This window comes from Ictidomys tridecemlineatus, chromosome 1 (genome assembly GCF_052094955.1).
Source record: "Ictidomys tridecemlineatus isolate mIctTri1 chromosome 1, mIctTri1.hap1, whole genome shotgun sequence".
Classification (NCBI taxonomy): Eukaryota; Metazoa; Chordata; class Mammalia; order Rodentia; family Sciuridae; genus Ictidomys; species Ictidomys tridecemlineatus.
Genome location: NC_135477.1, coordinates 44,199,819 through 44,270,696, shown reverse-complemented (window position 1 = coordinate 44,270,696; position 70,878 = coordinate 44,199,819). Strand labels below are relative to the sequence as shown.

At 51.9% G+C, this 70,878-nt stretch overlaps 3 long non-coding RNA genes across 3 annotated transcripts; 1 reads left to right on the top strand and 2 right to left on the bottom strand.

Annotated features, from left to right (window-relative positions):
- Nucleotides 1-19,640: 19,640 nt before the first annotated feature.
- LOC120885588 (uncharacterized) lies at nucleotides 19,641-26,714 on the bottom strand. Its single transcript, XR_005728280.2, has 3 exons — nucleotides 25,722-26,714; nucleotides 24,154-24,269; nucleotides 19,641-23,558 (listed from the first exon to the last, which is right to left on the bottom strand). It is a non-coding gene; the product is annotated as an uncharacterized LOC120885588 (long non-coding RNA).
- Nucleotides 25,778-35,072, top strand: LOC144375253 (uncharacterized). Its single transcript, XR_013434843.1, has 2 exons — nucleotides 25,778-25,857; nucleotides 26,171-35,072. It is a non-coding gene; the product is annotated as an uncharacterized LOC144375253 (long non-coding RNA).
- A 3,008-nt stretch (nucleotides 35,073-38,080) lies between these two features.
- LOC144375249 (uncharacterized) lies at nucleotides 38,081-41,978 on the bottom strand. Its single transcript, XR_013434837.1, has 2 exons — nucleotides 41,519-41,978; nucleotides 38,081-41,186 (listed from the first exon to the last, which is right to left on the bottom strand). It is a non-coding gene; the product is annotated as an uncharacterized LOC144375249 (long non-coding RNA).
- Nucleotides 41,979-70,878: the final 28,900 nt, after the last annotated feature.

Sequence of the window (70,878 nt, the reverse complement as noted above, 5' to 3'; positions counted from 1 at the left end):
CTGGGACTGGGACTGTGGAACTCAAATGGAAACATAACTCTGTTGATTGGCAGAGGACAGCACAAAGCAAACCCGTTTTCTCATCGGGTGTTTCTGGAGCTACTGAAGCTGTGATTGACTTCCTCCTGCCCACTGCACTTCTCTGTTTCCATGCACAACCCCTGCCCTGGTGCCCAATTAAACCAGCCAGTTTCCAGAATGCCCACCATGACCCTTGGAGCACAGGGAAAAGAAGTGTCCACTGTGTGAAGAAGGAAAATCACGGTGTGCCTGCAAGAGGCTGGACAGTCTCCTAAACCAAAGCTGACCCCAGGGCCCGGAGCTCAGAGGCCCCGTTAATCCCTGGATCCACAGGTGGGAAGGTCTGCAGAGAAGGCTCAAGGGGATGCGTCCCAGCCAGACACTGCCTGCCTGAGTGGCTCCATCACTCTGGTGCGTTTCCGGTCCCTACGGGCTCTCATGAAGTGGAAAGGCGTCTCCCTTGACATAGATGTTGAGAAAGGCAGAGGGAGTGCAGGGAGGAGAAAGAAATTTCCAGAGACGGAAGCATGGGCTGTTGAGCAATGTCCAGGGCGTGGGCTGCTGCCCCATCCCCATGGAGGGTGGGAGCAGGGACGAGGAGCCCTGGGGTGGACCAGCCATGGGGTGGACCTTCCCTAGCCTGGCAAAGCTGCTCTAAACACCCTGATGGGAATGTTGCTGGATCTGGGTGCCCAAAGAGGGCCTTGCACCTGGGCAACTTTAGACAAGGCACTGAAAATCGCCGTGCCTTGGATTTCTCTTCTGATGAAGTGGAAAGAGAGAAAGGTCTTGAGGTGATCAGTAACTGGGAAGACTAAGATGCTCATGTCCTTGAATGACACAGGGGACCAAACATGTCATTGTCCCCTACCTGTCAGCCTTCCTGGACCTGTTGGCCAGGACTTCCAACCCTTTGCCTTGGGCCACATGACACTGGTCCCCCAAAGGTAGCCCTTCTTAATACTGCCACCCACACTTGGGTCCCAAGAGGAATAAATGGCATAGGATACTGGGGTCCATCATCTTGGGACACAGGGTGCCTTCTCATGGGTCTTGGCCCCTTGCAACTTCAGCTCATAAGGACCAATGGAGCTGGGCTTTATTACAGGACTGAGCTCTGAGTCTTTATCCCATGTCCAAGACTGACCAGGTAGAAATGTCTAGAATTGTATGAATTGTACAAATCACGAATTAAGAGAGAATGACATCTGTGGTCTTTGGCTCCAGCAGCCCCTTCTCTTCCTTAGCCACATCCAGGTCTCCTTTTATTTGGCGAGCAAAACCATGGATGAGCACAAACAGTCACAAGCATGTCAACACCAGTCGGTCCCCAATATTTTATAAAACAGTGTTAGTGAGATAGTTACAACCAGGTAATTCCGTCTTGTGAGGTGTACAAGTCAAAGGTCTTCTGAATATTCAGAGCTGTGCAAACATGACCACAATATCATAATATTTCCATCACCTCCCAAAGTACCCCAGACCCCTACTTGCCACTTCTCAGGTGGAACCAGAGCCTGCGAGCCTTTGTGTGTGGCTTCTTGTGCATCACGTCTTCCAGATTTATCCAGGTGGTGGTGTGAATCTGCATTTCATTCCTTTTTGTGGCACAACAGTAGTCCCTGGCACAGACAGACCACCTTTTCTTTACCCGTTTACCAGTTAGTGGGAAATTGGGTTGCTTGTACTTTTTAGCTGCTGTCAATAATACTGCCACAAATATCTGAGAAGCAGTTTCTGTGTGGGCCTAGGTCTTCATTTCCCTTGGGAATATATGCAGGAGTGGGGTTGCTGGGTCAGATGGCCACTACGCTTAAGTTTTAGCCAATTTCCTTTTGAGGAACTAATTATTTACTACTAGATAGGACTTACTATTATGGGACAGTAATTAGGGCTCTGGTCACACAACCGTAGGACAGGTAACAATCCAAACAAAAATCTGCATTTCTTGGTTCTGGCCCATTTCCAAGTCTGTCTCCATTGATTCTGGGTCTTTGAGATCCTTCCAGCAAGTTCTTCATCAGCTAGGTTAGCCAGAGATGTTTTATGTCGCTTGCTTCCAAAGCACCTGGTCTGATGACTCTTCCCAGACTCAGAGTTTGTGGGCAGCTTTGATTAGAAGGTGACATGGCACAGCTGGCAGCCCTCCCATGATACAGTCCTGGGTGGCTATGACTCAAGACTGATGAGTTTAAGTAAGGAACCCAGATTTACTGGGTCTAAGAGAAAATGCCCAGGTAAGAAACCTATGCCATGATCATGAGCATGCAGCAAACCTCAGGGGCCTACATCCATCCCCCCCGGGTCTACCTTTGATCTCAGGTCTTTGAACAGTCCAGGGTTAGAGGCTGATGATGCTAGAATGGAGCCCATGAGAGACTGAGTTTATCATGGCTCCAGAGATCATAGGTGCAATGGATTCCAGGCCTGTCTCTGCCTCAGTCATTCATTTGTTCAACTGACATTTGTTTAAAAACCTAATCTTTTCCAGTCACTCTGGGATCTAGGGATACAGCAAAGAAAAACTGATTCTGTTCATAAGAAGTCACAGTTTTCTGGGGCACAAGGCAGACCAATGGGCAATGGCAGCAGGCTAGAGAGCATAGTGGGAGGTGAGGAGACACAGGCAGAGAGGCCTGAACAGGTAAAGTCTCCCCACATCTCCCTGGCCCACCATGTGCTCAGCCACTGCTACCACCATCAGGGGCCCATAGACATGGCCCAATAGCACCAGTCCCACCTGCACCATATTCTCTTCTCTGTCCCAGGGCCTGTGGAGTGGGATGGACATCTGAGGAGCGTGTTTAGCCACACTGGTGCATATGAGAGGGCAACACTCCAGAACTACCCCAGGCCTGTGGGGACATAGGCTGCTGGAAAACATTCCTGTGTCCATTTTCTAGGTGTAAAAGTCTCAGGCATGTTCCAGGAAGTTCCTGGGAGCATTCCCATTTGCTCAGAGATGAAACCAGTTCAATGACATGATCTGGACCTGACCTTTCCTCCTCTTCACTCCTTCCCATCTGCCCACTATGGGGTCACATCCCCCAGTAAAGTACCTGCACGCAAGCCCTTGCCCTGGGATCTAAGAGGGGCTGGGGAGGATCTAGGAGGCACAAGCTAAGAGAGGTAATTAAATCTGCTTAGGGATATAGTCAGAATTCTGGAGGAAGGCTAGGCTAAATGAAGTAGGAGGCACAGGGCTCCCCAGTTCCTGCTGAGGGTCAGACACCAAGAGCTAAGCTGAGGCTGCAAGAGAGAACCAGGTGAAGCTGGAAAGGTGGGCAAGAGTAGATAAGAAGACCTCGAATACCATGCCATAGACTTGATTCCACAGGCAAAAGGATCTAAGGTTGGACGTGGGCCAGCATCTCATATACGGAGGCTGTGGTTTCCACAGCCTCCGTATATGAGATTGTGGCCCACGTCCAACCTTAAATAAACCAAGTTTGTATCCTTACACCTTCCCCATATCTAGGTGAAGGAACGGAGGCACATGGCTAATAAGTGGTGGAGATGGATCATGAATGAAAGGGAAGCTTCCAGAGCCATGCTCTTCACCTGTGCACTCCATCACTCAGCAGGTTGTGCCCTCTCCTCTCATTTTGTCCCTTCTCCTAGATCAGCAGTTCTCACTGAGAGCATTTTTGCCTCCAGAGGACACTTGGCAGAGTCTGGAGACATTTTTGGTCACAACTGGAAGAAATGCTGCTAGCATCTGGGGGAACAGTGGCCAGGAAAACTGCTGCCCTGCATTGCACAGGAAAGCCCCACAACCAAGATTCATGCAGCCCAAATGGCCAGTCATGCCAAGGCTGAACCTGCTCTCACCATCCACACGGAAGCGCCTCTCCCTGCTTGTCTCTTCCTGAACTGAGCGATGGGAGGCAAGGACCACCAGGAGGAGGAAGGCAGGCAGGAAGAAGCAGACTGGCCAGTTGTGGCATTTGAAGCTTTCACCATACTGGTGATGGACACCGCAGGTATGTCCCTGTTAATGAGTTAGCTTCATGTAATGAATTCACATGAAGGATGGGTTAATGGACAAAAGGGTCCTGTGCCCACCCTGTGCTCACTCTAGGACTCCAGACACTGTGGGGAGCAGGGCATTTTGTATTTTTGGAACTAGAGCTGCCGTGGAAATTCCACCAGGGCCCACTGAGCTATAAACCCACGTCCAGTGGGTCAGATCCTGGTGCAACTTTCCAGCTCCACAGGTCAAGGGGGCCTTCAATTGACTTTTTATGAGACTGACATTTTTGGCATTTATAGCAAGGTAAAGACAAGAGGCTGGGGAGGGGGCTTCAAAGCACTGGAGCAGGCAGAGCAAGCTTGAGGAAGGAAGGAGAAAGGTGAAGAAAGCTGTCTGGACCCTGTTGTTTCTCCTCCAGACTCCCCAAGTCCCTCCTCTGGTAACAGGATACCCAGCCACATGTCGGCTACACAAATATGCTGAACTTCCCACCACGGCAGCATTATCTCTCAGACTTCCTCTATTCCCGGAAGTGGCTGCAAGTCAGACCACACATGCTGTTTTGTTACCAAATTGTCATTAGTCTCTCTGATCATGGAGCCCAGCCACCCTGAGCTGAGAATCCATCTGGAACAATTGTGGAATCTGGCTCAGGGCTCCCAAGACCGTGGGGAGGGTGCTAGATGAAAGCCTGTCTATGCCAGAAGCACCCTGAGCACTGGTCGAGTCATCTTAGGGTCAAGCTGCTCACTCCAGCTCTACCCTGGGCCCGAGGAGCTCCCACCTCCCTTCCACGCCAGGCCCACCTCTGCCCTCCTCCCCAGACCCGCTCAGGGAGACACTTGCCCATCAGAGTTGGCCATGCTTTCGTGATAAAGGAGCCACATCTCTGCCTGCCTCTCTCTGGCCCCCCTTGCTGCAGAGGGAAGGAGGCTGTGATCCTTGGGGCTGGCTGCCCCTTTATCTCAGGCATCCCTTTCCTATGCCCTCAAGGCTGCGTGAGTTTGCATATGGCTCTCATCCTGTGGCCATCTCTCCTCCACATATAGCCACGTCAGAGTGCTGGCTAGCCAAGCAGAAGGCACACAAAATAGCAGCCCTTTCACACAATGGAAGTTTATTTTTGTTTTGTATAGCTCTTGGGATGTGGAAAGTCTTACAGCAGTTTTTTTTTTCCATCAAATCCCCTTCTATCTTGGCTTCCACCCGACTATGAACACTCAAGGTCCTAGGTGATGGTTCCTGCACCAGCCATCATGTCCGAACCCCAGCTCTCAGGAAGGGGAGAGGCCCAAAGAGGAAGCAAAGGGCATAATCCTACAAGAAGGTTCTAGGGGACATCCTTCTGTTAAATACTTCCATTTGCATCTTGTTGACAGGAACTTAGTCAAGCATCAAAGGATTCTGAGAAATGTGATTTTTGATTTGTGCAGCCAGGTGCCCACATAAAAATCACGGGTCCTGTTTAAGGAAAGGAGGGGGAATGGGAATTAGTGGATAGCCCCTCTGCAGTGGGGGATTTGAGTCAGAGTTTGCCCCAGCAGAACTGCCACCTCTCTCTTTGTACACAGCTGAGCAAATATTAATACCAAAATGCAGTTTCCAGGGTGAGGGAAGGAGGAGGTCCTTCTAAGTCTAAGCCACCTGCTCCCAACAGCCTCTCCCCAGAGCTCAGTGCTGGGGTGGTGGGGCTTTCTCTCCAGCTATTGCTAACACAACTCTCTGACTCCCATCCTCTTCTACACCCTCCCCGACGTGGCCATCCCTGGCAATCCCTAGAAGATTCCGAGAATTTGACTCAATGCCCCCTGGTGCTCTGTATCTGCCTGGAATGGACCCCCTAAACCTTCTTGCTACCAACTTCCTGTTATTCAGACCTCATCTCAGCATTACACCTCCTCACTGGGCTTCCCCATCCCCATTCAGCCACCCTGTCCACACCCCATTGTGTCTTCTTCATTGAACTGGCTCCACCTGCAGCCATTTGGATCATCTTGTTTGTTTCCCCTCCCCCACTCGGTAACATGAACTCTGGGAAGTACAAATCCCATCTATTTTGTTTCTCATGGCACCTAAAATAGTGCCTAGGAGATGATCGATACATATGTTGGAATGCATGGATGATGGATGAATGCGTGAAGGGGTGAGTGGATGGATAAATGGAACCATTCACCCTTCCCCCTACACTAGCGGATACGTACCCCCAGGTTTTCCCTGCTGTGGCATGCCACCACTCCCACTGCATTACTAGGACCCTCTCTCACCAGCTGGGCTCCAGAGTGAGTCTGGGGCTCCCTGGCTGCCCCTCCAGGGCCCAAGCAGCCTAGAGAACTTGTAGGAACCTGAGGTTCCAGGTTCTGCTCCCCACCCACCCTGGCTTGCATAACGGCAGTGAAGAAGCAAACTGCTGTCTTCTCCTGGTTGTGGGGAGCTCGGAGGTTATGCATGTCTGTTCAGGACAGGGTGGCACGTTCATGTCAGTTCCCTACTCCTTCTCAATGGCCTTGAGACTAGCCTTTGGCCTCTTCATGATAGAGTTTAATGTTCTAGTCCTACAGCCTGGAGTCGCAAGCAGGGACATTGGGACCTCCTTCACCTTCCCACTTCAAGGAAAGAGGCTGAGTGTGAGGCTGAGTGTGAGGCTTATGGAAAGTGCCCAGCACTTGGGGTCTGTAAAATAAAACACCAGTCACCCACTCATTTTATGACCTTGTACAGCTAATTACCTACCTTAGAGACCCCCACCCATGAACATTCAGCACAGATGTCCTCTCCCTCCCCTTCTTCCTTACCTGGATGGGTCATAAGACCCCTCTTCCTCCCACAGAGCTTTGTGCATTCAATTATCACAGCTCTTGTCTTACTGTCTGTGACTAACTCTTTAGTCCCCTATCCACCCATTCTTCCAACCAACCATGCATCTGTCCATCCATCCATCCATCCATTTATCCACCATCCAGCCATCCAACCACCCATTCAATCAGCAAACACTCACTGAACACCAGATACTACTATTAGGGAGACAGAAGCAACCAAAGGCACATTACTAATGCCCATGGACACCCAGATAAAAGGCGATGCCCACTAAGTGGGGCACATGAAGGTGAGCACAACGGGCTCACCAAGGGGACACTGACCTCACTGTTCCTCATGCATTGGGAAGATCCTAGAGGCAGCTGAACTCAGGGTTCTAGCAGCCTGGCCCTCGGGCAAGGAGAGGAAATGAACCTGCTAGCAAGACAGGGTCAGGAGTGGACACCAGAAAGGACACAGTGTGTGGCACAAAGCGATGGCTTCATCAACAGTTGCCACTGAGGGAAAGGGTGAGTTCAACACAGAGTAGTGGCACAGTCTGGCTGGGCACAATCAGGAGCCACTTGTCAAAAAAAACTAACTTTATTCTTAGAACCACAAACACCAAACTAAACAGCTCCTCAGGAAAAACCCTCAGAGCCCAACTGCCACCACCGGCTTCCCACAAGCCTCTCCCCAAAAACCACAAGCCTCTCCACCTCCCACAATCCTCCTGCTCTTGAGGCCGATTGGCTGGGTCGCATGGGCGGAGCCAAAAAAGTCCCCCAATGAGCAGCTCCGTGGTCTGAAAGGGCAGGGAAACAGTCCAATGAGCATCACCGCAGAGGAGCCAATCAGCTAGATGTTGCTGGGGCCGCTGTGAGCCAATCATCAGCTGGCAGTCTGAAAGGTTGCTGGGGCCCCTTGGGCTGTGGCTCTCAACAAGTAGCAATGATCTTACTGATGATGGGGAATGTGTAAGCCAGGCACTGTAGTAAGGACCTTTCGTATGTTATCTCACCAATCCCTCTGGCAGTCTGAGAGGGCATCTGTTATCTTTACCATGAGGAGACGGTGCAGCACTTTCTAGAAATGTGTGGGCACCGCATAACTAGAGAAAGGCAGGGCAGTATCTCAAGTAGCTGTCACGTTAGGGTGAACCCCGGGCACCAAGTAGCCCAGCATGGAGAGGAGACAGGATTGAGGGAGAGAAGAGACCTGGCAGTGCACCATGCCCGAGGCACAGGGGAGCCACTGAGGGTGTTGAGCAGGGAAAGTCCACACCTGACTCTAAGTAGCTCTTAATAGGTGGGGCTGGGGGACATTTGTCTTTAGGTCACCAACACCCATTACACTGCCCAGCACAAAGAATGCTTGCTTGCAAGACTGAAAAAAAAAAAAAAAAATCAGACATTTCACGAATGAAGAAAGCCATGTGGTGTTGTTGGACTTTGGAGTCAAAGAATATCTGTTAGGATTAGATTTAACAGTATGTGTCAGAAAACCTATAAAAGTGGCTTAAATGAGAGGAGAGTTGATTTGCTTTTCCACATGGAAGTCCACAGGCAGGTATCCCAGGGTTGGGGTAGCATTTCCAAAGGGTCAGAGGCAATCTTCTGTCTCTCTTCCCAACCGTTCTAGCACCTGGCTGCTATTACAGAGGTCACTGAAGGATCCCAAATAGCTACCAAATCACCAGCCACTAAATCGCCAGGCCAGGTAGGAAGAAGCCGAAACAAGAGTCTGAAACATCCCTTTTCTAAAAACTCCCCAAACTTCTGAATGTATCTCATTAGCCAGAACCCAGTGACATAATCCCCTCCTGACCCTGAGAAAGCTAGGAACAACAGTCCCTTCACTGGGGACATCACTGCCCCTGCCTGCATGTCTAGTCAGGAGGATGAAGGTTGTAGAAAGCACCCTGTAGCCTCTGCCACCAGAAGTCAGACGCCTTGTGCAAACCTGTGTGCAGATGGCATCTCTTCCTGGTGAAGGAAGTGGCCCTTCACCTCCCGGGAAGCAGTTATCTTGGGGAACCCTGGGAGGAGGGGGACTTGGCAGCTACTTGAGGTGATTACATCTGCCTGATAAATAGAAGCCACTGAACTCCAGCAATTGCTCGTGAGAGCAGAAGATAGGCACTCTTGTCGGGTTCCGGGCTGCCATCCCCAGTGGAGGGGCCTCCTTATCACCACTGGATCACGGCCTGCTTGACAAGACCCATTAAAGGACTCGGCTGGGATTCCACGGGCACCCTGGAGCTGGCATTCAGAGCCACCTGCCCTCCAACAGAGAAAACAGCAAGGCCCAGAGGCCAGAGGACTCCTTCCCAGGTGGGGTGACCCTGCACCCACTGGAGAGCGAAACCTCCTGAACCCTGGGCACCCAGGACAGCCAGGCCCAAAGCACCTTCCACAGTGGGATCGAGGGGTTGTTACAGAGGAATGACCCCCCCTTCCCTTAAACCTAAAGCTGGTTGAACCCCACATGAGCCTCTGCCTAACACTGGAGGGGGTTCTAGGCTGCTGTCCCCATGGAAGATACAGAGTATGTGACCTAGTCATTTATGCCCTGAAAGGGACAGAGAGGCTCAGAGCTGGATCCTCACCCACTCTGCAGGTCTGTAGGGAGGTGCCAAGAAAGCCACCGGAGGAGGGGACTCACTATTGGATTTTTTTTTCCCTTGGCCTTTGGGTCACCTGACACTTTGATCTGAGGTCCCCTGGCCCCCTCGCAGTAAACTCCTGGACACTTAAATGGAATTTTGAACAGTTTCATTTTTTTCCCAATGGGGAGATAAAGCGAGGCTCACGATTGTTCCCATTTTTCAGATGAGCCAATTGGGCCTTAGAGAGGGGTAAGGCATTGCCGGGATCACCAGAGCATGAGGGCAAAGCTGAACCTAGGAGCCACGTGTATACTATCCAAGACTGTCACTAGGACAGGCCGGCATGGGAGGAGGGCCCCTCTCCCATCACCTCTGTCTCTTAAGCTTTAAGCCCAATGGAGAAGAATAATATGTCCTCCTTAGACTCTCCCCTGGGAGGCCATGACTCCCCAGTCTTTTTCTCCAGTCTCCCCAACTTTCCAGCCTATGACTCAGGACTGAAGATGCCCAGGGGAGCATCCTGGAGAATCAAGGTTACTTACTTTGTGCTCATCTGGTGTGAATCAGAATCAGCTTCTGTCCCAGCCTCTCTTCCAGGTTACGGGGAGGTGACCGGATGCCCCACCTCTGTCCTGCCTGGGCACATGAGGAGCAGAGCTAGAGGCAGTGATGGTCCCTTTCAGCCCCCAACAGCCTGCAACTGGATGGATGAGGCAGAACCTCCCCAGGCACCTGCAGCCCCCAGACCAGCAGCCCCAGAGCATGCACCAGAAGCGTCTTCCCCAAGAGCCTGTTCAGCTGCAAATACGTCTCTCAGCAGGTCACCTGGAGCACCCGAGGCCTCAAATTCCTCATCTATAAAATAGGTATAAAATTACATAGGTGAAGAGCTTTGAGAAATTCCCAGCACACAGGCCGGGACAGAGACTAGAATCCTGGAATATTCAGGATCATAAATCCAAGAGATGAGTATAGCCGCTTCTGGGGTTGGGCGGGGAGACCCCTAGGGTGGGAGAGCTGCCAGTCATCCCTAGAGGACATCCCACCCTTTGCCAGCTCCAGGGCCCACTTGCTGCTCCCTCCCATCTCTCCAGCAGTACCCTCCTCCCACAGGTCCGTCTCCATAGACATGGTTTATTCATTCTTTGAATGATGTGTTTTACAAAATATTTTGAGAGCATTTTCACATCTTTGATGATTTTGATTTACTTTAAATTACATATTATAACCCATTTTGCAGATGTGGAAAATAAGATCCTGGGTAGACCCCATAATTTTTGACGGATGTACCACATTCAGTCTTTTGATCTATAAGTGCAAAAATATAATCTTGGGTCCCAGGTCCCAGGAAAACACAACCAAGGGATTGAGGGATTATGGAGAAGAAAAGAGAAATAGTTCACTAAAGGAGGTCACATCGTGTGTGTGTGTGTGTGTGTGTGTGTGTGTGTGTGTGTGCACGCACGTGCACGGGTATCTGGTGAAAGAGAGAGAAAATTAGTGATTAGCTCCAGCTAGAGGTTTTGTTACCAAATCTGTTTCATGCTTGTGTGTGTTTTCCTCTTTTCTTACAATGTTATTTCTGTAATTAGATAGAAAGAAACAATGTTTCTTTATAAATGTCTATAAATTTAAATTAGCTCAGGCAGCTGGGTTATGGGGCAGGGCAGGGCCAGAGGCACAGGGAAAGCCGGCATGGATTTGGAGGCAGGGATTCTGAACTGCAACCCTGAATCTCTCTCTGACCTACTATGCAGCCTTAGCAATGCGGTTTCCCTCTCTGGACATCAATTCCCTTGTCCACAGCTCAAGCTTTAGGATGGAAGCTCCTTCCGGTCCTTTCCCCCCTGGCCTCTGTGGGTTGTGAAGAGTCACGTCTAAGGAAAGAGCAGCTGAAGCTCCAGACCCCACAAGTCAGGCCCACCCCTTCCCCCTGGAGGATCCGGGTTACAGCCAGGGCCACCCTCTCCTGCCACAGGAAAAGAGCGAGGAGAAGCAGGTCCCTGTGTGTCTGACAAGCTGTTTCCAGACACGGCTAACATGTCATTAGCAGGATTTTCCTGAACCTCACATCTGTTTTCCAAAGTCACCCACACTGAGCACAGTGGCTTTCTTGTCCCCTTCCTCAGCCTTCCAGAACTCTGTCTGCAGAGGAAAGAATGCATGCTCTAGTTTCGGCTCAGATCGCTGCTTTTCCTGGCTGATTCCTTGCAGGTTATGGCTTAGAACCTCCCTGAGACATTTGGATGTGCTGATATCTGCTTTGGCTTTGGGGCTGGTCTTTGCTGTCTCCAGATGTTTGCACAGCTGCCTGGATTACTTAACTGCATTGACATCACACACCTTGACATTTCCTCTACACAAAAACATTCAGATGGGAAAGAAACTGGCTATTGAGGACCTGTGTACTGCAGAACCAACCCAAACAGCACGGCTTCCACCACGCAGGCTCTGAGGGCACCTATGTGGCACGCACTGCCCTGCCCCAGCTGCTAGGGCCTCCGTCCACCCTATGTGATGTGAGGAGATGAGCCTCGGAGTTCTTTTGAGTGCAGAAAATTGATCTGAAGAAGACTTGGAGAGTTCAGTTTCTTTATTTTACAGATCTGAAGTCTAAATCCTAGAACGGAGAACTAATTTTGTTCCATTGATAGATGAGAGAGCCTTGGCCTACCAAGGGCCAGGTACTGGGTTGGATGAGATTGGCACCAACATGGGAGGAGAACTGTGCCAGGGAATCTCCCCAGGTGATTCTTTGGTGAAGGTCATTTTGCCAGGTCCCTGTGATCCGCATCCCTTATAAGCCTCAGCAACTTCAGGGGTCCTATTGATTTTTCTGAGGTTTATAGACAAAGAGACTGAAGTTTGAAGATGGCAATGGCTTCAATTAAAAAAAAAAAAAAACTCACAAAAATCTGGTGTACCCAGGAATCCCACCCCATGTGTGTTTGAGTCCAGAACCTACACCCTTAAATATCACTCTAGACTGTTCCCTGAATAACTCCTGCCTTCACCCACCTTCTAGTCCAAAAAAAAAAAAAAAAAAAAACACAAATCAAGGAAAGAACTAATATTTACACTAGGAGAATTTGGCAAGTGGTCCACACACACACACAGGCCTGTACCAAGTGTAAGCCCTGGCCACATGGTCAAATTGCCCAGAGAAAGGGACTTGACTTTGAAGGTCAAGCCAGCATCTGTAGTCAGAAGGGACTTCACAGGTAGTATGCATTGTCCCTCACTGATGACAGTGCTATCCTGGGCTATCCTCCCTGTCACCCCACTTTCCACAGCCTTCTCATCTGAAGAAAAAAAAAGGCCCCCAGGGTTCTGAGTTTAGAAGTCACTCTGCAGCAAAGCGGTGGCTTCCTGGCCTAGGCCTTCCCTGCCTATATGCTCCTCAAGGCCAAGGTCAGGGCCTGTCTGTTTGTGCCCTGGCACCTGGCACAGAACAGGGCAGACTGTTTGCTGAACAAATAAACATTTGGATTCGCAGGCCCTCTTCCCCGGGAGCAGCAGCATAAACAAAGGACATTTGTCGAGTGCCGTGGTCCAGGCAGGGAGACGACGCCTTTCCGTGCCTCAGTCTACTTAATCCCCCAAAGCCACGCTCCAAGGGAAGTACTGCTCAGTTTGCTGCTTGACACAGGAGGCCAGCAAACTTGTCCAGGGTCACCCAGCTCAGCTAGCCGGGGCAGAGCCAGGATTCACATCCAGGCCAGTGGGACTTCAAAGCCCGCATTCTTACCCCTCTGCTGCCGGCTACTCTTTGTTGTGGCCTCAACACCCTCCTGGCTCCCCAGGGAGAAGGGCTGTGGCAAGCAGGCCTGATAGGCCGCAGCCCTTCCAGCACATCCTGCCCGTCGTCCTCCACATCTGTTCATCATTTCCCCCTCTCCCGGCCGCCAGGCCCTGCCTCCTGCCCTGCTGTAACTCAGATGTCAGGGAGGATGGAAGCCAGGGCCTGTAGCCGGAGAGTCTAACTGGCCAAGGAAGGACTGCCTGGTGCTCTGAATTTGCTCTGTCAGACTGCCGCATGGTATTGGCTGGAGGCAGGACCCAGGATGCCTCCCATGCCTCCCCAGACTTCTCATCACGCATCCCAGGGTGAGCTCCCAGCACCCTGCAAGATCCCAGTTCTGGGGAAAGTGAGAGAGTGGGGCACCCTGCCTCCTACCCCTCCCGGTACCCCTCTCCATCACACTCCTGAGTCTCCCCTGTCCTGCTCCAAGCCTCCACCCGGGTCAAATTCCTCTTTCCCTTTTGATCAAGAACAGGAATTTTTCAAAGCAGCATATTTTCTAAAGCACATTCTCTAAAACATTGGCGGTGAACTATCCTGAGGAAAAAGTGTTCCATGGTGCAAAGACTTGAGCCGATGCCGGGCCTGCCTCTCGGTTCCCCAGGGGCATGCGCAGGAGGCAGGCCTGGGGATGTCTACAGCATTCTCCCCCGGAATCCTTGATCCTCGGGGCACTGTTCCAAATGCACAAATGCTTCCCAAGGTGGGAAACTGAGTCTCAGGAGAGTGACAAATCCCGCAGCAGGACCCCTCCCTTTCTCTGCAGACTTGTGTAGCTGAAGCCCCGTCCCTTCCTGGCTCAACATTCTCCAGGCTCCTCTCCGTGGCTACTTGGACCTGCCATGGATTCTCTGACTCAGTGGCTTCAGGAAGAACTTTTCCTGCAAGCCCCAAATGTGAAAAGACCAGCGTAGGGACCGCCGCAGGGAGAATGGGGGAGTTCCACAGACACAGAGCAGCGTGCAGCATGGGACCATGGGGGCTCTGTGTCATGGAGGTGCACCAGGCTGGGGAGGAGAGCCTCAGAAAGGACGCTGTCCCCACCTTTCTCTTCTAGAACTCTGGGACCACACTCACAGGGAAAGTGAGTACTTAGGCTCTCCACAAGCAAATCTCAGGACAGCACCTCCCAGCCTTCCACACTCAGGAGTGCATACGTGTCTGGCTCCCAGCCAAGAGAAAGTACAAGAAATATGTCTCCTCCATGGGCCTGTTCCCTGCCCAGCCCCAGCCCATGGAGGAACAGGAGGCAGATTTATTGACTAAGCGTTCAACTGGGGCCGGTGGCTCTTGTCGGTTGGGTTGGCAGGGAAGCCGACTCCGAGCTGGCAAGGAGCGTGTGGGATATTAATGAGGGTTTGATCGTGGGACCCACACCGATGGGGAAAGGGCAGAAAACAGGAATGGGTGCTGGAGGACCTCAGCTGACACTAGAGAGATCTCGGAAATGGGTGGACATTCAGAACCAGCCCAAATTCAGAAAAAGGAACTAGGCTCTCTCTACATCCAAGTTGGCCAGGCCCTGGGTGCACGCTGCCCCGTGGCAGGGCATGACCCTGGCAGCGCAGCTGTCTTTATCAGAGGGCATTCCTGACGAGGGCTGAGTGTGAGGAGCTCAGCTGACTTCCAGCAGCTGGGGAGAGATCCCTCCCATCTGCAGGGGGGCCCAGGGAGCCAAGCCCAGGCCTGGCAGGCCCACACTGGGGCCGCTCCCCTCATCCGGGCCTTCATTCTCCCATTTCCCTTTGCCTGGCCAGCTCCCCCCTCACCTCCTTCCCATTTCCCTCAGTGTAGGCCTGAGACTCCTGAAGGAGTGACCCTTGCTGAGGGGGCTGGAGCAGAACGTGATCAGCTTCTCTGTCCAGCTATGGTGCCCCACACACAGGGAGCTGAAAGGGGGCTCTGGCTTCTCATGGCAGGCCACACTTTCCTGATTCTGTGGCTTCTGCCTGCAGGAAGGGACATTTGAGTTTCTCCTTCAACCAGGTCCCACTTCCCCAGGCTGTGGACTGTCCTTCCAATCCGGTGACCCCTTCACCCTCATTCTTAGTGAACCTCTAGCCTGCCTGCCTCGTCCTCTGAATTTGGCTCAGGAGCCCTGTGCTCCTTACTGACATGCATCAAGTAGGTTGTGGACAGAGTTGGGCTTTGGGGGACCTCCGGCTCCAATGTCCTGGACATAAACCATTGCAGGCCTTTGTTATATATGGGATGTCATGCCATGCAGTATCCATTTCATCATCTGTAAAATAAGATTGATGGCAGGCAGAGGTGGCAAGGGGTGAGCATTTGTGGGAAAAAGAGCAAGTGCAAATGGTGTAGGGCTGCTCAGTACCCCCAGGCGGTCAGGGTCAGGCAAGGACTGGGCCAGAGTGTGTCAAAGCAGGGTGGTTAAGAACCAGACAGAGCACACCCGGTCTGCCCTGCATCCGGTGTGCACCTCGGGGGAGCAGGTAAGCCCCTGTTCCGGGTTCCCTCTCTGTGAAGCATGGGTGATGGTGCTCTCTGTTCCCAGTGCTGTCCCCAGGCTTGAAAGCAGAGTGCTGGGCACACGGTCACACTCAGTGTGCAGTCGTTTTCACTCCTAACTACAGACAGTTTTGCCCAACTCTGTCCACGGAAGTTTTCTTCACCCTGCACAGCCTGCCTTGAGATGGGTATTGTCTGCATGATTTGGAGAATGAATTCACTGAGGCAGACTGGAGTCTCGGCTCCACCCTCCTGCGTGAAGCCCTTTAGAGAGCCTGAGAGGTTCCTGAAGGGAAGAAATGAGCTGCTCATCCTGCAGCTTCCCCTGCTGTTCTCCTAGCTGGCTGAGGTCCCCATTAGTGAGACAGCCCAGCCTTCCCCCAGCAGGAGAGGACAGGGGCTTCATAGGACAGCGCAGATGTGGGGGAGTGGCCAGGTCCTAATGCAGAGGGACGCAATCCAAAGCTCTGTCCATTAGCAGCATCTGCTGTGACCCCATGGCTCCCTGCAGCATGAATCTTCACCACTGGGGGCCCTGTCTTTGCACATGGTGACTGTTTCGCTCTCCCAAACCGTCTGCTAGAGATTCTCAGGCCCCTGCAGGGCATGGCGGCAAGGTCCCAGGGGGTTTTCTCAGCAGGTGAATGAGAAAGGGAAGAAGGGGTGCAGAGTAGGCAGTAGGGCTGGTCTCCAAGAAGGTTGTTGTTGGTAGGTACACAATGGCCCATGGGCTTTACTGGCCCTGGCCAAGGGGTAGATGTGCAGTAGCAAGAGTCTTGGGCTAGTGGTGTTCTTTGGAGTTGGGGAGGTAACAGGTTCGGCTAGGATTTGAGAGTTGGCAGAGACTGGGAGATGGCCAGTTCTAAACCAGGCCCCAATCAGCACCCAGGGATGAGGAGCAAAAGGCCCTGTCTCAGATGGGCTGTGTGTGCAGAGCATGAGGAACTCTGACTCAGGGGCTGCAGGCATGGGGTGGGGGTGAGAAGTAGAAGTAGTTGGGGCTATAGATCCAAGTAGTCCCGGGCAGGCCCAGAGGGGTCAAATGAGAACCGAGGTCACACGCCAGCCCAAGGCTTAGGAAAACAGCAGCAAGATCTTTTAAAATCACTCATCCCATTGCATCACCCATGATTTGAAATCTTCCATAGGCTGCCCCCAGCCCAGCATACCTTGTTGGGCTCCTCACCTCACCTGTACTGCCCTCCTCTCCTCCCTGTTCTCCAATTAGCTCCTCTTGGGACCTTTAAGGCTGCCATGACTTCACCCACCCTTTGCTCCTGCCGCTCTCTGTGGCAGGAAAGCGCTGCCTTCCCAAGGCTTCCAGGTCAGCCCCATCTTGCTCTTCTCAAAGCCTCCACCTAAGTGGCAACTCCAGAAAGGGACCATCCCTAGCCCAGAATCTTCTATCTCAGCATTGTGTTGGGTTCTGATGAAGCCTCGTGTCATGATTTAGATGGACTTAGTTTCTTTGGCAGTTCCTCTCTTTGTTGTCCGTCTCTCCCTCCAGTTGAAAAACTCTCAGAGGGTGGAGATCACCTCCCCTTCTCACTTACCACCAACTTTCAGCCCTGGACATTCCAGAGCCCTCAGCAAGTGTCCGCTGTTACTGCTGCTAGTTTATTACTGTCCCTGTGGTGGTTCCAAAGGCTTGCAGTAAATATTGCTTGAACACTGAGTATCCAGTCTCCCTCCAGGTCCCACGTGCTTGGGGGGCTGTGATATCAGATGTGCTGGCAGCTCTGGACAGACAGAGACCTCCTGGCTGCCAGGGCTGTCCCCTGGTCCCTGCCAGCTGCGGTGGCGGGGCCCGTGAGCCCTGCCCCGTGTTCGCCTGGGTTCTGACCTGCCTCTCCCAAGCTTGCCCAGCTGCGGGACTCACCCCGGCAGCTCCCCCAGCACACACACTGTCATCTCTTCACCATGAACTGTATTTAAAATGTAAATAAAAAAAGGCTTTTAGAAGATTTAACTGTTTCCCTTGGTATTTAAATTATTCAATTATAACTAAAGCTATTAAAATACAGTTAATTAAAATTGTTAGATTGTTTTCCTTTGCACTGATCGCAGCATTGCCGACTTCTCCCTCTAGCTGTTTAATTCCTGTTAAAAATGATAATGCCTCGCTTTATTCATAAATGCAGCAACCTTCCCTGCACATTCTTCAAGTGATCTCCCCAACACAAGCCGCGCCGTCTTCTTTTCTTCTAGCAGTGAAGCGGAAATTCTGCTGTAGTCTTTAGAGGTTTAATCAGCAGTAAAAGGACTCAAAATTTAAACATTAGCATTACCGAGTCACAACAAATAATACAGCCCCCTGTAAAAAAAAAAAAAAGAAAAAAAGAAAAAAAGAAAGTCTAATTCTGATGGAACATAATGTCATTAGAGACCAAAGCAGAACCCTGAGGTTTAATAAAAGGTGGGACCCAAATAAAGGTTTCATAACTCACAACATAAAATTACCGGATCCACACGTTAAATATTTTATTTGAAAGGTTTCACGGCATTTCCAGTGGGAATAGCTCTGTCGTGAAAGTACAGATGGGTAAGTGCTGTCGGAACAGGGGAAAAAAAAAAGAGCAAAGAAAGAAAAGAACAGAAGCTTCTAGGACCAGCTCGTGTCTTGTGGAGTTTGGCGGGTTAAGATGGCCCACCCTGAGAAACTAATTGGTTATAGTGTTTATCTCCTGGGCCATGTGTTCACACAACGATTATGACTCTTGCAGGTAATGATGGGCAGGGTGGCAAAGGTATTTAACTTCCTCAAATGTGCCAGGTGCCACCTCCAGCATTGGGAGTGATTTGTGGACCACATGTGGTGTTCCTAGTCCCCAAATGCAGTGGCAGAGACATGGCAGTGAATTCAACTGATGTTGCAAGATGTCTAGGAGAGTGTGTGTGTGTGTATGTGTGTGCGTGTGTGTGTGTGTGTGAGAGAGATAACCTCCTGGCCTCTAGGATCCTACAACCCACTACCTCTGTGAACCGCATGTGGGGTGCAGGGCCTGACCTTGCACCATACACTCTTCCTGTGGGGATCTAGAAGGCTCCAGGGAGGCTTGGTGCTTTGGCTTAGTGAGAAGATCTCCACCATCCAAAAGAGGATGAAGCATGTGGGAAGATCAAGGTGAAGGGGCAGGAAGGAGCTGGCAGGTCTGGGACACTTGGACATTTGCTATAGCTAGAGCACAGACCAGGTGGAAGGGTATAGTGGGAAAACCCAGGTTAAGAAACCTGCTCAAGAGAGACCTTGAACGTCACACTTAGAAGATTTAGCCGTACCCTTTAGTTTGCCCATAACCTAAGGACCAATCAAAGACCATCAAAGATGCATGCCGGTCACAGAACTGGGCACCTAGGAGGTAGCTGCTGCTTGTTAAGCAAATGGATGAAGGCCTAGGGTCAGGACCTGATGTGTCTTATGTGCTCATTTCCTGTAGAAATGCCTGGAGTTGACCACCAAGCTGCTGGGCACCCGATCCAAAGGGCGGTCTCTGCATCTGAGTTCTTGCACCTTGGTCTGCAAGTATCTGAGCTCTCAGGTTGAGGCTGCAGTCTCCACCTGGGCCCATTCACTCTGCTGTTCTCTGTTGGGGACATGAGTCTTCACTTTGGGGCAGCTGCAAGGCCATAATCCCTGAGCTGCCCAGGCTTACCCCATGTGTCTCTTACCTAGAGTGGCTCAAGGCTTCAGGAAATAAAAGAGAGGGCATGGAATGATGTTCACATCAGTAATGTCAGTCACTAGGAAAATGCAATAGAACCCGCAGTACACAACTAGAATGATGGAAGTCAAAAACAATTGCAATGTCAAGGCAATCCACACTGGCACAGAAATGTGCAGACACGAGAGTGCTCACACACTGCTAGTAGTATAAGTGCTTTGGAAGATAGCTGTGCTGTTTATTAACAAATTAACACAGATCTATTACATAATTGAGCCATTCTATTTCTGGGAAGAAAAATGAAATGCTATGTCCATGCAATGACTCATTACAGGAATATTCTTTATTCTTCATAGATGCTTTATTCATGATTACCAAAGTGTGGAAACAACCTGAGTGTCCACTGGCAGAGGAATAGATAAGAAACTGTGGTATATCCATTCAGTGGAATACTATTAAGCAATAAGAAGGAATGAACCGGTGATACATGTTACAATGTGCATGAATTTCAGACTAACAATCCTAAGTGAAAGAAGCCAGTCAAAAAGGGTACATACTTTATGACACTTAAATAGTGTCATATGCAAATCTAGGACATGCAACCTAATCTATAAGAAGAGAATGCTGTTGCCTGGGGATGAGGAGTGGGAAGTGATGACAGGGAGGTGTCATAAAGGAGCAGAAGGAGACATTTAGGTATGGGAGATATGTTCACTGTCTTGACTATGGTGACAGATTCATGGGTGTAGACAGATGTCAAAACTTATCGAAGCATACATTTTCAGTTTATTGTGTGGCAATTATTTCTCTATAAAGCTGATTTTAAAAAGATAAAAAGAACTAGGACTTTGCTTTTCTTATTTTGCAGTTTTAACTTCGATACAGTTTTAAATACACAGCGTGGCAAGAATAGTCAAAGATCCCCTGCTTACTCTTCACCCAGGCTCACCAGCTGCTTAGATTTTTGTCTGATTTGTTTTATCAATCCCTATGTCTTAACTGAACTTTTGAAAGTTGAAGACATTGTTCCTATCTATTTATTTGTTTGTTTATTGGTGCTAGAGATGGAAGCCAGGGCCAATCTACCACTAAACTATATCCCCAACTCTTTTTATATTATTCTGAAACAGTCTCCTCAAGTTGCCAAGATTGACCTTGAACTTGCAATCCTCCTGCCTCAGTCTCCTGAGTTGCTGGGAGTACGGGTGTATGTGCCCAGCTATCCTATTCATCTTTGGGATTCATTTCTTGGAAACAAGACCCTTTTCTATTTTTCATAGTATAGTTATCAAAATCAGGAAATTTAGCATTGATACAATACTATCATATCATCTGGACTCCATATGCAAATGTCACCAATTGTCCCTGTCACATCTTCTTGGGTATCTTCCCTGTACTCTGGGATCCACTCTAAGATCTCAAAGCACATTTGGCTCACGTCTCTGGGCCCTATTGACCTGAGTTCAAGTGCTGACTCTACCACTTACTTGTCCCGTGACCTTGGGTTTTCACCTTTGGTCCCTGATGCCTGCAACAAGCATGACCCTAGCCCTCACCCCTGGGCCTGGGGAAAAGTGAATGAAGAGAGGTCTGTACTGCATCTCCAGCACGGAGCTGGCCAAGGGAGGCGTCCAGGGAGTGGGGTTATGGTGTGAGCAGCCAACTGAACCCAGGTCCACTGTCTCAGGTCCTCTGCCATCACCCCTGGTACACAGACTGACCTCTGCTCTGCCATGGCCCTGGCAGCCTAGCTTCTCCTGCCAGCCTCTCCCTGCCCACCCTTCATGTCCCTAAATGGACACAGTGGGTCACACTGACCCAAAACAATGAGCACTTGGGAGCAGCCTGTAAAGGCAGCGTCCTACAGTTTTTTGAAGTATGAAATTTCCTTCTTACATTAGAAAAAAAAAAATTGCTTCTCCCCTTTCCCTCTTTGTGTCTTACTTATATTATTTAAGTCTGCAAGAAGTTGAGTCTTAACAGTGAAGAACCCCACTGTCCTGGCAGGGAGTGTCCCCATTACCTGTCCCACCTCTCCGAGCCTCCTTCCTGGTGATTCTGAACACGTGGCCTATACCTACCTCAACACAGCCAGCAAGACCAGTGAGGAACCTGACCAGGCCTGCTGCCCAGGAGGTGGCCTGATGTAAAGGCCATGTCCATGTGGAATAACAGCAGTTCCTAAAACACTGCATCATCTCTCTTAGAGGAGCTGAAGGAGGTGAGAGTTGACGGACTGATGTGGAAAGCCGTGAGGGACGTGGGGAGCTCAGGCTGCAGAGCCACGGGTGGGCCTGAGACCGAGACACGCAGAGGAGAGGGGAGCAGGCAGTCTGGTGGCAGGCAGCTTGAGGTCCACGCAGAGACTGCAAGGAGATGGAGTGCTGAGGTGGGAGCAGGGGGCCCCCCACATAATGGAAGGAGAAAGGTCACCCTGTCCTCATACTCTGGCATCCTGCAGCCCTACGGGGCCTCCCCAGATTCTCATGATGCCTGGCTCTATTTGTTTGCAAGGGCTGTCAAGGTAACAAGAGATCACAAGCTGGTTATCTTAAAACACAGTCCTAGAAGGCAGCCGACTGAAGTCGAGGTGTCAGCCATGGGCTCCGGCAGTCTCTGGGGAGAGTCCACACCAGCCACCTCCCAGCTTCTGGTGGCTCCAGTCTCCCTTGGGGCCACTTGCCTCATGGGTACCTCACTCCAGCCTCTGCCTGTCCTCACACGGATCATCTGGGCTCATCTGCTCTGCCCGTGGGCCTTCTCCTTCCTGTCTCTCATAAAGACACTTGTCACTGAATCTGGGCCCACTCTTCTCTGGGATGAGCTCATCTCAAGACTCACATCCATTATATCTGCAAAGAGCCTCTGTTCTGCGGGGGACGTAACTGTGGGCAGAGGCATCGTCCAACGCAGTGTGCTGGTTGTGAGAGTGAGGATTCTGGCCTTCACCGTGGCTCCCTGGGTCCTCACCATCCAATTCCAAAGCATGAGCTTGCTTCGATGAGTGGAGTGGCTATCCCTGGAGACCTTGAGAACATCATTGTAAAAAGAAGCTACAAACCTGATGGGAAGGAAGAACATGGGTTCTCCCATGGTGTCTCTGTCTCCAAGGCTTCTTCCAGACCAAGGCTTCCCAAAGTCCCTGGCTGCTCCAAAGGCAGGGAGCACCAGGGGCGGAGGATGAGAGAAGCAAAGGTTTGGAGAAGAAGAAAAAAATCCTTCATCGTGATGGAAACCGACAGAGGCTGGTTATGGTGGCCCTGGGGTCCCAGAGCCTGCAGAGAGGTGTGGAGGGGCAGGGACTGGAGGAGACCTCATGGGACTTCTTTCCTGGCAGGGGCATTCAGTTCACTTGACCTCACTGAGCCTCGGTGTCCTCACCTGGAAACTCAATTTCACAAACACCAACTGACCATGTACTAGGTTCCAGAATCTCACTGGGCATCAGGGATACAGCACGGGAAGGGCACGGCCCCCAGGTTGGGCAAGATCTTGGTGTGCTGGAGGATGTAAAGTCACAACTGCATCTGGTACAAACACCACCGGTGCTAGGTAGGCAGGCAGCCCCCCAGACATACCCCAGTCTAGATGATGCTGAGCCTTAGAGGAAGCTGAGATATCAGGAGGACAGAAGAACCCACAGGTCCAGGCAGAGCTCAAGGTCAGGCCTCTGAAAGGCTTCCATGAATTCAGAAAGCTCATTATCACTCCACAGGCCTGCAGGGCACGTGGGGTGTGGTGGGAACTACCAGAGGGGGGTTTGTAGAGTGAGGCTGCCGTCCTGGAGTGCAGAGGACCTGGCCTTCATTCTGCCTCTGCTGGGGCCCTGGTGGAGGCTGTGAAGCCAAGGGTAGGGTGAATGAATTCGCAGTACAGAAAGATCACTCAGGCAGCAGGAGGGGACGAGGGCAGAGGCTAGGAGTGAGGAGACAGGCGAGGAGCTATTGCAACAACCCCGTGAGAGATGATAAGGGCCGTGGCATGTGATGGAAGAGGAAGGAATAGATGCAAGAGGCATTTGGGGGCAGCGTGCATAGGGCTTGGCGACCTCGCACCAGCCGCCGTGGCAGGCCTGTCTATGGGTCATGGGAGATAATGGATGTGATGTGCTTTGAAAACTGCAGAGCACCTCGCCCTGGTGCGGCAGCTGGTTTTAGCTGGATCACGAGAGAGCGAGAGCGCAGCCTCTCTCCTCCTCCCTGGCTCATCTCCGTTGCTGCTTTCTTTTGCCTGTGAGCAAGGGAGAGAGGGGAGGTGAAAAACAGAGACATTAAGTGCCAAAGCTTATGTTAATACAGCATTAAGGTTGAAAATGTAATCTCCTAGGAGTCAGGAAATTCCGAACAAGGGGTTTCCATGGCAACCCAGCCACACTGCTCCTCTGTCCATTCGGGCCCTGTTTTCCTTGTTAAATATGATCCCGTCGTATATTATATTTTATCGAGCTGAGTGTGTTACCCACAGCGTGCCGAGCTCCAGTTAGCAGCACACAGAGCTGCAGGAAATGAGTGTGCGGATGCGTGTGAAGCAGGGGGCGGGGCCTGCAGAACGGGCCTGATGTAACATCCACGTCCCGGGTCCTCGTATCTAATAAGTGGGATGTAATTCCATTAAGAGTGGCTGCTGGGAACATCGGCCAGCAAGGGCTTTGCAAGCTTTGTGTTCTGAAGGGGTCACTCAGGGTCCTTCCCCTACCCCGCCCGGAGAGGCACAGCAGTCCTTTTCACAGGTCCTAAAGAGAAACCCCATCGGTCCCCAGCAGGGCCATCACAGCCACCCCAGGCTCCCTCCTGGATGGAGTTCTGAGGAGGTAGATTGGAATTACCTGGTCCAGTGGCTCTTCACATGCACCAGCCAATTGAGATCATCTGTCACTGTTGGTTAGCATCCCAGGGAGCGCGGGCACCGCAAACAGATGCAGGGAGGAAATCTGAGGCGCCTCTGGAGCACAGTGGACAAAAGCCTTCCTCAGTGGCAGCAGCGGGGATGTTGGGAAGGTGCAGGGAGAAGTGGACTGGGGGGACCGGGCGGGGGCAGCTAAGTAGTGGAATGTGTGACGGAGAAACATCTGTGGGATAATGTGGTGGAAAGAGCTTGGAATGTCGCCTGGCTGCCAGGGCTCGGCTATCTCCCCGCCATGTGGTCCTCAGCAAGCCCCTTAGTTTCCCTTTGTCTTAGCTTTTTTCATCTGCAAAATTGGGATAAAATTACCATTAACCTCACACAGGCTTGTTGGAGGATTAAAAGGGATAATTGATGCAAAAGCTCACTGTAAACTTCTAAATCCCAACACAAATGTCACTCTTCCAGGGAGCTCTAGAAAACCATACTGGATCCTAGATGGACACAGTGGGCTCTAGATATTTTTTTGATTGGTTTGGGAGTTCGACAGTGAGTCCCAGAATTCACTGACGGTGGGCAAATGTTTTCCATGTAGAGATTCAGTAAATATTTGAGGCTTTGAGGGCCGTCCTGCAAATAGTCTGCTCTGACTCTCACCTTTGCCAGAGACCACACGGAATTGAATTGACATGGATGAGTTTCAATAAAACTTTATTTATAAAATCAAGAAGTGGGCTAGCTTTGGCCCTGGGGCTGTAGTTTGCCAACCTCTATGTCAGTTGCTATTCAGAAATGCTCTTCTGTTTCAGATTTCCACTCCTCCTCATCTACACTCTCCTACCCTCCCACCTCCACCCACCCACCCACATACACACATGACCTCTTTCTTTGGCCAAGTTCACCTTCCAGACCAGTTAGAGTCCCTTCCTCCAGGCATGAGGTACAGTGGTCTCTCTACCCTTGTCAGCTTCCCTCACAGATGGTGAGAAGCTTCAGGCAGCCAGCTCTGTCACCCCGGTCCTAGCCCTTGCTCAATGCTCTGTTGATGTGAGCAGCATGGATATATAAAAAACAGCATCTTGGGAAACCGGGGGCTGGGGCAGTTTCAAAAACCTTACATCTGAGCATCTGTCTTCCCACTGTAAGCTGCTCAGTCAGGGCTTCTAGAATAATCAGAGAAGGACCACCTTCGCAGACGCAGGCCAACTAGGAGTCATGTCACAAGCCAGGGCCAGCCTGCACTGGGTGCAGGAGGGACCTGCAGGGGCTAACAGGCCAGCCTGGCAGGAGTGGGTCCATGCAAGGTTCTAACTGCAGGAGGTGACACTCTGCAGCCCCTCCCTCTGAGGGAAGGCTGTGTACTCAAGCGCACGCCTTCGTGACAGCACGGCAGCCTCCACATGCTGCCCTCAGGGAGCCTCAGCCTCCACTAGTCGGAGAGCGTGGAAGCTTCTAGAAGTGCAGCAGCTTTCAACTCTCACATTTGCAAGCTTCCCTCATCCTCCCCCTCCTGGGCAGAACAGACGGGCAGAACCCAGTTGTGTAACTCACCTCTGAGTCACGCTTCCCCTGACTCCCCCTGTGCTGTGGCTGCCTTCCGCCTGGCAGAGCAGAGCTTCCTCAGGACACCAGACAGGCCGCTCTCGTCCAGAAGTCAGGGTCGTGACGATGGGCTCTTCTGCCTCAGGTACACCAGCTAGGAAGATGTCACTTTTAATTACGGTGATGGAGGATAGGTACGGGGGGGTGTGTGTCAGTATCTCCCAGGTGTGTGCAGCATGCATGGTGCATTCCCACTGTGGCCTGCATGCATGGGTGGCGCAGGCTGACATGGTGCACGGGTGTGTGATCACATGCGTGTGCAGGTGCTCTGTGTGCATACGGGCATATGCTTTTGTGCAAGTGGAGGCTGGGGGGCTCCCACGTGTGCTGAGTGCCCCGGGGTGGTCTGCTGCTCAGACATGTGCTTTTGTCTGTGTCTGTGCGTGTCTTTAATTTAGGTCTCCACTTCTCCTGGAAGACACCGTAGCTTCCATCCTCCAGTCACAGCAGATGAATATTTTATTACCTTGCTTTTGCCATGGCATTAGGCAGTTTTCCTGTGAAGAGCCAGAGCGTGACAAACTCCAGCAGGCAGAGACGAGGGCTCTGATGACGGAGCCGCGGAAAGCAAATCACCCCGTCAAGTCCCAGGAGGGCTCACAGATGCTGGTGGTTGGTGTCTTAGGAAACTGATGACTCAAGTCTCTTCCACTTGCCCCACAGAGTCCCCCGTAAAAAGCCAGCATGCCCATTTCACAGGAGGTTGGAGGGAGCCGCTCCCTGTGGCTCCTCGAGAAGCCAGCCCAAAGCGGTGGTGTACCCTCCCCACTTCCCGGTCCTCCCATGCAACAAGAGGCTCCATGATTGGGAGCAGAAGATCCGTGTACAACGCAGGGCAGCAACAGAGCCCCAACTTCTCCCCAGATGCTGGGGATGTGGATGAGGAAGCCAGGTGGAGGGAGGAGCTGGAAGGCAGAGCCAAGAGGCTGCAGCAACACAGTCAACCTCAGGCCTCCTGGCCCCCAGCACAGGAGGGACCAGGCTATGTGCTGCACTGTATTTGGGCTCCCCAAAGCTGACCCTGAGATGAGGATTTGGGTGCAAGCAGGATTTGATCCCAGCCCACAAGCACCGTGGGGACTTGGGGAGCAAGACAGTGAACCAAGACTAGTCGCTAAAGGCTGCATTCATGAGTAGATCATCTCCATCTGAGGACAGCAGTGGGTAAGGACATACCTCAGATTGTCCCTCTAAAGAATCACGGTGCAGGTTCACCAACTTGAACCTCATTGGTAGAAGGTTGGCTGCCACATGGGCAAAACCAGCACCCTCAGCCATGAGCCCAGGAAGCTTCAGGCATAAGGCGACCTGCAGAGAAGGCTCAGGGCTGTGGGCTCTGCAGCAGCACCCAGGGTGGCAAGTGGCCTCCCCGTCTCTAGAACCATGGAGCCAAGCCAGCCCTTGGGCCCACTCCAGGTATTTCTCCTGTTCTCCCCAGTGGCTCAGAGGGTGGCAGAGGCTCTCTGGGTTGCCTGTTACTCTTTCTGCCCTCTCTCAGGAAGGTGGCTGGGGAGCAGGAAGTCCTAGCCCTGGGGCTGGTAGCTGGGCCCAGGTGGGGCAGGAGCTGCTGGGCCCCCACTGGCTATGAGTCCACCATGGAAATTCTGGGAGCCAGCGCTGCCAGGCTGGGGAGGAGAGACGGTCATACCGCAGCTCCGAGCTGGAGCCAGACAGAACATTCCTGCTTCACTCATGCCGTATCACTGGAGGCGGAATGTGCGTCCAGAAATCCAGAGTGAACAGGACTCAAAGCCCCACAAGATCATTATGAAGGTGACAGAAGCAAATCCGGGAGCCTCCTTGAGCCTGTCCACGGGGGAATCCCACGCCGTGTCTTTGAGCCTCTCCTATGGTTTATAAACAGCCGCCGCCCCACTCGGCCCTGGGTGGAGAAAGGACCCGACCCGGTGACGTTTGGCTGGTGTTGAGCTCCTGCTTCCTGCTGGTCCCTGTGCTCAGTGTGACCATCTTCTGTGATCCAGGGCAGCCCGACAGCAGGCTGCTCCCAGCTCCGTCCTGCAACTAAAGAAATGGAGGTTCTAAGAGGTTCTGGTCCTTGCCTCAGGTCACCCTGCAAAGTGGCAGCGGAGATTTGCCTGCCTGTCTTGGCACCTGTGGAAGGGGTCTCCACACACTGTCACCTGCTTTCTGCTGGGGGGCAGCCCGACTCTTTCACCTCGGAGCTCCCCACAGGGCCTGGCGCCTGTGCACCATCCCGGCCGTTCTGCAGTGACACCTTTGTCTAGTGTATTCAACCAGGAGTCTCTGAGCAATGTTGCCTTGACAACCACTCCCAGGGCCTGGACCAGGTCCACCTTCTAGCCTCAAGCCGTCCCCAAGGGCCTTCTATTCTGCCCCTCCCAGAGAAAAATAGTGTGGGTTCGCCCCGGGCCAGGGAGTCCGAGGTGACTGAGATTCACACTGCATTCCCACACCACCCTGCTGTGTGGTCCTGGGCAGGTTCCTCAGTGTCTCTGGGTCTGTGACCTCCCATCGTGCTTCAGTCCCCCTCCAGGGATACCGTGGGACAGGGTTCAGAGATGAATATCAGGTCCCTAGCAGCGGACAGCAGGCCCTTCAGGAAATTCCAAGGAAATATCAGTGTCATCCTGACCACACGGTGAGCTCTTGGGGAGCAGGAAAAGAGGTGCGCTTGCCTCCGTGTCCACCCTGCCCAGCACAAGGTCCAGCACAGCTTGGAACTGTCCTTGGGCCCATGGAGTTTTGAAGAGCTTGCCCCAACTTGCTGGCCTGTGGGGACTCCATCAGAGAAGGCACAAGCGAGTGCTTTGTGGCCAGGACTCAGGACCGCATGCACTGTCCTTTGAAATTGTAGCTGTCCCTTTCTTCCCCTTGTTCTGCTGGCCACTGTCCTTGGTTGAACACCTACAGGTGAAGGCTGTGAGAACATGGTGCCCTGCCTGTGCAGAGGGAGAGGGGAAGGCGCTGATGAAGCAGGGTGGTGTCCTGCAGTAAGGACGTGACAGGCCAGCTCTGTCACCAAGACACAGCCTATGCCCGGCTCCGTGGCCCCCAGCACCCCACGTCCTGTCACTTAGCCACTTCCCCCACCAGAGCCCAGGCCTGCTCTTCTCCTCTGTTCCTGATCCCCCCACCCCCCGGGTGCAGCCAAGGTGGCTGGTCCTTCTTTCTCCCCGCCGTCCGCTCCAAGGTGCCTGTGGGTGCTCTGAGACCTGAAGGCCATACTGCGTTTCTCTTCTCCCTTCCCCTTGGGTCGAATCCTGCTTCCCAGCTCTGCTCTGTGCCATCTTGATTGCAGGTGGCGTGTCTTCCCGAGGACCCCGGCTCTTCAGTGGGCGCTGGGGAAGTTCCCCCTCGGGGCTCCCCACCAGCCTGGCCGGCAGCAGCGTTCCCAAACCCGGAGCCGCTCCCCCCGCCACCCACCCACTCCCCCTACAGTGGGGACCTTGCCAGCCAAGCCTGGCACCGGCCGCAGGCGCCGTGGAGGGCAGACGACTCGGGAATGAAAACCCCCATTCACGACAGTATCAAATCCCTGGCTCCGGAGACAGACAGGTCTGCTCCTGGTCGGAGCCATCGCCGGGAAGGGAAAGGCGATACCAGGAGCAGCGCCCGTTAAAGCGGGCTCTGTTCTCACCTGGCAGCCCAGACACAGCCGCTCGCCTGTGCTCTGAAACCCTAACTGGCTCCTGGCTGCAGCTTCGGGGGCTGCAGGGGAGATGTCGGGCAGAGCGTGCCAGGCATGCGCCGGGCCAAATCCCAGCTCAGCCAGGGCCAGGTCTAGAGGGGACGGCCAGCCATGGCGGGCCACACCCACACCCAGGGGCACTGCAGGGCGACCTGGAGCCACCCCATCTGCCCGCCCCAAAGTCCTTCAATTGCCTTTTTCTTTCCCTCGTGCTCCTTCCCAAGTGTCCACGGCAAAGCAGATACAAAGGGACCATAGAATTGGGTGCTGAGCAGGGCCTTTGTGGCTTCTCAACCTCTTAACTCAGGAACCTGCATGTTCAACCTGGAAACAGAAAGCCATAAACCCTGTCCCAAGAAAACCGGTGCCCATGTTGAACGTAGAGGTACAGGGGAGTCACCAACCCTGGAGTCCATGCAGCTGGTCCCAGAGGGTCCCGATAAGATTAGTTTCCAACATCTTCAATCGCTCGGAAAACAAAGTCCAAACAGGGGGGCTCAGGCTTGCCCAGGAAAACACAGGGTGTTGTTGGCAGGGAATTATTCATATTTTTTTAGAGAGAGAGAGAGTGAGAGAGAGAGAAATTTTTTTAATATTTATTTTTTTAGTTTTCAGTGGACACAACATCTTTATTTTATTTTTATGTGGTGCTGAGGATCGAACCCAGCGCCCCGCGCATGCCAGGTGAGCGCGCTACCACATGAGCCACATCCCCAGCCCGGAATTAATCATATTTAACATTTATTTGGTTAAAAATAAATATAACAAATTACAGAATCTTGCGATTTACAGTAGTTTGCAAATGAGAAACACCAAGCTCAGAGAAGCCCAAGGGCTTGTAGAATCTTAAGTTCTCCCTGGAAGATCCATTCTCCCTTCTTCCACTATGGAAAACAAAACGCTTGGTGGACAAGTGCTCTCTACTCATGAGCTACACTCCCGTGCCTGAAAGGCATGTTCGCTGAGCCTGGACTCCCTTCCAGTAGCCTCTAAGTTCTACCAATGGGATGAGTGGAAATCTAAGTCATAGCTTTGGAAAGGTGTACCTACTACCCACCTTATTCTTGTTTCTTTTCCCAGTAGGTGGGACACGGATGTGACGGTGGGACTTGGAGCAACCATTTTGGACCATGCAGTCAAGGCTGAGTGTTGAAAATGTCAGAACAATAAGGTGGAAGGAATCTGGGTCTCTGACATTTAAGGAGCCACCCTCACCCACCTGGGGCTGTGTGCTGGACTTCTGTCTTTAGACCACTATTATAGTGAGGGTTTTTTCCCCATTACTTTAGAATAACCAGTTCAGCTAGTCACCTTGGTGAACAGAGCATCCATAAACCCCACTTTCCCCCATCCCTTCTGTTTCCTGGGCCCATCAGGGATGGACATTCCTGTCTATTCTTCCTCCTCTTCCCAGCCCTTTGCTCCTGTCCTCTTCCCCTTGTCTCGGAGCCACCCAGGGGCCTCCCAGGAGATTCCTGTTACGACCTCCTGCCCTTGAGTCCAGAGCAGCTTTTCTGATGGGCGCACCTGGCTCAGCGCTCTGCCTCACCTGCCCTCAATGACTTTTTCCCCCTCCAAAGTGAAGTTCTCTCCCCGTGGTCTGGCCTTGCCTGCAGCCCAGCCCCAGCTGTCTATCGCGGCTTGCTTTACAGGCACCAAGCTCTTTCCCAGGCTCCTGCAGCCCCCAAAGCTTGCCCACCACCTCCTTGGTCAGCTGGTGTGTTCGTTCTTCAAGATCCACCTCCATGGCCAGCCTGCCTGGCACTCCTGCCCCAGCCCTCCTGTCCACACCTCCATTCTGGCAGGTAACCTGAGTCACCGAGGTGTCTGTCTCCCATGCAGAACCATCCAGGCCAGAGTGCTGGGACCGTTTCCAGGATCCTAGATGCCCACCCTGTGGCCAGGAGTGCAGCCTCTGTGGGGGGAAACCGCTCACGAGAAGTAGATTGTTGGAGCCGAGCGCGGGGGCACATGCTGGAAATCCCAGCAGCTCAGCAGGCTGAGGCAGGAGGATCGTGAGTTCAAAGCCCGCCTCAGCAACAACGAGGCGCTAAGCACTCAGGGAGACCCTGTCTCTAAATAAAATACAACACAGGGCTGGGGATGGGGCTCAGGGGTCGAGTGCCCCTGAGTTCAATTCCTGGTACCAAAAAGAAAAGAAATGGATTGTTGGAATAGGAAGCAGAATTCAGCTTTTTCAACCCTTCCCCTGGACTATCCTGCTCTATGTGCCCTGTCATCTACTCCTTCCCTCCTTCCCTCTTTGGTATTCTCTTCCCATAAGCATCACCCCCAAACCAGCCCAGTACCTCCTAGAAGGAGAGAATCCCTGCTCAGTTAGGCATTTATCACAGGCATGGACTCTTGCATTCCCCTGGTAGTTTGATTTATTTTATGCTACTTTATTTTGCACTATTTTATGCTATTTATTTCATCCTTTTTTCCAGTGTCTGACAGAGGCTAGTAGAGCCAGACCCTGGACACACAGGCACCGTCTCAAAGCCCGCCCAACCCGGCAGGCCACAGGAGGCCCGGGCCGTGCCGGGGAACAGGGCACCAGCTCCCAGCATCTCGCGGGTGGGTCTCTGCAACACTTATTTTGCCTAAGTGATGTAACTGGAGCCGAGGACCTGGTCTTCCCCGCTGCTGTCGTGTGGGCGGGCTGGAGGGCCGGGCGGCGGGTGATGCAGGGCTGCTGGCAACAGAACCAAGTCTTCTACAGAAAGACAGTTTTGTTCTGACTTGAGTGTTTTTCCACATGACTTCATCCCCAGCCGCCCCTACTTGGGTCATATTTTTCGAAGTCCCCAGCCCCAGCTGCATGGAGAAAATGGCCTCTGAACCCGTCCCCAGGGTGGCTGTGCCAGGACAAGCAAGGTCTGTTTGCTGCCTCGGGCTGAGCACCTGGCCGCGCCACCCATGGCCCGGAACTGCCCAAGGTTGGGTGGCCTCGGTCACAGCAGGAAGAAGCCCATGGGGCCAGCAGCCAGGCAGGGCAGTAGCCGGATCAGACCCGTGGGACAGGGGCCTTCCTTCTGAGATGGCCGGACCGCGTGTGGGCCTCGCCTGTCCTCTCTGACTCAGTTTCCTTGCCCACACCTGGCGGGAGACTCCATCATGGTTCGGAGTTTGCTGGAATTGACCTGAGGATGGGAGGGCCCAGAGTGGGCCCTTGCCCACAGAGGATGGCACCTGCCTCTGCTGCAGCTCCCGCCTTCAAACCTTGATGGGCTCCTCCCGGGTGGGAGCCTCCAGTTCCGTCCACAGACAGGCAGGGAAAATGGATGATAGATCGCTGTGGTGAGGGGCGATCAACCCTGTGGTCATGGCGGGGAGAGGAGGAGGCGAAGGAGAAGTCTCAGAGAGGATCCTTGGTTCAATCGTTAAAAATGAGGTGCCGTTTATAAAGCTGAACCAGGGAAGTGGGTATTGCAGGCAGGGAGATGAAGGACGGGGGCTTGGGGTCCCTGAGGATGCCACCAGAGCCAGCAACAGCATGAGCCAGAGGGCACATCCTCCCTACCTCACAGGCACACCAGGGCAGCACAGGGAGGCCCATCAGTGCCTGCAGAGACCCGAAGCACCCATGTTTCTGCTCGGCCTCCCTCCAACTTCTGACTTTTTGCCCTTTGTTTATTGCCATGTGGTAAAAAGATGGCTGCTGCAGCTCCAAACATCCCATCCATGCACCACCTGATTCAAGGCAGGAAGAGGGGCAAACTGGGGACTCATGGAAACTCTCTTCCCAGTTCTGTTCCAAAATCCCCAAGAATGTCCTCTGGTTTTCACTGAGTCAGTCCTTGGACTGGTCACCCCAGTTGTAAGGCAAGCTGGGGAGGTGCCCAACAAATGGGATTAGGATTAACACCACTGGGGCTTGGGGAATCCTGATACTGGAGTCTTCTATGCAATACCCAAATGTCAAGGTTCTAGCAGCAGAGCAGCAGGTGGCTGGATGCAGGGAAGTGACTGCTGGGTGGGTAAAGAGGAGCACTATCATACACATTGGGTTGAGTGCTGGAAGTGAGGTTCCCTGGGGCTCGATGGGGTGAGGAATGGCAGGAGGAAAGGCAGGATCAGAGAAGAACAATCGAGTCTAGGGCTTAAATAAGGGCGGTTCCCCCTTGAGTTCTGGACCTGAGGCTGATGTACACTTCAGAACTGTCCCCTGCCAGCAGCGAGCCCTACAAGCTGGGCAGATGCCCCCGAGCTTGGCCGTGCCACCGTCTCTTTCATCTGTGTGGGACTATGTGGTCCCTGAGGTCACAGGTGGGGTCTTGTTCATTTTGATGTCCCTAAGTAGCTTCCACAGTGCTGCTGCTACCTGCAGCACGGATGGATAGATGGATGGATGGACAGACAGACAGACGGATGAAATGCAAATCTATCACCAGGTTTCTTCCACAGAGTCGATCAAGACCATTCCATCAGCTGAGCCAATGGCTGGCATCATGCTTTATGAACAGGAAGGCTGCTGTGGGTGGCCGGGAGGAGGGGACAGAATGCAGGTCACCTTGAAGCCCCGAGGTGCAGCCCTGCCGCACCAGACAGCCTGGAGGAGCCCCGAGAGAGAGCCAGAGAACACCTGGAGCAGCCGGGTGGGTCCTGCCAGAGACAGCGACAGGAGAGTGATGAGGATAAACAGCTGTCTGTCTCTGGTAATGCAATTAGGAGCTAAAATATTAAACACTTCACGACAGGACATAGATCTTCAGCCTAACGAGCTGCCTCTTGCCAGGCAGGCACTGTCCGGGTGGGAGGCAGGCCGGCCCGCGCCTCAGGGCCACGGACCTGCAGAGGGCAACCAGGTCCCTCTGCATCATCATGCAGGGAGCTCCTGGGGCTTCAAGGCACCAAGGGGACCAACCACATCGAAGGCAGCGTTGACCGAGTGCCTATGACGGCCAGGGACATCGCCATCAGGAGCTGACATGTTGGATAAGCTCTTTCTTCTCAAGGAACAGGTGGGGAAGCGGGGGCTCAGAGACGGAAAGCCCCTTGCTGCAGCTGACCCCTGCCCCAGAGGTTAGGCCACGGGGACAGAGCAGAAAGCCAACTCTCCCCGTGGACAGGTGACCAGTGGCCGAGGGTTTGCATAGGTGAGAAGCAGGAGAGTGGGCTTGTCCTGGGGTCTCCCTCAGGGCTGGCCCCCGCCGTGCCCCTGGTGAACTGCTTGCTGAGGCACATGGACATTAGCTGATCGGATCTGAAGACGCCTGATTTCAGGGACGTTTGCATCTCAGAGAAAGATCCGGCAGGCCACCTCTTTATTAGGACTGCAGGGGACACAGATTCAAATGACTACTGGGTTCTCGGGTATTTCAGCACAGGATCGGGATACTCCATAGCACTCCCTAAACGGACTCCTTTGACAACCTGCATTTCCAGGCCCACACAGGCATGGCCCTATCTGATCTAGATCTGAGTGGTCCTGGGGCTTCATCAGGAGTTGAAGAAAGAAAAAGCGTGAAGCCTCACGTGAGGCCAGAGGAGGTTTGCCAAAGTCCTCTACACATTTGTCATCTGTTTCGTTCTCCTAGGAACCTTGCAAGAGAAACACCATTTCCACCCATTTTATAGATTCGGGAACTGAGGTCTAAATGATTTTAAAATGGCACATCGGACCCACATAGGACCACACTTGCTGTTGGTGTCTCTTTGTGTCTGTGACATGTGTGACTTGCACATGTGTGTGCACACTGTGAACCTGGTACACACCAGGCTTTGACTCTAATAGACAGATCTCTGTCCTCCTGGAATTTCTGATCTAGCTCAGGGGAGGAAGAGATTAAGATAGTAACCATAAAAACCAAAGAAGCAAGTACAAACTCAATTAAGGAGAACAGTAGAGGAAATCCTCCAAGGCCTGAGTTGGTGAGGACCTGGTCCGAGGAAGTAGCATTTACCCTCATAATGTGGCAGAGTCACGGGAAGAGGTTCCCAGGCAAAAGGAAGAAAGTGCTCAAAGGCCCTGAGGCAGGAAGGGTACCACGCTGTCCTAGTCCTCGTGCTGGCTAGTGTGGCTGCAGGGAGATGAGCAAGGACCCCAGCTGTGCAAGGACCCCTACCCTAAGCCATCCCTTCTGTCATGGATTTGAGCAGAGTCGGGTTTCTGAACTCAGCCCAGCCCTTTCCTTTCACCCCAGGGCCTGGTCAGCCCTGACTCTGGGCAGTGTCCCCACCTTGCAACAAGAAGCCCACTCTGCCTGATCCTTCCCTTCTTGCAGGAGCCCCCAGTGTGCAGAGCCCCCGAGCCTCAGCGTGGCCCCATGTTTCCTGCCTGTGCTCCCCCTCGGCTCCTCTGGACCACCCCCTTCCTTGAGCTGACAGGCAACATTCCTAGGAGCCGGGCCGGGGGGCCGGGTGAGTGGCAGCTGAGGGAGGGCCGTGCAGCCTTTCACGAGCGTCACATCTGGAGAGGGAGACGGGAATGTTTGTGTCTGAAATTTAGCTAATATCCCAGGAATTTTTTCTGGCGTTTTGGAGGCTCCTGGGGGACTGCAAAGCCAGGATGTCTGGGTTCTGGGGGCAGCTGGCCGCGCTCAAAGCCTCTTTGTCTCCCTGGCTGTCCCTCCGCGTCGACCTGGCTGGGTCTGTGTGCCTGTGTGTGTGTGTCTGCCTGTCGCAGCATCTCCTGGTGTGCGGATCCCTTTTCTGTTGGGGTGCGTACGTGTGTCTATCTGCATGCCAGGTGGATGTGGGTGTCTCTGTGTCTGTGACATGTGTGACTTGCACATGTGTGTGCACACTGTGTGCACCGGGTGGATCGTTGTGTCCGTGGGTCTGTCCGCGTGTGCCTGTGTCTGTGCGCGTGTGCCTGTGTCTGTGCGCAGGGAGTATCTCTGCTTTCTCTGTCACCCTGGGGCTCTGCAGCCTGTGATCCTTGCAGCCTCCGGGGCTCGGTGTCTCCCGGCTCCTAGGTCCGTGTTGCTGAGTGTCTGGGTCCAGCCCTGCTCTGCCTGGGGTAGGAAGGACCGCTCTCTCCAGGTCTCTGAGTTATGTCTTGACTTTCCTACCACCCTTGGCCAGGCTGGGTCCTGGCCTCCCTGTTAGAAGGGAACCGAGTGAACTAGAAGGAGCTGACTGTGGGGAAAATGTTAGAGTAGGAAAAAAGACAGTGGGGGGTGGAAGGAGAGGGCTGGGGGGCTGGCGTGTGTGTGAGTGTGTGTGTAGGTACACACGTGTGTGTTCCTGGCTATATTGGCCTCCTTGTGGTGTCTGTGTGGGCTGTGGACCTGGATGTACACGTTCCTCAATATACTTGTGTGCTGGTGTGTGTGTGGGGGGGGGCTGTTGTGTGAGCATCCGAGCATCATTCAGGCTAAAGTAGAGTCCTGCAGGCCAAGCCTTGCCTTCAACCCTACCAGAGTCTACTCTCAAGCCACACGTGAGTCCCCTCCACTCCTTGGCATGAGCCGTAGCCCACCCTCCCTCCCGTCAGTTACACACATGCTGGGACTGGCCCTACAGCTCCGTCTCCCTCCTCCAGGGCACCTGGCCACCATGGTGTCCAGCCCAGCTCCCTCCTGGCCCTCCCGTCCCACCACTCTCCCTGGTCCCCACTGCCCCAGTTCTGCACAGGTCCCTGCTCACACCGCGTTTGATGAAATCTCTCACCACTCACTGGCTCAGGGACCATCTAGGGCTCCCTATTTCTGACCCCGTGAAGCCAAATCAACCCACTTCTGCCAGGAAGTCTCCCTGGCTGACTTCCAACTCCTTCCCTGATGTCCTTTATGTCCTGCCTACGAGGTCCCCTGACTGGTATTTCTTGGACTGGAGGAGTCACTCCCTGAATCTGCTCTCCCTGTGCAGACATAACTCAGCTCCCAACACGCCAGGCCCCTGAGGGAGCGGTCTTTGCCACAGGACCTGCACACACACACACACATACACACACAGGGAGCGCCTCTGAAGCCACTTCCAACATGGCTGAGAAGCCTCAGCCTCCGCCCACTCAGCATCCTCCACCTCAAGAGTGAGCTACGCCCTGGGCTGCATTGCCAACTGCACCCTGCTGGCCTCTGTCCCACCCCTCCATTGTGCCACAAGGCACCCTGGGGTTCTCCTGCTCAGTTGGGGGTTGCTTCACCCCCACACACTGCAAACCTCTCAAACCCAAGGAAATTTCATTGGAAACTTCTTCTTCATGCCGTATATTTGTTTTCTACGGCTATTGAAACAAATTGCCAAAACCAGAGTGGCATAAACTCTCATGGTTCTGGAGACCAGAAGGTCAAAGTCAAGGTGTTGAAATCCAGCGTGGGCTGCACTCCCTCTGGAGGCTCTGGGGACAATCTCTGCTTTCCTCTTCCATCTTCCGGTCATCACTGGCCACCCTTGGCCATCTTTGGCTTGTAGTGGCATCCCTTCAATCCCTCCTCCATCTTTTCCCTGTGTCTCTCTGGTGTCTCAATGTTCCCTTTCCTTATAAGGACACCAGTCGTTGGATTTAGGGCCCATCCTAGCTGCAGGATGATCTCATCTCCAGATCCTTAACTACAGTGCATCTGCAGGAGTCCTATTTCCAAAGAAGGGACTATTTCCCCGTGCACAGGTACTAGGAGGCAGGACTCAGATGGATCTTTCCGGGGAACACAATTCAACCCGCTACGTGCAATTACAGTGCCAGACACACTCGAAGCTCAAAAGCAGCTTGTTGGCCTGGGTTAAAGGTCACGTTGCACACCTGGTGCTGGGGCATCCTGTGGTCTCGGGTGGGCTGGAACAGCAGCAGGGAATCGCTCTGTGTGTTGGGGCTTCTGAGGGAGCTGGGGTAGTGGCGAAGCTGTCAGGGAGAAGCGGGGGTGTGGTGTGTGGTCAAGGCTGCCTCGGCTCTCCAAGACCCTGAGGATACTGTCTGAAGTGTTTGACGGGGAAGCACACATCCTGGTGCAATGAACACTGGCTCAGGAAGCAACTGAGCAGGGCCATCCAGGTTCTCGGAAGCACACTTCTCCGGGAGATGGGTAACGCAGGGGCAAGGGCCCAACCCGAGTCCCAGATCCTGTTTTCCAAGCCGTATACTATCCCACACTTAAAGAGTGGCCTTGAAGAACAGCCTCCAGTCTCTGGGCATCATCTCTGTGGTGATGCCCTGACTCTGGTGCTACCTGTATCAAGGTTACAGTGAGATCTCCGTGGACCTCCAAGCCTTCACATCCCTGAACCTGAAAAGGCCAAGCCTGCCTCATGTTAAAGGAAATAGCACAAGGACAGCAGCCAGGCCAGGCACAGTGGCACATGCCTGTAATCCCAGCAGGTCTGGAGGCTGAGGCAGGAGGATTGTGAATTCGAAGCCGGCCTCCGCAACTTATCAAGGCCCTGAGCAATTCAGCGAGACCCTGTCTCAAAATAAGACATAAAAAAGGGCTGAGGATGTGGCTCAGTTGTTAAACAGCCCTAGGTTCAATCCCCGGTACCAAAAGAAGGAGGAGAAGGAGGAGGAGGAGGAGGAGGAGGAGGAGGAGGAGGAGGAGGAGGAGGAGGAGGAGGAGGAGAAGGAGGAGGATAGCAGCCAGGTAGTTGCTTTACATGAAACCTTTAACCTGCCGAAAACCTGAAAGGCAGCAAGTGGTCCTGGTGAGTGCCAGGTGTCGTGCCAGGTCTGTGGTCTCCAGGGCCTCATTTACCTCTGCCACAGGTCCTGCATGGCCTGGGAGTTGGGACACCCATTATTTTCAGAAGAGAAAGAGAAGCCCAAAAGTGACCAGGGGCAAGTTGCTAGAAGACTTCAGAGTGTCCTCAAAGAAGTCACCAAAAATGAGTTGAGGTGAGGGCTGGGACCATGGAGGGACAGGTCTGGGAGCTATTTCTACATCATCAGACCTGGAGAGACATCCTGGAGGCGGAATAATAATCGGGCGTCCGACTCCCCTGGAGAAGACGGGGACCACCTTTTACACTCTCTTTGGCTCTGGAACCAAAACAGCTGCTTTTTATCATTCCTCAGAAGTCCATAAAAGGGATGGAAAAAGCTGGTGCTTATGGGAGAATGGGGGGGCACTTAAACTTAATGGTGCCCCCCACCCTGCCCAGAATGGGACCTGGAGACGACATTGGCTGGGCCTTGGCCTAACCCCAGCCCAGCCCTGGGGAGAAACGAGTTGCCCCCAGGCCCACCCTGACACTCCACTCTGTCCCCTGTCCACCCACACCTACTGTGTATGTGTGTGTGTGTGTGTGTGTGTGTGTGTGTGTGTGTGTGTGTGTGTGCCTGGGAGCTCTCAGCAGGCTGGCAGGTGCCCCCTTGGCCAACCCAGGCCCCCTTCATCCCTGACAGTGGCCTGGCAGGGCCTGAGCGTCCTTCTTGGCTGGAACAACCAGGCTGAGTTTCAAGGTCAGGCTTTGGCCTCAAGGGCTGACTTTGTGAATCAGAGGCCACCCTGGTCGGGAGTGTCCAGACAATCCAGGCCGCGCTCCTGGCCGGTACCGCCTCGTCGACGACCAAGATCCGGGGCCTGAGAAGGGGCCTTCCCAACAAGCTCCAGGTGAGGCCAGTGAGGTGTTGTGCAGGTCCAAGCTCGAGTCACAAAGTCCCCTGAGTTCACGTGCCAGGCATCCATAGGTAAATGGAAGGGGCAGGAGTTCCAAGAGGTCCAACCCTGAGAGGGCGTCAGGGGGTGGCAGAGAGCCACGCCCACCCACAGCTCCCTCCTCTGTTCTGAAATCCTCCGACAAACGTTCCAGATGCTAGAGAAGCAGAGGACCAAGGAGGCGGCCGGGCAGCCCACGTCAGCGCCTGCTGCTGGTGCCCACACCCTACAGGAACCTACAGACCCAGGGGTGGCCACACATTTGGTTTCTCAAGAGACGCTGAATCACAGCATTTTACACAGCTCCAAGTTTTTAAAATTTGACGATGATTCCGAAACGAATTGTAAATTCTCTGCTGGTGAAATACAACCTATTAGCAAGTTGGAGAGCCCTAGGGTACCCCTGCAAGCCCCATCTTTGCCCATCCTGGAAGTGCCAGAAGGGCTATCCCCCCCACCTCTGCCTCCTGCCAGGCTGTGCTCCAGGCTGCCTCAAACGCAGCCCGTGACAGGAGCCTGGCCCTCCTGCCCCTGAGTGCTGGGACTGGGATAGGTCAGGGTCTACTGCCAGCCCTGTCCAGAAGAGGCACAAGTCAGGCTGTCTGGGAGGCTGAATGGGGAGTGCAGGCTTTAAGATCTGGCAAACCTGGGTGCCCAAACCAGCTGTGCAGCCTCTTAGCTCCAACTTTTCCCAGCACATAGCTAATAATGACACTGACCCCTCAGAACTGCTGTGTGCATGGAGTGAGATGCAGAGAAAATTCCTGATGCCAGACAGCGGCCCAGGCAGGAAGGGCTCCCCTCCTGCTCACCACTCCTCCTGAGTATCCTCCTGGGCACCCTGTGCACAGCTGGAGCATTTGAAGTGCTGCAGACACTGCAGGTTCCATTCAGAACCAGGACCCCTTTGCCTGGCCTGGTCCCCTCCACCTCTCCCCGCCTGGGTCCCGCTTCATTTCCACACAATCTTACACAGTGGAGGATGGAAGGCAGATCACCACTCAGGTTCAAGTTCTGCTGGATGGGAAGTGGCTGCCCGGAGCACCTGAACTCAGAGGTTCCTGGGAATGTCCACAGTCAGCAGTTGGCAGTGCTGGGATGGATTAGTGATGTCTGTCCCAGGCCCAGCAGGGAGGGGAGAGTAGACAGATGAGGAGAGCAGAGGCCTCTTGGAGCAGCTCTTCATAAGCCAGCGTCTTACCCAGACTCCTGAGCATGACCATTTGAGAGGTGAGAAGATCAGAGGCACAGAGAGAAAACGACTCGCCTACAGTCTCCAGCCAGCACCAAAGGGAGAACCGGGGTCCAGTTTTGCCTGGGTCCCTTCCCTGTGCTCTGACTACTGGCCTCATCCTCCCACCCTGAGAATAGCCAGGGCTGGGGACACGGGGGTAGCCCTTCCCATGCGTGGACATTTCCCAGAGCATTTGTGGACCCCATGTCTCCAATCTCAGTGAGACCTCAGGCCTTGCCAGTTCCAGCGCAGCTGTGTGACCCGGGGACGTTCCTCCTCACCTCCAGACCTCCGTGTCCCCACTTACCATGTGCTGCCTGCCAGTGAACCCACGGCCAGCTGGAAAGGGACATGAAGGGCTGGCCTCCGGAGGCCTGATCCCTGCTGGTTCTTGTAGAAAGGCCTCTGACCCCTCTCCAGAATCCCTGCGGGCTGTGGCTCATTTACAGGCCTGTAAACAGCCCCATGCAGAGGATCCTGGTGGCCTGCCAACGGGAGGGGAGCTGGACCTCAGACCAGCCCTCCCCTACTGCCAGGACCACCACCACCACCACCAGGGGATCCGGCCAACCCCCTCACCAGCAGGAAAACGTTCCTGCCCCTGAGGCTACAGGAGTGCGGCCTGCAGGGTCCAGGCTGCTCTGCCCAGGGTTCAGGGTCAGGGCCTTCCCCCACCTGCCTGGTGACTCAACCCACAGTCCTGACCCGTAAGCCTCCCTGGTGGCACCTGCCCATGCTGCGTCACCTGGCTGGAGAAAGCCAGATGAGATAACGTCTGGACAGGGATCCGGCCGTGGTGAAAGAAAAAGCTCTCTGCACACATGGCTGAGCCTTCTTCCCTTATTTATTTATTTTTAAGTGCAGCTCTCGGGCCAACTCGGCAAACCTAGGTCTTGAGGGGAGGAAGCTCCTGTCTCTCGCAGCCCAGCTTCTCACGGAAAAGCCCCCAGTTTCCAGTTCTGGGGTTTCCCAGCAAAGAGCAACACTCCAGTTGGAAGCTCCTGTGGTCAGAGAATGTCTTTGGACCAGGGAAAGGCAATAAGCCACCCACGTGCACGACTCCATGGGGGGTCCTAGGAACATGATGGAGACAGCAAAGGGAAACAAATATGTAACATTAATTTAGCACCTACTGTGTCCAGGTAGCTGCTAGAGATTTCATCTCGGTTAGCTTCTTTATCCTTAACACAATCAAACAGCAGCTCCCAATCCAGTCTGCACAGAGAACTTGTAAACATCGTCAGGGGATCTGGTTTCATTGTTCTGGGTGGGCCGCTGGCATAGTACTCCGTAAATGTCCCCAGGGCATTCAAATGAGCAGCCAGGGATGAGAAGTGGGGACTTAAGCAATGCTTCTCAAACTTCCATGTGCCTGGGAGTCAATCTCTTGGATCTTATTAAAATATACATTCCAATTCAGCAGGGCTGTGCTTCTGCTTTTCTAACCAATTCTCAGGCAATGCCCAATCTGCCTGCCCTTGAACCAGACTTTGAAGAGCAAGGGCGTAGCCCATAAACTCCAAGGCAGCGAAGGCTGTTTGGTTCATTGCTGGATGCTTCTACCTCCAACAGTGCGTGAGCCAAGTAGCCTCAGAATAAATATTTGCCAAAGGTGTAAAGAAGTGAACGAGGCTTAGAGGCAGGTGTGGCTGGCTATGGTTTGAGCTGGGGGCATGTATGCAAGAAGTTACTTAGTACCTCCTTCACTCTGATTCTCACCTGAAAGATGAGAGCGATGATATTTTTAATTCCAAAGGAGGATTAAATGAGATAATGTGCAGACTGGTTGTAGGGGTATTAAAAGGATTGTTTAATTTTTTAGGTATGATAGTAGATCATTTTTTTGACCAGAAGTAAGACATAGTGAAGTATTTACAGGTGAAATGACACAGTGTCTGGGGTAGGCTTTAGATATTCCAGCTGAGAGGGAGAGAGGGAAGAAGACAGAGAAGGAGGAAGACGAAGACGAAAGAAAGAAGGGAGGATGGTGAAAACACAGCAATGTCCATCAACACCTAAAATTGGGGACGGACACAGGAGGTCCATCCCTATTCTATTTTTACCTACATTTGAACATTTCCACAATAAAAGGTTAACAATAATAAATCGCAGTGGTGATGAAGCGCCCACCTGGCCCGGCTCCCGGGTGGTCGGCAGTGCCCGCTAAGCTGTAACTCGGGTTCTTTGGAGCAGGATCTGACCATGAGCTGTGGCTGGCAGGACAGACACCCACAGTGGAGTCCTCCAACCCTCAGCGACACACCTGCCCTGTGTTCCTCCTATCAGAGGCTCGAGGACGAGATTTGAAGTGAGTTTTTCAACAGTGCTCAGCCCACGCCACCACGGGGCTGGAAAAGCAGCGTTAGTTTGCTTTATAAGATAATTAGCAATAAGGGCAAGAGCAGAAGGAAGAGCCATGACTGAGTATGCATTTCCTGGGTCAGGCCTTCTGCATCCACAATAGCACTGAATTTCCAAGATATCACGAGCTGGATCCTTGTTCCCACTTTTCAGATGAGCAAATGAAGACCCCGAGCTGAAGCACCTTGGCAGAGGTGTCCCCAGAACGCACAGGCAGCCCCTCTGAGCGCCCCTCCCACACCCTCATTGCTTGACCATGGCCTGCAGTCTCATCCCGTCTCAGATCCTGCCCCACTCGCTGCAGCGTATCTAGCGCCTGCACACCCAGCGCAGACGGTCAGCAGCTCCACTTGTCTGCCAGCTGGCCCTGGCATGGGTGCCCAGGCCCAGTGAGGGAGGAGAAGTCCTCCCCAGCCCCAACTGAACCCAGCAGGGGGGGATTTCCACCCAGGACTGGGCTTTTACAAATACAAGGCCCCGCTCCCCCAGGCAGCACACCACGTCCCGGTTGCAAACTCCACCATGAATGGCAGCTATTCTCCTGCTCGCCACCGCCACCGCTGTGCAGCCTGGGACGGGAGACTTCAGCCTTCTCCAGGCCTGTAAACACCGAAGCCACACACGCTGCAGGGCCACCGCAGCCAATAAATCTTGGCCCCGGGGTTCTCTTAAAGAGGCAGAGCCCGGGACGGACACCAGGCCAGGCCCTGCCTGCAGCCGTGGGCTTAGCCAGCTCGGCACCTCCCTCCCCTCATCCCAGCCCCACGCGGAGGAAAGGGAAGGCCAAGGTGGCCGGCCTCCCGAGAAGCTTTCTTCTCCTGCTTTGTAAAATGGAACATTCCCTCCTTCTGCCACTCACCCTGGGGCTACAATAATAAGAAGAGCTGCTGGTGGGAATGAGCTCCGGATTCATTTTCTGGAAGCTGGACAGCTGGGCTTGTGGCAGGCAGGGAAGCAGTGGTCTCTGGGGCTCTCCACCCAGCAAGCCTCAGAGAACCCAAGGTGGACCCTGAGGGTCAGGTGAAGAGACCAGCCTGGTGCAGAGGTGTCCATCCCGAACAAGCACGGAGGCAGCTAGGAGGGTGCTGGCCACAGGGTCAGAGGCGAGCATTGGATGTGGCCTTGGGGTGGCGTTCAGGCGGGCTCATGGCTCACCCCGAGGGCCCATGGCAGAGCCAGGGCTGGGCCCTCGCTCTCCACCACAGGCTCATGTGTGTGCTCATCGTCGATGGGTGTTTCTCTGGATGAGGAGTCTGGTATCTAACCACAGCCGCCTTGCAACTGTGGGCTCAGTTACCTCTGGAATCAGGTTTCCATGTGTTCACAAACCCATCTGGCACCAGCCTGTAAGGCTGGGGATCTCTCGGGACACGGGGCTCTGCCTAGCCCCCCTGAAGTGTGCCCCTGATGAGCAACCTATGCCCCACTCAGGCGCACCTGGGACTGTGTTGGTCCCCTGCTGGGACCTGGCTCTGCCCTAAGGAAGCACATAACTCCCATGGAAGCAGAGAACTTCCAGGCCCGGCCTGGCTCATCACTCTTCTGTTGCATAGGCTGGGCACAGACGGACCTTCGCTGTCACCCATGGTCCAAGGACAGAGGGTGGAGGTTTCAGCACAAGGAGCAAAGGCTTCCCTCCCTGAGAAGGAAGTGTGAGCACTCCGTGAGCTGAGCCGGTCAGTGGGTTTCAAGTCAGAGCTGCAAGACACCGCACCTAACCAGGGCAAACAGCAGGGCGCGGAAAGCCCCGGGCACTTCCTGAGAAAGTGGGTTAAAAGATGATGTCAGAGGGGAGGACATGGAACAAGAGGGAGCCTGGCCCCAGACCACTGATCCATCAAGGAACAGTGCCTTCCGTGACTCCCTGGTATGCTTGCCCCTCTGAACCCCAAACTCATTTTACAGATGAGCAAGTGAGGTCACAGGGAGAGGAAAGCTGCTAAGGTCACCCAGCTAATTGGGGTCAATCGAGTTAAAAAAAACTACCCCCTGAGCCTCGCCTTGGGCATGTGATTTTATTATCCCACGGGACACAGGTAAAAGTGGGAATGGGGGTGGGCTTGCTGGTGTTTGGAGGAAATGATTAACTTCTGACCTGCAGACCTTGGTCACCTGCTTGCCTGACTATTAGCAACCTAGTCACCTGAACCAGGGAGAGCTCAGGAAACAGCCAGAGCCTTCTGCTCCTGTCCAGATGAGCTGCCTTGGCTCTGCACCTAGGCATCTTGGACAGTCCAAAGTGGAAAGTTTCAGAAAGTACCTGTTCTCTGCTCAGAGAGGACACTGAGGCCCAGAGAGAGAAGGAAACCAGCCTGAGATCACACAGCTGACCCAAAACAATGCACAGATACCGCCAGATGCCCGAGCACACAGCATGCTCCTGAGGAGAGTAGGAAGAATCCGTCTATCAGGCAGCACTTGCTGAGAGCTGGCCCTGCCCACCCTGGCACCTCATCCCAGGTCAGGGCAGCACCTACAGCTCACTCTGTGTCTTGGCACTCAGCACTCAGAATGTAGCACTCAGCAGACAGAATGTATACTGAGTACTACATTCTGTACTACTATACAGAGTGTAGTACTCAGTATACAGCATGCAGCAAGCAGTACTCAGCACTCAGCACTCGGCATGCAGCATGTAGCACTCAGCACAGAGCCTGGCACCTGTAAGAGCTTGGCAAGGTTTGAGGAAGAGGACCTGAGACTGCAGAGATCAGCGCATCCCAGGGCCCTCCACTAGAAGATCCTTCAGAATGCCAGGTCGGGTAGGGCTGTCAAAGCTTCGTCCTTCAAGGAGCGTCCCCAAACAGAAAAAATAAATGAATAAAAAACCAGGAAGCCCTCATCCTGAGTTCCCCATGAGGGCAGCTGCTTGGGTCTGGACTCACACGGTGTAGGTGCTTGACCTGTGAGAGTTCCTTGAGGTCACTGGGAGGTGTGTGGCCCTGGGAGCAGAGTCTGAGCTTTGCAGTGAGACAGGTGTGAGCTCCAAAGCTGGTCCTGCCAGCTGCACCCAAGCCAGAGGGCACTGTGTACCCTGTTCAGTGGCAGGAAGAACCATTGCCAGCTGTTATAGGAACCAAGACAAGTGACAATGATAATGACGAGGGTAGCATCATGAGTCTGATCATGTGCCAGGCACTGTCCCAAACCCGGTACACGCCGACCTCTTCTGGTCCTCCTAGCAACCCTGTGTGGGAGGGGCTGGCTGGCTCCCTCACAGCTGAGGCAGCAGAGGCACCTTAAGGGACAGTAGCTGGCAATGTGGGCCCAGATGGTGACTCGTGGAGCACAGCCCCTGCCAGACCTGTGCACTGTGGTCTGAGTACTTTTCCAACTCTGCTGAGAGGCTGGTGATCAATACATATATCAATAGATCTTCATTATGTCCTCCCCATAATGGAGCCTAGGCCCCCACAAGGCCAGGGCAGGGAGCTAGGGGACGTCCACTGGGGTGTCCAGAGATGGCTGGGACTCCATGCACTCAACCTTGCAGTATGTGATGTGACCTTCTGGGGACTGTCCTCCAGGCCACAGCTATGCAGGTGAGGGCCCTATGGTCACAGGTGTCTGAAAGCAGCATCAGTTCTATGGAGCAGTCATGGGCCCCAGAGCATGACCGAATCAGGCAGTGCAAAGAAAAGCAGCCATGGAGGGACTTGTTTCTGAGGTCCCCACTCTGCCTGGGACAGCGGGGACACACCAGCATGGGGACTCTGGCTTCTCAGGCCTGCCAGTGGCCAGAGGCTGGAGTGGGGCGAGCTGACTCTCTTTGAAGGCCTCTCTCCCTAACCCTGGGCAGAAAGGACACTTTGAAAGGAAGTCACACCTGGACATCCTAGAGGAGAGCCTGGCATTCTTGAGTAGATAGACAGGTGCCTTGGGACTTTCTCTCCCGCCAGTTCCCCTACTGTGGAAGCATCTGGAAAGGGGCAGAAACGTGGGACCCTGTGTGTCCAGCTGTGACAACAGACTCACCCTGGCCTTCCCAACTGACATTTCTTTTGAATCCAGTGGCAAATGGTTTTTCCACAAGTTTCCCAGGGAGTCCACTGTGGGCCAGCCTGCACCACGTTTCACGGACTGACCTTTCACCATCTGCACCACTGTGGACAGATGGATGTTCCTTACGTCAACTTTTTTGTGTATGTCTCTTTTTATTGTAATTATGAGCACATATTAATTGTACAAGTGGATGGGCTTTGCTGTGGTTTTCCCTCCATGGACATCCATGCACTGATCACGCACACCCCCTCCACTGTTCTCTCCCAACCCCTTCCAAGTCCTCCCCCTTCTGCCTGCTCCTCCTTCTATTTCCACATATGATAAAAAACATAAGATGCTTGTCTTTCTGCGTCTGGCATATTTCTCTTAGCATGATGTCTTCCGGTTTCATCCATTTCCCTGCAAACGACAGGATTCCGTGCTTCTTTATGGCTAAGCAATATGCCATATGGATATGTGCCACATTTTCTCATCCCTTGATCCATAAGTTGACAGATTTTTTAAGTGTATATGAATGTATTTTAAAAGTGCATTTGATATCACTATCACAAAAGGGAAACTAGCATTGTTTTAGAACCCTGAAATAGTTATCTATTACACTGTGGGAAACCACTTCCTGTGTAGCTCAAACCACCTTGCTCACCTGGGGAACCCAGGTCCAGCTCAACTCTGCCCTGCTCGTCTCTGTGCCACCACCTCGCCAAGTCCTCTGCTCACTACTCCTCCTCAGAAGTGACTTTGACACCAGCCAAGTTCAACCATGGGAGGCACGCCATTGGTCACCACATGGGGAGCCAGGGGACAGCCTTTGGGCGGTGGGAGGCAGCCCTGGGTTTCTTCCTGCTGTGGTTCCGTGCCAGCCTGAGTCGGCATGGGCATACAGTTTGCCTTCTACAAAAATCTCTCTCAAGCTCTCCATTTCACCCCACAGTTCCACTCCAGATGGATTCTCTAGAGTGACTGAAATGGTACTTTGGAATTCTCTCCACCATCTAGATTACTCCTGTGTCCTCTTACCAAGCTTTCATTCCTCACTCCACATAAAATTCCCTGAGCAACTGTGTGTCCTCCCCCCAAATTCATATGGTGAAACTTAGTAGCCAATGTGACATCATTAAGAAGTGGGGACTTCAGGAGAGAATTAAGTCACGGGAGCCGAGCCTCATGAATGGAACTCTGTTATTCCGTGGAATTATTAATGAATGAAATTATAGTTGTTATTATAATATAAAAGAGGTGCAAGGGAGCTCTCTGCCCCTCCCACATGTGAGACACAGTGAGCAGTGCCATCTTGGAGGCAGAGAACAGCTCTCACCAGGAACCAGATCTGCCAGTGCTTTGCCCTTGGACAGTCCAGCCTCCAGAACTGTGAGAAAACTTGTCTTTTCTTTCTAAATCACCCAGAATCAAGTATTTTGGTATAGTAGCATAAAGGAACTAAGACACAGGCAAAATATTCCAATGAATGGGGCACCCTCAGGGGGCGCCCCCAGTCCTCTTCTTCCTCTCCCTAAGGACAAGTACAACTGGCTGAATGATGAGTGAGGGTGACCCAACCCTAACTGAGCACCTGCCACATTCTGTGCACCCAGCTGGGGCTTTTCTCCCATTGGTCCACACGTTCCCACAAAGCCCTAGTCAGCTGGGCTCTCAAAATGTGCCCAGATTCCCCCCTTCCCATGGCCTTCCTGACTTCCTTTGGTTCAGCCATCACTGTCTCACCTGGAGCAGAGATACTCCCAGACCCCCTGTCTTTTCTCAACACAGGGTCAAATGTCCCAAATGCAAATGAAATCACATCACCCTTGGCTGCCTCTCTCCCTGGAGCAAAAGCCAATGTTTAACAAGGTCCTCCCTGGCAGCCATCTCACACCTGTCTCTCTGATTTCCTGCTCCTCTCTGCCTTACTCATGCTCTCCCAGCAGGACTGTGGCTTCCTTCCTGTTCCGAGGCATCTGACATGTTTCTGCCTGAGGACTTGGCACTTGCAGTTTCTCCGCTTGGAGCCCTAACACCCTCCCCCAAGGTGAAAGCCAGGGAGGAACGTGGTCCATTCCTTCACCTTCTCCTGGCCTGCCCTCTTCTTGCTCCCTCCCTGGACATCTTACCTGAAAGGGCATCCCAGCCCTCCTGGCCTTTCATACTCCCCTGCCAGGTCAAGTTTTTAGCACCGTCTGATACTAGCTTGTGTATTAATAGGTTTATTGCTCGTCTTTCCTACCTCGCAGGCCCAGGCTGCCCTTCCCTTCTAACTATCCGCTCCCAAGTACAGGGATTTTTGCTCCTTTTGTTCTCTGGAGTTTTCTTGCACACAGTGATGGGGTGAGCCCAGGGATCCCGGGACTAGGTTACCTTTGATGATGAGGCTCAGAGAAGTGAAGCCACGTGATAGAGAAGTTACAGACACTCTGATCTGTCTCCCATGTTGAGCTCACCCTAGTGTCCGGGACGGTGGCTCTGCCAGCCACGGGTTTGCATGTTATTGTACCTATGCAGAAGGAGAGGCAGCCACTGCCAGATTCCCCCAGGACTTTGGGTCTCCCGGCCTCACAGGTTTCCAGCACCAGAGGCCCCTTAGTGGCAGCCACTGACAAGGGACAATAATTCAATACCACTTTCTGGAAAAGTAGGGCTTTTTTTTTTTTTCCTTTCCTGCTCGTTTTGCAAGAGAAGAAAAATGCCATTTGGCCTCAGAAAGATGTTCTTGCTGCCAAACACATGATTTTTGCACATGGTGGAGACGTGTGATTTTTACATATGTATTTTTTTTTCTTTTTTTTCCCTTTTAGTAGAAACAGTTTCATCCCTGGCAAGAGAGTGAAAGAAAGGGAGTATAAAAAGATTGCTAGAGAAAACCATTACTTGGGTATCGCAGAGACCAAAAACCAAGAGTTTAGAACCTGCACAGATGAAAGAGAACACAATGCTAACTATTTTTTTAAAAGTGGGGGGGGGCAGTGAGGCCAAAGGTCACCAGAGTTTGGAAAACTCTGCTAGATGGAAGGGTTGACTCCCTGTGTGTCCTTTCTAAAGCATTCTAGGCCTTTGAGAGTATTTAGATGTTCCTCAACTCTGACATAGCAAAGAAGGGGCAGAAAGGATATCACTCCACCCACCTCCACCTGGGCAGACGACATTGACCAGTCACGGTGCTCTTTCTCACTGAGCAGGGACGCAGCCTCCAGGTTACGCAGAGCTCCTACCCATTGACTAGAAGTGGCAAGTAAGATGTAGCAGAGTTGACCTTTTGCCCAAATTAACCCCTTCATTTCACGTATGAAGTCACTGAAATTCAGAGAGAAGAGGCAGCTGACAAAGGTTGCCCACAATATCTGCACAAATAAGTCCCCTCCCGGCCTTGCTAAGCACAGGCTGGGGAGTTAGTTCCTCTAAAGTCTCAGTGTTCTGAGCATCAAGGAAGTGATATGTTCTGCAGTTCCCGAACTCCCAGCAGGGATCCAGAGAATGGCATCGGTGAGCTCAGGTCTCCTAGCTTGTGGACTTCCCATCAGCGTTTGGGCTGCAGGCTGTCAATCTCTACAGATCACATTAGGACACAAAGGGCCTCCCTGAAGGACATAAGTCTCCCTCCCAGCAACATGGCCTTTTACATGTTTATGGAGATCCCTCTTAAAAGAGAATGGCTCAGAACTGTGAAGGGTCAGCCTCCCCATAGGAAACTGTCACCACCCTGCAGATGGTTCTTCAATAGCTTTCCTCAGTTTTAAGAATAAAATTTTCCACTGGATTCCCATTTCCAAAGCATTTTTTATGTGAAACACATTCTCAAGATGTTCTAGATTTTCCACAAGATAACCTGAACTTAGACACAAATAAAATACAGTGGAAGAGACATATGGTCACATGTATCAGAAGAACTCAGAATATTATATCTCCCCTGTGGAATCATACCATGTCTTAAAAATGTGGAAGCCCTGAGAGGTTCTGCTGAAAGACCCGTGTTCTGTAGCTGCAATATGTGTTTGTCCATAGAAACCTGTTTTCATGTCACTTTTGTGTTAGTCAGCTTTTTGTTACTAAAACAAATACCTAAGATAAACAGCTTAAAGAGAGAAAAGGTTTATTGTGGTTCACAATTTTGAAGGTTTTCATCCATGACCAATTGATCCTTTGCTTGGCTGTGGCCAGGCAGCTCATCACAGCAGAAGTACATGGCTGAGCAAAACCACTCACCTCTTGGTTGGAAAGAGAGAAAAAAGGAAAGTGCAGGGGATCCACAATCATGTAGCATATCCCCAATGACCTAAAGACCTTGCACTAGGTTCCACCATTTAAAAGTTCCACCACCTTCTAACAGCACCACCCTGGGGACCAAGCCTTGAACACATGGCCCTTTGTGGGGACACTTAAGATTCAAACTGCAGCAGCATTCATGAAGACTCTGGTGGATCTTTTTCCAAAACACTGCACGCATGAGAGGAAAAAGAACAAGGAATTAGAGTCAGCAAACTGAGTTTGCACCCTAATATACGTCTTTCACATTTCATTCTAAGCAGTTTTCACTTCTGTTTCTATGTGATGGAAAATCACCTAGATTTAGCTTGGCTTTTGAAATGCATGTACTTGTTAAAGATCACGTAAGTTCACTAGAGTGAAATTGGAGGGTACAAAAATGTATACAAGAAAATTTAAATCGCCCATAATTTTATCATCTATCAGTAACCACTATTAAGATTTCAACATATCACTCAAGTCTCTTCAGTCTATTAAAAGAATGTGCAGATACATTACTCTTTAAAAAAAAACATATAATATGCATAATTTTATATTCTCTTATTTTTGCTTTTAACCACTAGAAAAAAAAGATACAACAAACCAAAATATCTGAAAATACTCCCTCAGAATATGAATTTATGTGACATCATAGGATTCCATTATTTGAGTAGTGTCTGAAAGCTTTGGTACCAGATATTTGAGAGTTCAGAATTCTCTGGGTTTTGAAAAGGTAAGACTAGGTAAAAATGCTACATCACAGAGCACTCGCAATAGCACCTCAAAAATAGCCTAGAATCAAACACAGTATTTGGATAAGAAAATATTTGAATATTCACCCTAAGATGAACAATGGCTATTAAAAAACCCTTCTTTCTAGCCAGGCGCCATGACTCTGGAGGCTGAGGCAGGAGGATCAAAGTCAGCCTCAGCAACTGATCAAAGACCTAGGCAACTTAGAAAGACCCTGAATCAAATTAAAAAAAAAAAAAAAAAAACTAGAAAGGCTGGGGATGTGGCTCAGTGGTTAAGTGCCCCTGGGTTCAATCTTTGGTACAAAAAAATCCAAAACAAAATAAGACAAAACAAAAAAAACCTTCCTTCTGACCAGTGCCAATAACTTTGCAGCAAACTTCACCCAAATTTGTTAGCTATAATTGCTTTGTAGACTTTGGAATGGCACACCTCGTGTTGGGGATCTGTGCTGTGGTTTCCAACCCAACCAAACCTCCATTGCTGTCCATTTGAATCCCTCTCGATTTTTGCCATTAAAGGTAAGGTTGCAAAGACCCATCTTAACCACCATTTTTTTTTTTCACATCTGTGGCATATTCCTCCATAAGTGTTCCTAGAAATGGAGCCCCTGGGTTGTAGAGATTTAACATTTTCAAGGTTTTCCATCTATCTGACAAAAGGCTCTCCAGAACAACAGAACACTTTAAATTCCCAGCATCCCTGTAAAAAGGGGGCATCCCCATCTCCATGCCAGCCCCTCACCCTGCAAGAAACAGCAACCTGGGTGTTATCCGAGTTGGAAAATGGATTCCAGTTTAAAGAGAAAATTTTTCCCATCTCTTTCTGAGTATTACTAGCAATATTCAATCTTTATTCATATGCTAACTGAATGGCGGCGGTATTTCTTTTCTTAATGGTCTTTATAGATCCCACGCAAATCTTTCTATTAAGATGCTCATGTTTTCCTCCTTGACTTACAAGAGCCCCGTAAAGATTAAGTATATGAAAACACTTTGAATGTAACATATGTTGTGGCATTTTCCTGGTTTTCTTGTTTGTATTTTAATTTTATTTATAGTATTTTAAGAGTTTCCTGAATTTTTTTAAAAAGCAAAATGTGGAGTACATGTGGAATACGGAACACTTAAAAGTATATAAGTACGTCAACCCAAAGCGCTTGCTCATAACTTATCCACTCTAAAATAACCACACTAATAATTTGGTGTCATTTTCTGGTATTTTCTGTTTCTCTCAAAGAAGGGCATATATTTGTACATGTGGGTTCCTAGCTTGTTTCGTCTTCTCTTATTCCTGTGAATGTATTTTACATTTTAACAAAGAGTTCTGCTCTAACTCAATTTTTATGATTACATAGCACTCCCTGTATCCATCCATCATTTACTTAAATATTTTCTCGTTTTGGACAATCAGGTTGTTCCCAATTTTCATCATTGTTTGAAATACTGTGATGAACACCTCAAGATATCATTCTTTTTCCTTCTTTAATTATTTCTTTATCATGCATTTTTATGATTTCTGGAATCAAGTGAAGGTTTTCAAAATTTTTTTCATTGTCTTTCTACTAATCAATCTATCTACATCTATATTGTATTAATTAATTTAAAATATATATGTGGAGAGAGAATGATTTTTAAGAAAATGAAAAATCTTCCCAAATTTTTCCACCCAGAGACAACTACTATTGACAATATTAGACTTTCCACTATATTTAGTCATGGATGAGGGATGTTCATGTAAACACAACAGTGGTTACATTGTATATAGTTTCTTCTACATACATACAATATGCAAGTGTAATTTTTTTTTTCTTGTACCAAGGATTGAACTCAGGGGCACTCAGCCATTGAGCCACATCCCCAGCCCTATGTTGTACTTATTTAGAGTCAGGGTCTCACTGAGTTGCTTAGCATCTCACTTTTTGCTGAGTCTGGCTTTGAACTCACGATCCTCCTGCCTCAGTCTCCCGAGTCATTGGGATTACAGGCATAATTTTAAACCAAGATACTTTCACAGCCACTTGCCACTACTACATCATTTGAATATACTATAGCTTGCTCTATCCTTCATTCATTAAAGGGAATTTTGGGTTTCATTTTCTAGATTTTTGAAGTTATTTACGACACCGTGATGAACATCATTGTGATGCCCTTAATAATTGCCTCAAGCTAAGTTCTTAGAAGTGAAATCAGTCTGTCAAGGATGTGCACATTGTTGAGATTTTCAACAGAAGCTGGTGAATTGTCCCATGGAGTTGAACCTGGTTTAGTCACCCTCCTGTGACGTATGAATCTCTTTGCCAGAACCCTGACCAGTCAAGGACATTAACTCTTAGTAAAAATGTGTAGTGAAACATGAGATCTTACTGCTATTTAAATGTGCTTTAAAAGAAAATAGTAACATCGAACATTTTTTTTCATGTATTTACTGACGGTTTGTTTTTCTCTTCTGTTAATTACTTCTTCCTATTTGCCTATTGGAGTATTAATCTTTTTCTCATTGTTTTGTAAGCTCTCTTTATAAATTAAGCTTATTAACGCTTTTTAAAATGCCACATCTTTTGGAAGTACTTTTCCCACTTTTACGCTGGGTTTTGATTTTTTATGAGGGCTGTGGCATATATCAGTAATAATTTTATACAGTCTCATTTATCAGATCTGTCTTCATAATATCTTCTTTCAACAGCTTCCTTGAAGAGTCTCCCCATTTTATAAAGTCTGACCTACATTTCTTTCTAATACCTTCATGACTTTATTTTTATATACATACCTTGAATTCACCAGGAATTTATTTTAGTTGATAACTGGGCTAAGAATCAGAGTTAATTTTTTTTCCAACATCATTTATCGAATAATCCATCCTTTCCACAAGGACTTGAAATGTCACCATTATCACATACTAAATATTTATACATACTCCAGTCTGTCTCTGGCTTGCAGTTCAGCCCTATCTATCTCTCTGTCTATTCTGGGCTGAAGGGAGAGAGATTTCTGGGGTAGAGCAGGCAGGACTTGATAACCGATTAGACATGGGGAGGAGTTAAAGAGGACTCTGGGGTTTGAGACTGAATAACTGGATGGACGGTGATGCTATTAATCAAGAGAATGTAGGCGGGGAAGAGCTCACTCTGGCCCGAGTCTCCCCTCTCTCCAATCCATCATTGACATTTCAAGCAGAATGCAATTTTTAATACATATTTATTTAATACATTGGGAAAATAATACATGCACATGTTTTTAGAAATCCAATCAATATATAAAGTTTATAGTGAAAACTTCATCTCCCTCTCAATGCATTCTCCTGATTGTCCTTAGAATCAAGCACTGGTAGTAGTTTTTTTTTTTTTTTTTTTTTGCATACTATGTGGAAATTGGGGATAGGCAGAAGGACAGGCACATGCACGGTCACACACATCTTTCCAATAATGCAAACACTACATGGTACCTTGATTATTTTAACCTTAACAACTGATCTTAGAAATAAGCCTCCATGAGCACAGAGAGACCATCTCATTGTTTTTAGTGGCTATTTGAAGTTCTGCTGATGATGGATCATTATTTTTACTCAATCTCCATAGAGGGACACTTTGGAAGTTTGTTCCAATTATTTTTTTTTTCATTTTTTAAACACAGACCTGCCTGTTCTTAAAAGTCCATTTGAAATTCTTCCCAGCCCCTCTTTACCCATAAAACATTAGCAAAAGCCCCAGATCTGACTATTGGAACCTTCAGAGAGAGAAGCTTCCCCCTGAATGCTACCTCAAGCCATTGCTGACCTCAGCCCTCTGCATCACGGCCCCAGCCCTCAGTGACCCTGGGGATGGAATCTGGAGGCTCAGCAAAGGAATCGGTGACTTTTCCACCACACATCAAGGCTGCGTCCATGCCTCTCAATAGTGAAGAGCATGTCCTTGCAAAGGGGGAAGAGGACTAGCAATGGCCAAGGCCTCCAAAACTAAGTGTCCTAAAGGTCAAGAAGATTGGAGGGACCTTGACAAGGAAGGGCCCCCGAATGCCTGGCATGTCACGGTGGATGAGTGAGCCGGAGAGATGTGGGCAGGACCTGGAGCAATGAATCAAGAGCAGCTTCCAAGTCGACATTTCCAGGATGTGTATCTTCTTCAAGAATGTAACCGCAAAAAGAACAGAGAGCCACCAGGCCTCGGCTCCAGAGAGAGGGTGGGGAGTGCTGGACGATGCAACGGAGAGCCCCCAAGTCTCAGTGGATTCACCCAGCAGAGGCCCACCTGGCTGCCAACATGGAGTGACAAAGGTCTTGCAGCTGTTGCGCATGGTCCTCCTACAAGTAGTGGCTCAGGGACCCAGGCTGCCTGCACCCAGCAACACCTTCATCCCAGCGACCTTGGCCTCCAGCTGCACACACAGGACAAGGTGTGGAGAAGGCCTGTCTGCCCCCCATTGCCTTGGGCCAGAAGGGACACCTCAGTCTTGCTCACTTTCCACCCATGAGTCTGAGGCATGGGACTGCTCCTGGGGGCACAAGGGCTGACACACGCATTGTTGGGCCTTCTGTACAAGAAGTGGCTTCTTGATCACACGGAAGTGTCTCGGCCATACCAAGTTTTCAAGGCTTTAGGAGGATTTGGTTCATTTTCAGGCTGAAGCACTGGACATAGCAGAGAAGCAGGCACGAAGCCAGAAGAGAAGGGTGGAGGCCTGGGAAAGGGCTCTGGCTGAAGAGGGGAGGATCAGGAGGATGGGAGGAGGGCTGGGCCCATCTCAGGGGCTGGCCGGCTTTCCTTATAGGAGGAAATAGATGGAGGTTTCCAATAGACGGAGGTTAAGGGCTCAGGTCCTGGGGCCAGATGGTCATGTGGAAAATCCATCCACCACTTACCAGCTCTGTGACCTTGGGCGAGTTGCTGAACCTCTGCATGTCTCAGTTTACCATCTGTAAAATGGAAATGGTACTAAAGCCTGTTCTATGGTCATGTGGACTAAATAGGTTGGTGTACAGAGCCCTGGAGGGGTCCCGACAACTACCAGCAATAAATATAACAGACGCATGTGGAAAAATGTTGAAGCCAGGCATGAAGACGGAGAGAGGCGGGAGAAACCCTTAGTTCCCTACCGTTTTTCTCCGGAAGGGCCATCGACAACTTCTTATCTATCTTGCTGGGAATATTCTATACCTGATAATCACCTGTCTGTAATACACGGGCACACATGCTTTTGCACAACTGGCCACACATGCCACAGAATGCTCTACAACAACCATCCTGAGCTCCAGGACAGCTTGAAGTCCCCACTGCAATGTTTGAGTGGCATTCCACCGCACAAAGGGACCATCGCTTATTGAAACAATCTTCTACATTGAGCAGTTGATTGTTTCAGCCTTTAATGCTATTTATAATATAAACCATACCGCATCCCAGTACTCATGCCTTTGAGCACATGCGAAAGTTCATCCCTTCCAGAGGCCGAATAATTGAGTTCAAGAGTGTGCTTCAACCTAGAGACCCACTTCTCCGCACTGTCCCTGGAGGTAGCCCCTTCTTAACTCTGTCACCAGCCCTGACAGAGGACACCAGCTTCCCATGTGACAGAGGTCTGTCTTGTCCACACTTGGCACCATGGAGTCCATGAAATCCTTGAGATATGGAAACACACACACACACACACACACACACACACACACTCCAAATTCGAAAATAGTATGGCAAACTCAAAAGTGGAGAAATATTTAATTCAACAAGCCCAAAACAAGGGGCCAATCCTGTTCCTTGGCCACCTCTTAAGTCCTCAGGAGCGACTGGGACTTGAAAGACTCTCAATCTATATTTGTTAGATGTGATAAACAAAGTAAAAAGGTTCGGTTGGAGCCAATTGGTCTTGAACACACTCTGAAACGTGCCACTCTCCCTTGTGAACCAGGAGAGGAGGTGTCAGGCTTAGAATCCTCCAAGACAAGAATTTAATAACCCAGCTTTTGTTTCAATGTACCTTTTGTGGTCACCTGTCCCGGTGGTCACCGAGGCTATTCACAAATACTAGTTGTCCCTTTTTTCCGGGCTCAGAGGGCGAGGACACCTCCAGCCCACTTTGAATTTAATCAAGCCAGGTGATCTGCTCTGGCCAATGGGAGATGAGCAGAGGTGACATGTGTCACTTCCAGGCAGATGTCTCTAAAAGCCAAGCTGTGGTTTAGGACAGCGTGTCCCCCTCCCCAACCCTCTGGGTGGTGGAGTCGTTAGCAGGGGGCTCCACCTTCTGGGCCACTCTGGGACCTGAGCTCCTTCCCTACCACTATTGAGTGTATGTGTGTGTGTGGGGGGGTCTCTCCTTGCTGTCAGCCACTGAGATTTTGAAGCTGATTATTGTCATACCACAACCTCTCCTGTCCTGTCTGATTCAGTTCCACTGAGGGACAGGAGATGCCAGTGGAGTGGCAGACAGAGCAGGGAGCAAGGAGAAGACGCATGAGGCAGGAGCAGGAGTCCTGGCTCCCCATTCCCTCTGTGGACACAACTCCCACGTGGCTGGGCTTCCTGTCTCCTTAGCTGTCCCTGGACAGTCAGTGCTGGACGCAAGTGAACTCAGAAAAGGAAAAGATAAGAGACATCCTAGTGGGTGTTCTCCCAACAGAGACTTCCCAGGTCACCTGGCGTAGCTGTCTCTGTCACCCCTTAGTGTCTAACCCTTGCCCATGACAGCTGTAAGAAAAGTTTTGCAGATGAGTGAATTGTAAGCAGGAAATCTAACATAATGATGACTATTGGGGGCTCTGAAGACGAGCAAGCTCAAGCTCAAAGTCTATCCCATAATGTGCGACCTTGAACAAGCCCCTTTAAGGAAGCTGAGGTTCGCGGTCCTCAGGAGTGGAGAACATCATAATATGTACTGGTAAAGTTGTTGAGGCTTAAATGAAGCAATGGCTGTGGAGTGCTTTGCCTGGCACCCCCGTGTAGCCACCTCCAGACGAGGGTTACAAGGCTTTGGAGTCACACTCAAGTTTCAGTTCCAAAATGACAGTGATGAACAATGCAACCTCAAGCCAGCTATCTTCTTTGCTGTGAAGCTCCACTGTTGCTAAATGGCCGCGATGCCATCTGATTCCCAGGCAGGTTATGGTGTTAAATGAGATGGCACAGAGTACCCAGTTGTGGCAGGCACAGCCAGCAGGTGACTCCGCTCCCTTCTTGTGAAGACGCAGGCTCAGAAACAGGACCATGAGCCCTCGCGGGGATCCTGTTTCCTGTCCTCACCTCTCCAACACAACAGCTTGTTATGACAAATGAAGGCCCACACCAGAGCCTTAATGGGGGAGAGTGGGTTAATTTGTTACATCTCCTAGGGTCAAATTTAGAGTTGAACCTGCAGTCAGATCTTTAATGGCTTTGCTCAGATTCTGACAAGGGTGGGCGTTGGCGGGCAGGATGGGTACTCAGCGGTGATCCATCTCTGAGGGAACCAGGTGCTGTCTTCTTTCTGTTGTCTCTCCATGCAGCTATCCTAGGTACGTTAACGTGAATAGCTGGATAGTGAGCGCAGGGCTGGAGAATCTCGAATGGATGTGGGGGCCTCCCAGCCCAGAGAACATGCTCTCGTTCCCTTTGAGAAAAACTCAGCCTTCTTCCCTAGTTCCCAGCCCCTGTCTCTGGCTAACGGATCATTCACAAGTTGATATCAATTTAACATCCAGATGTTCAGTCTTCTCCACATCTGGAAGCTGATACAGTTGCCATTAACATTTATTGAGCACCTACTTTATACTGATGATCCTTGGCACTTTTTCAAATACCGTTTCATTCAGTCCTTCCAGAGACCTTGTGAGTCATGCACTGTTAACCTCATTTCCCAAACCAAAGATTGAATTTAGGAGATGATAACTAAATTGCCCCAAATCACAGGGAAGATGACGTAAATTCTAATCTGGACTCCAAAGCCAATTCCCCTTCTACCTCATTCCTCTCCCTTTCCTGATTGTGCACCCAGGAAGAAAGAGCTGCAGGGTGACAAAGTAAATATTTGTCAAGGGCATGGTAGAAGGGCCTGGGAGGTTCTGACTGGTGCCATGTCAGACACTGTGTGCTATCCAGCCCATGGAGGGTGCTACTGTGGGGTCACTCCCATCTGAACTGGCCATGTTGAGGAGTTTGACCGTTGCTCAGAAGACTGAACCATCTTGATAAAAGAGCTCTTCTCCAGGAAAAAACATGGCGGTCAACTTTGACAAGTGCAGATGCACCTTACGAAAGGTTATCATACAGTCCTAAGCCCAGCCCTACGCTTTTAGAGGGACTTTGTCCCCCATGGCAGTGGGTAAGCTCCCAGACAAAGCAATGGCCACCCATCCTTGGCTCAGACTGGGAAGAGTACTACTCTGCTGCTGCTGTTTCCCTCTAAGGGACGTGGAAAGGAGTCCCTGAGCATGTAGGAATGGGCTTGGGGAGGGGAAGATGAGCCGATGGTTTCTGGCTGCCCCAGCCCTGTCCTCTTCAGCCCTGCACATGCCTTGTTCTGGCCTCCAGCATCCCTCCTGGAAGGTCAAGGCCATCCCTTGCTTCTCTCCCAGCCTCCTTTTCTGCCACTTTCCCCTGCAAAGTTACAGAACGAAGAGCCACTCAGCATGGGAGATTTTTGAAGAAAGGACAGAAACATTTGCCCTACAAAACAGAAGACCCAGGACAGAGCACTGCCATGGGATCTCTGACTAAGGGCCAGACAGGTTCTGAGTGACCCTGGAAGGCAGCCCTGGTGCTACCAGGTTAAGATTCTGGAATGCGGGGGGGGGGGGGGCTGTGGCAGAAATAGAGGAGCTAATTGTCCCCCGTGGCTTGGAGACGGCTCCACTGCAGCTGGCCTCCTTCTCCCCAGGGAAGACCCCAGCACAGGGGTGGTAGTAGGTCCCCTATGGGATCCAGCAGCCTGGAGCGTGCTGTTATGGAGGGTGGAGGGCACAGCAGGCTCTGGAGGAAAGCCGTGCCATGACTTGTTCCCAAGGGTGGGGGAAAAGCGAGGAGGTGTGGTGGCCTTGTGATTTCAGGCCTGGCACCACACTGAACCAACGGTGTCTCAAAGTCTGGTTTGACTAGGATTGCCTTAGTGGCGCTGAACTTCTCCCCACCAGGCCTCTGAGGGCTTCTAATGCAAACCTGAGACCACCTCCTACAGTGAGTTCCCCTCGCAAGTGAGAAGCCTGCCGGAGGCCAGGTGCCATGCTCTCTAGCCTGGAGGGAGCACACAGCCCTCACAAGTGTGCATGGGTCTGTGTTGTCACCCATCTGCACAGACACGTGCACAGAATCCAAGCAGTTCATTAACATCAAGCGCACACAGCTCGGAGCACCTTAGGACCAGGCAGTGTGATCTGCAGACAGACGACACCTTGGACTTCAGCATCCTGTTGACCTGGTTTAAAGTCCCTTGCTGCTGTTTGTTTGAGATGTACCCTCTGTGCCCTCCAAGACTCTCATTTAGAAATAGGTCCTGTGAGACATCTTTCCTTACAGGTGGATGCGGGACTGATGCGAGGTGACACAGGTAAATCACTTTGCCCAGGGCCTGGTCCATGGGGTGTGTTTCATAAATGGTAGCTGTTCTAATTAATATAGTTTAAATAAAATACAGGCCCCCCGGGAACCCATTGAGTGAAGGAATCGCGGTGATTTATGATCAGACTCTCCACAGTCACTATGCAAGTGGCTACCTTCTGGAGAGTTCAAAATCACCTGCCTCCCCAGGTCCCCCAAGCATCTTTCTTAGGAATGTGCTTACACCGTGTGGCAGCACCTGCTCATCTTCAGAGGGACACAGAATGCCATCTTCCGATGGCCTGCAGTGGGCCAACCACTGTCTCTCTCGGCCTCTCTATCCAGCCTCTCCCGGCCTCTCTATCGAGCCTCTCCCGAGGCTTTCCACCCATCTAACTGGTACCCAGCACCTCTCCTAGGCTCCGGAGCTGTCAAGGAGGCAGCCCGGGGAGGTGAACCAGTTCCACTTCCTCTCAATCCGAATCCCTTCCAATTATCCGTGGCTGCTTCTAGAGAAGGCCAAGGTGCCCTTGAGTCCAAACTGGGCTTTGGGTCACCCCAGAATCTTCCTCTAGGGCTTAAATCCTAGAAGTTTCTCTGCTGGTTTGGGTTCCAAAGAGAAGGCTAGGAGGGTTCCCCGCCCCCTCGACTTGAGAGCCTGGCTGGCAGGATACCAGAGCTGCTGAGAGTGTGGGAGTGGGGAAGGCGACTTTGAAGTCTTCCCTCACACTGAGCTGCAGAAAGCCGCCTTGTTGTCTTATGCAGAGAGCAGTTGAGGATATCAAAGGGAAAACGGGATGTTAAATTTTGAGTGATCAATGTTTAATAGTCGGGGTTGTAAGCTGTCGGGAGGGATGCTCGAGGTTCCCACGTGTGCTGCTGGCTTTGCTCTGCCACAGCTGGGGAGACCCCACTGGAGGTCCCATGTGAGCAGGGAGAACAGGTGGAGGGGTGCAGGGCGTGAACCCACACCCCAACGCCTGCTCACTGAGGTGGGGCGCATCAGGAGACAGAGCGTGCAACCCCATCCTCTGACACGTGTTCCTTCAGCAGGATGATCTAAGCCAACTGGGTGCCAGGACCCCACTCGGTGGAGGGCAGAGGACCCCAGGGGCCAAAAGAACCTGAGCATCTAGCACTTGCTAAGGAACATTCATGGGGCTTTCCTCTAAGATTCTGGACGATTCCAGCCTTGCCTCAGGGCAGGAAGGGAGGAAGTGGGAAGATCCCAGGCTGAGGTTGGTCCTGTGTGGAAAAGGACCCTTGCCCTAAGGTAGGGCCTGGGGGAGCACGGCCAGTGCTCCTCCGCCATCTCCCACCCTGTGCTTTTGTTGCCATTTGCTCAAGTAGCTCAGGGAAAGGTGGCATCCCCTGCCTTGTGACCCTCAGGCCCCAGCAGATGGGTAAGCCTCCCCAGGACTGGCACTCAGACCCATCCTCCCAGGTACCCGCCATGTCCTAAGCAAAACTCAATATCATGACCCTTTAAAATTGTATTTACCTCTCTCTGAGAGCCTCAGAATTCTTCCTGAACATCAAATAACTCCTGGCAAACATGCCGTGATGAGTAACATGGAGTGAAACAGGACCAGATGGGCCGGCTCGCTCAGGGCCCAGCACTGGAGGAGGAAGGACAAATCACATTTTGGAGTGAGGCTGGGCTCCGGGCCACAGGAAGAGCATCAGGAGGGGGACACAGCTTTCCAGGAAGGGAGGGGGCAAAGTCCCCGGGACCTTGCCAGGAGATCCAGCCACACCGCCTGCCATCTGGCTTTGTTGGGAGGAGGAGAGAGGAGCAGCCAGTTCGTTCTAGCCGAGAGGTGCTGCAGATCACGCTGAGCCTGGCAGCTAGGGACGGGACTTGCATCCTGTGGTGGGGGAAACAGGACAACCCCGGGTATTTCAGAACCTATAAGGTCCCCCTGAGACTCAGTAAGATGTAGTCACAAGATCCCTCCCCTTTTCTGTCTCGCTGAAATTACCTGGGACACTCCATTTCCCAGCCTCCCTTTCAACCAGGGAAGCACTACTTGGGCCTGGCCAATGAGAAGCAGCAGGTATCTGGAAAGATGTCCTACAGCTCGGCTTTCCTCCTACCATATCCACGGCTTCCAGAAACATGGATGGGAGGCCGCCATCTTGACCCATGGGAGGACCAGGGGCTTCATTTAGCCACTGCCCACCTTGAATTTTCCTCCACCCCATCTGTGGCCTCCAGCCCTAAAGTTTGGCCAACTCCCTATCCATGGTGAAAGTCCATCTTTTAGGGATCGGAGTGTCAGGAGGTAGGGTGGCAGCCATCAGGTTTGCCTAGGACTGAGGAGTTTCAACACAGGATTGGCCCAGTTACAACAGGAATATCTGTGCTAAACCAACCTGTTAGTCCCAAGGTTGTCAGAACCACCCAGGAACTTGGGGAGCTATTCTGGTGGGTTTGGGTGGACTTTTAGAATTAGAACCATTTTTTTAGGGCAAACCTCTTAGATTGGGACCCCCATGTGTCAGACAGACCTGGTGGGGCTGCTCTGCAGAAGCCCCAGGGAATTCACAGAACCCTGCTGGGAGTCACTGTGGCCCTGAAAGAAAGTGGCATGCCAGCCAGCCAGCAAGCTGGCGTGCAGCTGGGAGCGACAGTTGGGGTACAGTTGCTCAAGGTTCCTGACTCCCCTAAACCACAGGCCCTGAGATTGAAGCCATGCTGACCCTCATTCTTCCCTCTAGCAAACCCTTAACAGAGGCTTCACCAGCTCCAGCCCAGATCGTCACCACGGTTACCTAGCTGCAGCCCTGCTCTGCACCCCCCTTGCTCTATGTTCTAGTCTCCTACCCACTGTTAACCCCTCTCAATGATCCACACAAAAGGTCCTTCTCAAAGATTGATCTAAAGATGAGTCTCTCCCATTTGAAACACTTGTGCTGACTCAGGGCCCATACCTGTAGCCCCAGCTGGACCCTCAAGCTCATCTTCTATGGCTTCCACCTTCTGGGGGGCTCTGCTACCCCATCCCACCCCACCTTTTCCCAGAGTCCACATCAGGTGCCCTGCATGATCCTGAGCCAGTGTCATGCCATCTCCTTGCTCCTGTCCTCTGCACCCCCACCCCCTGCACCTGGCAATCTTCCAAAGTTCAGCTCATTGGCACCTCCTCTGTGGAGCCTTCCCTGATTGCCTCCTCCCTAGGCCACAGCACCTAGACTAGCTGATTTTGAAGCCCTAGGTCCAGTGCCTTTCTTGTTCCTTTTCTTACCTGGCATCAGCATCAGACCTAGGCTCCTGCGAGACTGCCATTGCTATACTTCCAGTGCTTCACCACGTCAGTACACACTGGACCTGCAGTCTGTTTGTTGAGTGAATGAATGAATCCGTTTCCTCCTGGTGAGGCACCAATTCTACGTATTTTGATTAAACAAGGCTGGTGCACATGGGTCACGTCTTGCTATGTCCACTCCCACACCCCCTCCCTCCCAGCAGACTGTTTTCCTTCTGGAACCTGCCTCTTCCCAACGGTGTGTGGTCTTGGTGGAGAGGAATTCTAGGCTTCTGCCTCCTATTACAAAAACTAAAAGGCTGTGCCCAGCTCCCCATGTCCCCTGACCCCATCCCCAACCCCTGTGGAGCAGGCACATGCCCCGACCTCTCTTCTGAGAGTTTACATCTTCAGCAGGTCACACACGATGTCAGCCAAGCTTCTTGGTTGCCAGCAACGGAATCCAACTTGGTCCGATTAAAGCAGAAAGGGGGATTTATTCCATAGGAGTGAGATAGATCCCAGATTCCCTGGGAGGACTGGGAAAGGGGCAGGAGCAAGGCAGGCTGGGCCTCCTTGGCCTGGGAGCACAGCCAGAAAGTCCTCAGGAAGCCAGCCCTGGGAACGCGGTTGTGCAGGAGGGTGCGGGCACAGAGGTCCGGACAACATCACCCCCAGGAGCGGGCACTCCTGCTGCAGCTGCTGCTCCCAACCTCCTGCTGCCAGGACAGATGCGCCATGTCCCTGTTGCTTGGCACTCCCTGCTCCATACTCATTGTTCGGGGATGGGAATGGTGACGGACCCACCTGAGCCTGTGTCTGTGCCCGAGCCCCAGAGGATGCTGGGACTATGTGGATCTGCTGCTCAGGCCAGGAGAGGAACAGGACTCTGCAGCTTTCCCCTCCACTTTTAAGGCAGGGGAATTTTTTCCAGCCTCGAAAGGAGGGGTCATCCGATGACAGACAAGCACGAAGAGTGACAAAAGGCACTGGACTCAAAGACAGAGGACAAAGTTGGAGGTCATTCGTCTCAGCCGGGCAGCAGGCAGACCAGATGTTTTCTGCTACAAGGTGGTGGCTGTGGATCCCAATGCAGGCCTTTGAGAGAGACCTGGACTCCCACCCTCCTGGGGTCTGCTTCTCAGGGCTCCTGTCACTTCTGTGAGCTCCCGACATCCTGCCAATAAATTCCTTTTTGCTGAAGTTAACCAGTGTTAGTGTCTGCCGGCTGCAACCAAGCAACGCTAAGTGAAACCACATGTAAACACGGGTACATGCTGCTTGTAAAACACTAAGACAGTCTCGATAAGGCTGCAGGACGCCCGAGTCCCCTCCCCCAGCATTCTTCCCTGCTATGAGCTGGACATGTGTCCCAGGACTGCTTGTCAGGCTTCAGCCCAAGCATGGAGCCCTAGGAAGCATCATCTAGAAATCATATTTCATTTCCTTGTGCCTAAGAGCCTTCCCTTTTAAGACATGCCATTACTACATGTGTGCTACCCAGGAAGGAAAAGCGTTGCCAATTAGACCATGACCCGACATTAAGACCTGTCAATTGTAAACCACATCTCGATGGCTTGTTTGAGGTGCAAAAGAGATGTATTGGAAGAGAGGAAATATGGTCACAGCAATGACTGACTTATTCAGCCCCTACAGCGGGCCCCTCACTAGTGCAAATACTTAGCTTCTGTTAACTCAATCCATCATTAATCCCCTTGATAATTTCTTGATGCTGAAATATAAGCATCTATATATTTTTGCAGTTGAAACAAGTGAGGAGTGTTCGGTAAGATGATTTACCCTAACTTACAAATCTAGTAACTGGGAGAGCTGGAATTCCAAGAAATTCTGGATTGAGAGTTTATTTTCCTGACTGCCATGTGACAGTGTTCAGGGTAGGGGCATAGGGAGCATGTGGATATGTGTCTGCATATATGGGGTGTGTGCCTGCTTTTGCATGGGTGCAAGTTTTCAGGCAGGCCTGTTTTTTCCCCTGAGGGATATCACAGTGTGCAAGTCATTTGCACCCTGCTTTGTGCGTCCCGGGCTCTCCTGGAAACCTTTCTGTATCCGTGCATTAGCATCTTCTCCTTCTTTCTACCTGCTGAGGGACAGACACACCATGGGGCTTTCAGCATTTTCCTACCGATGGCCATTAAGGTCGTGTCTATTTTTGACCCTTGCGAACAAGGCTGCGATAAACAACCTTTCACAGACCTCCATGAGCCGACTAATGCCTGTTTCTTTTAGGTAAATAGGAGTGAAATTCTTGCAGAGTAAGGTATGTGCATTTGGAATTTTAATAGTGAAGCCAGCCCCCACCTCACCAAAGCCACTTCATTTATCCGCATGCCTACCAACAATCAGTGTGGGTGTCTGTCCATGATTTATACATCAGACTCCTCCTCAGCAAACCCAGGGCTGTCTCGGACCTCACCCTCCTCGGCACCTCTGAGGCAGATCTCCTCTACACCTTCCAAACCTGCCCTCCGTTGGCATCCAGGAACAACCCACACGGTTGATTCTGCCCTTGCACAGCTTTTGTCTCCGTCACAAACTCCTTACTCTGTCAAGCCCCCAGGTGACTTTCCCAAGAGAAGTGGCCCAAGATGTTAAGAAGCATTCTGAAGGTGACAAGAAAGGGCACCCACTGACTGATAAGCCTGGCAGACCCTGGGCCAAGCCAAGCTACTGCAGGACTTCTCAGGGCCTTTAGTGAAAGAGCAAAGGTAAAACTGCAATCTCCAAAGAAGGCAGGAGGAGCCGCAGGGGAGCTGCCCCACTAGCTGCCCCTGTCAGGCCATGTGATTCTGTTGCTGATAACACAGCACCACAGCCTGGGTACATTATAAAGAAGAGAGGTTTCTTTCAGCTCACAGTTCTGGTCCAAAGTTATGGGCTGCACCCAGTGATGGCTCTCTTGCTGGCAGAATCTTAAGGCGATGCTGGGAATCATAGGGTGAGAGACAAAGATGTGCGTGCGCTCGCACGTGTGTGTGTGTGTGTGTGTGTGTGTGTGTGTGTGTGTGTGTGTGTGTTCTGGGCTCTCCTCCTCTGCTTATAAGGTCACAGTATCAGGCCCCAGGGCTCTACTCCTATGACATTAACCCTGATTACCTCCCAAAGCCCTCCCCCTCCAAACACTGTGGCACCACTGAGTCTCCACCCTCTCTCGATCTCAGGTGGGGGTTAACTCAACAAGTTGTTTGAGGGGACCAACCACATTCAAATCTTTGCAGCAGGTGTGTGCTCCCGGCCAGCCAGGGATGCGAGAAGCTCCAGCTGCTTCTCCTCCCATCTCTCAGGCCTTTCATTTACCCCTTCCCCCTTCCCAGGCCGACCTGCACTGCGGCCCACGTCCATAGCCCCCTGGCTGCACCAGAGGGGTAAGAACTGGCTGAGAGGTGGAAGACTTGGCCTCACCCTCGGGGCGGAAGGCCTTGGGCCAGTTCCTTCACCTCTCCCAGCCAGTTTCCTCTCTCTGTAAAATGGGAAAGTTCCGACCTACTTGGGATGCTAAGGTGCAGCTTAAAACATGAGTACCTCTACAGCAAGAAGAACGAGCTCTGCATGGACCTCGAGACACCTGCACGGCAGAAGGCAGCAGAGTGCCCTGACTCCATGGCTCCCATTCTATGTGGCATCACGCCTCCTCACTCTTGTCCTCTGCATCTGTTAATGGGGACAGATGGCCAAACTGGAGGCTTAGGTGAGTCCCTGTCTTCAAAGTATCTCAGCCTGAGCCTGTGTCCATTGGCCCTAGCAGGGCTCAGCATAGAAGTGGCCTGCTCAGAGGGGCACGTGCTCAGCAGGTGAAGGGGGTCCCTGGAAGGAGGGACCCCAGTTAATGAAGCAACAGGACTCAGCAGCCCTGGGGCAGGCTCCTGGAAGGCGAAGAAGGGAATATGCCAGGTGAAATGTCTACCTGGCACTGGGGAAAACACTCGGGGACATCCTCAGAACATCCTCCGACCATTGGGAATCTGAGAAAGCTGGGCAGGGTGCGGGAAGCAGGGTCGGGGAATGGGACTCAAGATCTACCCGAAATGACAAGTAAGATTTTACTCAGCTCCAGAAGGAAAAAAAATGGGCCCTGCAAGAGAGAGATTCACAGTCTCAAGTAGAGCGAGCAGGGGAGGGGCGAGGCTCCGTGGTGAGACGGAGGCACCTGTGCAGGTGTCCAGATGGCACCTCGGCTTGGGGATGAGCAGAGAGCGCTGCCCTGCCCACCCTGAGCAGGAAGGAGATCCAGTTCTCTGAACAAAGCCCAGGGCTTCTGCCCCCCCGCCCCAGGCTTGCCGAGCCCACAGCGGGCTGCACCTGCACACGGCTCTGTGGTTTGACCCATCCCTCCGAGAAGCAGGGAGCGGCGACAGAGACAAATGAGACATGACATCGCCCTGGCTCCGCCGCCTGGGAGCCCCAGACACCTCTCCCGCCCATGACGAGCTCCACCTCTGCTCCCTCATTATCTTTGTCGGGGTGTCCTCGGGCCAAAATGACGTGCCCAACCCCTGCCTGTACCTGGGTGTCATTATGATGACTCCCACTTGAAATTATTTGTTTTTCTCTATTGATCTTGGTTCGACACTGGAAAAATGTATTCTTTGTACAGCATTCCCAAGGGCTTAATTTGTCCGTGTTGGAAGCCTTTTTTAATAGGATTCTGCCCCATTGTTTATTCTGAACATTGAGTTCCGAGAGTCGGGACTCAGCTCTTTTAATAGAAACTCATTACCGGGGTCCCTCTGCATCAGAACGCTGATACTGGCACTGCAAGGGGAGGCGAAGGAGGAGGCTGCCAAAGGCCCATCTGATCAGAAGGCCCACGGGGCTCACGCTGTCATCCACCGCCTGCCACCTCTCTGTTCAGAGACCTGAAGGGGTGACAGCCTCCAGGCTGGGCAGACCCAGGCAGCCCTCCGTCCCTGACCAGTTTCTGCTCTCACAAAGCTCTCCTACCTTACGTGGATCCTAAGCTCCTAGAGCAGCGTTTCTCAAAGTGAGAGCTGCGGCACCCCTTCATCCGGGTCCCCAGGTATACATTCAGATTGCCCAGCATCTCCCTGAGTGCTGCCCTGAGATCCAGGTGAAGGAGACTCCTGCTGTGGCTCCCACAGCTCGGGGGGCTCCCCTAGGGGATTCCTTGTGTCCTTCTGCCATCCCCCAACCCCACGCCTAGACCTGGTCCTGTGTGAGCACGAGTGTCCATTTATTCCTCTTCCTCGGAGACTGTCTATGCCCTCTCCCCCTGCCCAGTGCTTTCCACAGTGGATGGGACACCCAGAAAGCTCCACAGACTTCTCCATAGGGATCGTGCCAGGGCCTCACGGTGGCCCTGTAACAGGCAGCCCTGTGAGTAGATGGCTCCCACTGAGCAGGAAAGTATTCCTGTCACAGGCTCACGTGATTTTGAGTTGCTCAGATTGTTTATATAGACAGTCTTCCCTGCCAAAATATAAAATAAAACGTACTGGGCTTGAGGCTGTGGACACCCTGGGGGTAGCCCTGCCTCCAGACCTGCTAAAACAGAAGCATTGAGCATGGAGTCCAGGAAGCTTGGAGTCTACTGGAATG